At 48.0% G+C, this 69,850-nt stretch overlaps 1 protein-coding gene across 4 annotated transcripts; it reads right to left on the bottom strand.

The window, feature by feature from the left end:
• Nucleotides 1-20,247: 20,247 nt before the first annotated feature.
• On the bottom strand, nucleotides 20,248-49,428 carry LOC140359036 (keratin, type I cytoskeletal 18-like). 4 transcript variants are annotated; one of them, XR_011926824.1, is made up of 8 exons: nucleotides 49,236-49,428; nucleotides 48,221-48,486; nucleotides 23,788-23,870; nucleotides 23,571-23,727; nucleotides 23,322-23,486; nucleotides 21,831-21,956; nucleotides 21,474-21,756; nucleotides 20,248-20,376 (listed from the first exon to the last, which is right to left on the bottom strand). XR_011926824.1 is itself a non-coding variant. In XM_072443909.1 (8 exons), exons 1-8 carry the CDS (start codon nucleotides 49,411-49,413, stop codon nucleotides 20,337-20,339), a joined length of 1,236 nt encoding a protein of 411 aa, XP_072300010.1. In that variant the 5' UTR covers nucleotides 49,414-49,428; the 3' UTR covers nucleotides 20,248-20,336. The 4 variants fall into 4 exon arrangements, 2 of the variants coding, with proteins under 2 accessions (XP_072300010.1, XP_072300011.1); XR_011926825.1 differs by having other exon boundaries at nucleotides 49,248-49,428; XM_072443909.1 differs by having other exon boundaries at nucleotides 21,536-21,756.
• Nucleotides 49,429-69,850: the final 20,422 nt, after the last annotated feature.

The following is a 69,850-nucleotide window of genomic DNA, read 5'->3' as shown; positions in this document are numbered from 1 at the left end:
TAATGCTAACTGTCTATCACAGCTGAGCTAATGCTAACTGTCTATCACAGCTGAGCTAATGCTAACTGTCTATCACAGCTGAGCAAATGCTAACTGTCTATCACAGCTGAGCTAATGCTAACTGTCTATCACAGCTGCGCTAATGCTAACGGTCTATCACAGCTGAGTTAATGCTAACTGTCTATCACAGCTGAGTTAATGCTAACTGTCTATCACAGCTGAGTTAATGCTAACTGTCTATCACAGCTGAGTTAATGCTAACTGTCTATCACAGCTGAGTTAATGCTAACTTTCTATCACAGCTGAGCTAATGCTAACTGTCTATCACAGCTGAGTTAATGCTAACTGTCTATCACAGCTGCGCTAATGCTAACTGTCTATCACAGCTGAGCTGATGTTAACTGTCTATCACAGCTGAGCTGATGCTAACTGTCTATCACAGCTGAGCTAATGCTAACTGTCTATCACAGCTGAGCTAATGCTAACTGTCTATCACAGCTGAGTTTATGTTATCTGTCTATCACAGCTGAGCAAATGCTAACTGTCTATCACAGCTGAGCTAATGCTAACTGTCTATCACAGCTGCTCTAATGCTAACGGTCTATCACAGCTGAGTTAATGCTAACTGTCTATCACAGCTGAGTTAATGCTAACTGTCTATCACAGCTGAGTTAATGCTAACTGTCTATCACAGCTGAGTTAATGCTAACTGTCTATCACAGCTGAGCTAATGCTAACTGTCTATCACAGCTGAGTTAATGCTAACTGTCTATCACAGCTGCGCTAATGCTAACGGTCTATCACAGCTGCGCTAATGCTAACTGTCTATCACAGTTGAGTTAATTCTAACTGTCTATCACAGCTGAGCTAATGCTAACTGTCTATCACAGTTGAGCTAATGCTAACTGTCTATCACAGCTGAGCTAATGCTAACTGTCTATCACAGCTGAGTTTATGTTATCTGTCTATCACAGCTGAGCAAATGCTAACTGTCTATCACAGCTGAGCTAATGCTAACTGTCTATCACAGCTGCGCTAATGCTAACGGTCTATCACAGCTGAGTTAATGTTAACTGTCTATCACAGCTGAGTTAATGCTAACTGTCTATCACAGCTGAGTTAATGCTAACTGTCTATCACAGCTGAGTTAATGCTAACTGTCTATCACAGCTGAGCTAATGCTAACTGTCTATCACAGCTGAGTTAATGCTAACTGTCTATCACAGCTGCGCTAATGCTAACGGTCTATCACAGCTGCGCTAATGCTAACTGTCTATCACAGTTGAGTTAATTCTAACTGTCTATCACAGCTGAGCTAATGCTAACTGTCTATCACAGTTGAGCTAATGCTAACTGTCTATCACAGCTGAGCTAATGCTAACTGTCTATCACAGCTGAGTTTATGTTATCTGTCTATCACAGCTGAGCAAATGCTAACTGTCTATCACAGCTGAGCTAATGCTAACGGTCTATCACAGCTGCGCTAATGCTAACTGTCTATCACAGTTGAGCAAATGCTAACTGTCTATCACAGCTGAGTTAATGCTAACTCTCAATCACAGCTGAGCTAATGCTAACTCTCAATCACAGCTGAGCTAATGCTAACTGTCTATCACAGCTGAGTTAATGCTAACTGTCTATCACAGCTGAGTTAATGCTAACTGTCTATCACAGCTGAGTTAATGCTAACTGTCTATCACAGCTGAGCTAATGCTAACTGTCTATCACAGCTGCGCTAATGCTAACTGTCTATCACAGCTGAGCTGATGCTAACTGTCTATCACAGCTGTGCTGATGCTAACTGTCTATCACAGCTGAGCTAATGCTAACTGTCTATCACAGCTGCGCTAATGCTAACGGTCTATCACAGCTGAGCTAATGCTAACTGTCTATCATAGCTGAGCTGATGCTAACTGTCTATCACAGCTGCACTAATGCTAACGGTCTATCACAGCTGCGCTAATGCTAACTGTCTATCACAGTTGAGTTAATGCTAACTGTCTATCACAGCTGAGCTAATGCTAACTGTCTATCACAGCTGCGCTAATGCTAACGGTCTATCACAGCTGCGCTAATGCTAACTGTCTATCACAGCTGCGCTAATGCTAACGGTCTATCACAGCTGCGCTAATGCTAACTGTCTATCACAGCTGCGCTAATGCTAACGGTCTATCACAGCTGCGCTAATGCTAACTGTCTATCACAGCTGAGTTAATGCTAACTGTCTATCACAGCTGAGTTAATGCTAACTGTCTATCACAGCTGAGCTAATGCTAGCTGTCTATCACAGCTGAGTTAATGCTAACTGTCTATCACAGCTGAGTTAATGCTAACTGTCAATCACACCTGAGCTAATGCTAACTGTCTATCACAGCTGAGCTAATGCTAACTGTCTATCACAGCTGAGTTAATGCTAACTGTCAATCACAGCTGAGCTAATGCTAACTGTCTATCACAGCTGAGCTAATGCTAACTGTCTATCACAGCTGAGTTAATGCTAACTGTCTATCACAGCTGAGTTAATGCTAACTGTCAATCACAGCTGAGCTAATGCTAACTGTCTATCACAGCTGAGCTAATGCTAACTGTCTATCACAGCTGAGTTAATGCTAACTGTCAATCACAGCTGAGCTAATGCTAACTCTCTATCACAGCTGAGCTAATGCTAACTGTCTATCACAGCTGAGCTAATGCTAACTGTCTATCACAGCTGAGTTAATGCTAACTGTCTATCACAGCTGAGTTAATGCTAACTGTCTATCACAGCTGAGCTAATGCTAACTGTCTATCACAGCTGAGTTAATGCTAACTGTCTATCACAGCTTCGCTAATGCTAACGGTCTATCACAGCTGCGCTAATGCTAACTGTCTATCACAGCTGAGCTAATGCTAACTGTCTATCACAGCTGAGTTAATGCTAACTGTCTATCACAGCTGCGCTAATGCTAACGGTCTATCACAGCTGCGCTAATGCTAACTGTCTATCACAGTTGAGTTAATTCTAACTGTCTATAACAGCTGAGCTAATGCTAACTGTCTATCACAGTTGAGTTAATGCTAACTGTCAATCACAGCTGAGCTAATGCTAACTGTCTATCACAGCTGAGTTAATGCTAACTGTCTATCACAGCTGAGCTAATGCTAACTGTCTATCACAGCTGAGCAAATGCTAACTGTCTATCACAGCTGAGCTAATGCTAACTGTCTATCACACCTGAGTTAATGTTAACTGTCTATCACAGCTGAGCTAATGCTAACTGTCTATCACAGCTGAGCTAATGCTAACTGTCTATCAAAGCTGAGCTAATGCTAACTGTCTATCACAGCTGAGCTGATGCTAACTGTCTATCACAGCTGAGCTGATGCTAACTGTCTATCACAGCTGCACTAATGCTAACGATCTATCACAGCTGCGCTAATGCTAACTGTCTATCACAGCTGAGTTAATGCTAACTGTCTATCACAGCTGAGCTAATGCTAACTGTCTATCACAGCTGCGCTAATGCTAACGGTCTATCACAGCTGCGCTAATGCTAACTGTCTATCACAGCTGCGCTAATGCTAACGGTCTATCACAGCTGCGCTAATGCTAACTGTCTATCACAGCTGCGCTAATGCTAACGGTATATCACAGCTGCGCTAATGCTAACTGTCTATCACAGCTGAGTTAATGCTAACTGTCTATCACAGCTGAGTTAATGCTAACTGTCTATCACAGCTGAGCTAATGCTAACTGTCTATCACAGCTGAGTTAATGCTAACTGTCTATCACAGCTGAGCTAATGCTAACTGTATCACAGCTGAGTTAATGCTAACTGTCTATCACAGCTGCGCTAATGCTAACGGTCTATCACAGCTGCGCTAATGCTAACTGTCTATCACAGTTGAGTTCATTCTAACTGTCTATCACAGCTGAGTTAATGCTAACTGTCAATCACAGCTGAGCTAATGCTAACTGTCTATCACAGCTGAGTTAATGCTAACTGTCTATCACAGCTGAGCTAATGCTAACTGTCTATCACAGCTGAGTAAATGCTAACTGTCTATCACAGCTGAGCTAATGCTAACTGTCTATCACAGCTGAGTTAATGCTAACTGTCTATCACAGCTGAGCTAATGCTAACTGTATCACAGCTGAGTTAATGCTAACTGTCTATCACAGCTGCGCTAATGCTAACGGTCTATCACAGCTGCGCTAATGCTAACTGTCTATCACAGTTGAGTTCATTCTAACTGTCTATCACAGCTGAGTTAATGCTAACTGTCAATCACAGCTGAGCTAATGCTAACTGTCTATCACAGCTGAGTTAATGCTAACTGTCTATCACAGCTGAGCTAATGCTAACTGTCTATCACAGCTGAGTAAATGCTAACTGTCTATCACAGCTGAGCTAATGCTAACTGTCTATCACAGCTGAGCTAATGCTAACTGTCTATCAAAGCTGAGCTAATGCTAACTGTCTATCACAGCTGAGCTAATGCTAACTGTCTATCACAGCTGAGCTGATGCTAACTGTCTATCACAGCTGCACTAATGCTAACGATCTATCACAGCTGCGCTAATGCTAACTGTCTATCACAGTTGAGTTAATGCTAACTGTCTATCACAGCTGAGCTAATGCTAACTGTCTATCACAGCTGCGCTAATGCTAACGGTCTATCACAGCTGCGCTAATGCTAACTGTCTATCACAGCTGCGCTAATGCTAACGGTCTATCACAGCTGCGCTAATGCTAACTGTCTATCACAGCTGCGCTAATGCTAACGGTCTATCACAGCTGCGCTAATGCTAACTGTCTATCACAGCTGAGTTAATGCTAACTGTCTATCACAGCTGAGTTAATGCTAACTGTCTATCACAGCTGAGCTAATGCTAACTGTTTATCACAGCTGAGTTAATGCTAACTGTCTATCACAGCTGAGCTAATGCTAATTGTATCACAGCTGAGTTAATGCTAACTGTCTATCACAGCTGCGCTAATGCTAACGGTCTATCACAGCTGCGCTAATGCTAACTGTCTATCACAGTTGAGTTCATTCTAACTGTCTATCACAGCTGAGCTAATGCTAACTGTCAATCACAGCTGAGCTAATGCTAACTGTCAATCACAGCTGAGCTAATGCTAACTGTCTATCACAGCTGAGTTAATGCTAACTGTCAATCACACCTGAGCTAATGCTAACTGTCAATCACACCTGAGCTAATGCTAACTGTCTATCACAGTTGAGTTAATTCTAACTGTCAATCACAGCTGAGCTAATGCTAACTGTCAATCACAGCTGAGCTAATGCTAACTGTCTATCACAGTTGAGTTCATTCTAACTGTCTATCACAGCTGAGTTAATGCTAACTGTCAATCACAGCTGAGCTAATGCTAACTGTCTATCACAGCTGAGTTAATGCTAACTGTCTATCACAGCTGAGCTAATGCTAACTGTCTATCACAGCTGAGTAAATGCTAACTGTCTATCACAGCTGAGCTAATGCTAACTGTCTATCACAGCTGAGCTAATGCTAACTGTCTATCAAAGCTGAGCTAATGCTAACTGTCTATCACAGCTGAGCTAATGCTAACTGTCTATCACAGCTGAGCTGATGCTAACTGTCTATCACAGCTGCACTAATGCTAACGATCTATCACAGCTGCGCTAATGCTAACTGTCTATCACAGTTGAGTTAATGCTAACTGTCTATCACAGCTGAGCTAATGCTAACTGTCTATCACAGCTGCGCTAATGCTAACGGTCTATCACAGCTGCGCTAATGCTAACTGTCTATCACAGCTGCGCTAATGCTAACGGTCTATCACAGCTGCGCTAATGCTAACTGTCTATCACAGCTGCGCTAATGCTAACGGTCTATCACAGCTGCGCTAATGCTAACTGTCTATCACAGCTAAGTTAATGCTAACTGTCTATCACAGCTGAGTTAATGCTAACTGTCTATCACAGCTGAGCTAATGCTAACTGTCTATCACAGCTGAGTTAATGCTAACTGTCTATCACAGCTGAGCTAATGCTAATTGTATCACAGCTGAGTTAATGCTAACTGTCTATCACAGCTGCGCTAATGCTAACGGTCTATCACAGCTGCGCTAATGCTAACTGTCTATCACAGTTGAGTTCATTCTAACTGTCTATCACAGCTGAGCTAATGCTAACTGTCAATCACAGCTGAGCTAATGCTAACTGTCAATCACAGCTGAGCTAATGCTAACTGTCTATCACAGCTGAGTTAATGCTAACTGTCAATCACACCTGAGCTAATGCTAACTGTCAATCACACCTGAGCTAATGCTAACTGTCTATCACAGTTGAGTTAATTCTAACTGTCAATCACAGCTGAGCTAATGCTAACTGTCAATCACAGCTGAGCTAATGCTAACTGTCAATCACAGCTGAGCTAATGCTAGCTGTCTATCACAGCTGAGTTAATGCTAACTGTCTATCACAGCTGAGTTAATGCTAACTGTCAATCACACCTGAGCTAATGCTAACTGTCTATCACAGCTGAGCTAATGCTAACTGTCAATCACAGCTGAGCTATTGCTAACTGTCTATCACAGCTGAGCTAATGCTAACTGTCTATCACAGCTGAGCTAATGCTAACTGTCTATCACAGCTGAGTTAATGCTAACTGTCTATCACAGCTGAGTTAATGCTAACTGTCTATCACAGCTGAGCTAATGCTAACTGTCTATCACAGCTGAGTTAATGCTAACTGTCTATCACAGCTTCGCTAATGCTAACGGTCTATCACAGCTGCGCTAATGCTAACTGTCTATCACAGCTGAGCTAATGCTAACTGTCTATCACAGCTGAGTTAATGCTAACTGTCTATCACAGCTGCGCTAATGCTAACGGTCTATCACAGCTGCGCTAATGCTAACTGTCTATCACAGTTGAGTTAATTCTAACTGTCTATAACAGCTGAGCTAATGCTAACTGTCTATCACAGTTGAGCTAATGCTAACTGTCTATCACAGCTGAGTTAATGCTAACTGTCAATCACAGCTGAGCTAATGCTAACTGTCTATCACAGCTGAGTTAATGCTAACTGTCTATCACAGCTGAGCTAATGCTAACTGTCTATCACAGCTGAGTAAATGCTAACTGTCTATCACAGCTGAGCTAATGCTAACTGTCTATCACAGCTGAGTTAATGTTAACTGTCTATCACAGCTGAGCTAATGCTAACTGTCTATCACAGCTGAGCTAATGCTAACTGTCTATCAAAGCTGAGCTAATGCTAACTGTCTATCACAGCTGCGCTAATGCTAACTGTCTATCACAGCTGCGCTAATGCTAACTGTCTATCACAGCTGAGCTGATGCTAACTGTCTATCACAGCTGCACTAATGCTAACGGTCTATCACAGCTGCGCTAATGCTAACTGTCTATCAAAGTTGAGTTAATGCTAACTGTCTATCACAGCTGAGCTAATGCTAACTGTCTATCACAGCTGCGCTAATGCTAACGGTCTATCACAGCTGCGCTAATGCTAACGGTCTATCACAGCTGAGCTGATGCTAACTGTCTATCACAGCTGAGCTAATGCTAACTGTCTATCACAGCTGAGCTAATGCTAACTGTCTATCACAGCTGAGTTTATGTTATCTGTCTATCACAGCTGAGCAAATGCTAACTGTCTATCATAGCTGAGCTAATGCTAACTGTCTATCACAGCTGAGTTAATGCTAACTGTCAATCACAGCTGAGCTAATGCTAACTGTCTATCACAGCTGAGGTAATGCTAACTGTCTATCACAGCTGAGCTAATGCTAACTGTCTATCAGAGGTGAGCTAATGCTAACTGTCTATCACAGCTGAGCTAATGCTAACTGTCTATCACAGCTGAGCTAATGCTAACTGTCTATCACAGCTGAGCTAATGCTAACTGTCTATCACAGCTGAGTTAATGCTAACTGTCAATCACAGCTGAGCTAATGCTAACTGTCTATCACAGCTGAGTTAATGCTAACTGTCTATCACAGCTGAGCTAATGCTAACTGTCTATCACAGCTGAGCTAATGCTAACTGTCTATCACAGCTGAGCTAATGCTAACTGTCTATCACAGCTGCGCTAATGCTAACGGTCTATCACAGCTGAGCTAATGCTAACTGTCTATCACAGCTGAGCTGATGCTAACTGTCTATCACAGCTGCACTAATGCTAACGATCTATCACAGCTGCGCTAATGCTAACTGTCTATCACAGTTGAGTTAATGCTAACTGTCTATCACAGCTGAGCTAATGCTAACTGTCTATCACAGCTGCGCTAATGCTAACGGTCTATCACAGCTGCGCTAATGCTAACTGTCTATCACAGCTGAGCTGATGTTAACTGTCTATCACAGCTGAGCTGATGCTAACTGTCTATCACAGCTGAGCTAATGCTAACTGTCTATCACAGCTGAGCTAATGCTAACTGTCTATCACAGCTGAGTTTATGTTATCTGTCTATCACAGCTGAGCAAATGCTAACTGTCTATCACAGCTGAGCTAATGCTAACTGTCTATCACAGCTGCGCTAATGCTAACTGTCTATCACAGCTGAGTTAATGCTAACTGTCTATCACAGCTGCGCTAATGCTAACTGTCTATCACAGCTGAGCTAATGCTAACTGTCTATCACAGCTGAGTTAATGCTAACTATCTATCACAGCTGAGCTAATGGTAACTGTCTATCACAGCTGAGTTAATGTTAACTGTCTATCACAGCTGAGCTAATGCTAACTGTCTATCACAGCTGAGCTAATGCTAACTGTCTATCACAGCTGAGCTAATGCTAACTGTCTATCACAGCTGAGTTAATGCTAACTGTCTATCACAGCTGAGCTAATGCTAACTGTCTATCACAGCTGCGCTAATGCTAACGGTCTATCACAGCTGAGCTAATGCTAACTGTCTATCACAGCTGAGCTGATGCTAACTGTCTATCACAGCTGCACTAATGCTAACGATCTATCACAGCTGCGCTAATGCTAACTGTCTATCACAGTTGAGTTAATGCTAACTGTCTATCACAGCTGAGCTAATGCTAACTGTCTATCACAGCTGAGCTAATGCTAGCTGTCTATCACAGCTGAGTTAATGCTAACTGTCTATCACAGCTGAGTTAATTCTAACTGTCTATCACAGCTGAGCTAATGCTAACTGTCAATCACAGCTGAGTTAATGCTAACTGTCAATCACAGCTGAGCTATTGCTACCTGTCTATCACAGCTGAGCAAATGCTAACTGTCTATTACAGCTGAGTTAATGCTAACTGTCTATCACAGCTGAGTTAATGCTAACTGTCAATCACAGCTGAGCTAATGCTAACTGTCTATCACAGTTGAGCTAATGCTAACTGTCTATCACAGCTGAGTTAATGCTAACTGTCAATCACAGCTGAGCTAATGCTAACTGTCTATCACAGCTGAGCTAATGCTAACTTCATGGTGTAAAATTAAGAAAATTAATGTATTGTGTGTGTGTGTGTGAGTGCGTGTATGTGTGTGTTTAGGGGTGTGTGTTTGTTTGTGTGTGTGTGTGTCTTTAGGGGTGTGTGTTTGTGTGTGTGTGTTTGTGTGTGCGTGTTTGTGTTTAGGGGTGTGTGTGTGTGTGTGTGTTTAGGTGTGTGTGTGTGTGTGTGTGTGTTTGTGTGTGTGTGTGTGTGTGTTTGTGTGTGTGTGTACATAAAAATATATGTAATGAATTTGAGGAGACCCCAGGAAGAATAGCATCTGGTTTGCAGGAGCTAATAAACTAAACTAAACTAAACTGTCCTTTCTGGTTCTAAAGCTCATGTTAGAGGGCGGAGCATGAACCGGCCTCTGAACACGCCCACAGACTGAGCAGCTGCAGGAGAAGAACGACCAAGCTTCCTGCAGTACTGCTCAGCGGCCTGTAGAGGCTTCAGCAGCAGAAGTGAAGCTTATTTAGATATATTTCTGAACAATTTAAATTTAGTTGTTGATTGTTCTGACCACACAAAACTGCATTGGACAAACAGGACTATTCCAGATCCAAACTAGGGCTAACCCAGGTCTGTAAAAGGACTATTCTAGGTCTAAACTAGGACTAACCCAGGTCAAAAAACTTTACTCCCATAGAAATCGGCGTTCAAAATCTCCCAGAGACCCAGATTATGCGGTTGTGTAATCGCACTGAAACTAGACAAGGCTTGTGCGCATGCTCCACGACCCACGACACACGCTGACCTATGACCCTAGAACAAAGGAAGAACACACCAGGGTTAGCGTGCACTTTATCTGCACAATAACTAACACGGACATTACATACGAGATGAACAAAACTGTGCGCATGACAGTTGTTTATATGAGACGCAAAAGGTCAAGCGGAATGGAGGGGCGTATTAGTCCTCTGAAAGGACGCATATCGCCACCTAGTGTTAGGAGGACGACACGTTCTTGTCAGGAATTCGATTTTCTCGTCTTCATGTATACTTGGACAAGGACAGAGCTTGACCAAGACCTCAAAATCGGATGTTATAAAAAAGTTTTTTTTCGTTTGCATGTAAACGCACTGACTGCAGACGCTGCACTGATCCAACTCACGCTCCATTCTTCTCTCACTTGTGAACAAGACCCCGAGATACTTGAACTCCTCCACTTGGGGCAAGGACTTCCCACCCACCTGAAGAGGGCAAGGACTCCCCACCCAACCTGAAGAGGGCAAGGACTCCCCACCCACCCGAAGAGGGCAAGGACTCCCCACCCACCCGAAGAGGGCAAGGACTCCCCACCCAACCTGAAGAGGGCAAGGACTCCCCACCCACCTGAAGAGGGCAAGGACTCCCCACCCACCTGAAGAGGGCAAGGACTCCCCACCCACCCGAAGAGGGCAAGGACTCTCCAGGTCTGAAAATGTCCAAGAACATAATCAATCAATCAATCAATCAATCAAAATGTATTTGTCACAGATGCAATAACATCGATCATACAAAAAAGAATTAGTAAAAATATTTTATCTAATTCATTATTATCCTTTATTTAACCAGATTGAGAACTCTTTTTCACTGGTGCCTCCTCACTGATTAAATAAAATAAATACATACATAAATGCGTCTCTCTTGTGTCGTGCCTTAAGGTTTAATAAACACTTAAATCGTGTAAAACATCAGATTCTGGCCGAGCTCTGGGTTTAAACGAGAAAAAACACAAACGATGAAGAGATAAAAATGTGTCAAAAACAGGAAACTTTCACAGACCAGATTCAGACCGGCTTTAGTCCTGCTTTAGTCCTGCTTTAGTCCTGCTTTAGTCCTGGTTTAGTCCTGCTTTAGTCCTGCTTTAGTCCTGCTTTAGTCCTGCTTTAGTCCTGGTTTAGTCCTGGTTTAGTCCTGGTTTGGTTTAGTCCTGCTTTAGTCCTGCTTTAGTCCTGCTTTAGTCCTGGTTTAGTCCTGCTTTAGTCCTGCTTTAGTCCTGCTTTAGTCCTGGTTTAGTCCTGCTTTAGTCCTGCTTTAGTCCTGCTTTAGTCCTGGTTTAGTCCTGCTTTAGTCCTGCTTTAGTCCTGCTTTAGTCCTGGTTTAGTCCTGGTTTAGTCCTGGTTTGGTTTAGTCCTGCTTTAGTCCTGCTTTAGTCCTGCTTTAGTCCTGCTTTAGTCCTGCTTTAGTCCTGGTTTAGTCCTGCTTTAGTCCTGCTTGAGTCCTGGTTCCTGGACATGGATCTGGTGCTGCTCCTGGTTTTGTGCTTCTTCTTTTCGGGTAAGTGACACTTCTTTTCTCTTGGTTTGTGGCTGTGAGAGTCGCTGTCTTTAACTTCCTGGAAACATTTTAAAAACATGTTGTTATTTCTAATGTCAGGAGGATGAAATATATTCCTGGTGTTTGTTCATAAAAACACACAAATCCTCACACTCGTCGCTCTTAAAGCCTGATTATGTCACATTGACTTCCATAAACACATATTTTCACCTCAAAAGTGGAATCATGTTCAAACTTTTGAGATGAAAAATACAGACATTTTCTTGTGTCGTCAGAGGGACATTGTGGGAGTCATATTTCACATTGATTACAATCGTAAATAGTGAATATTCTGTTTGTCTCCATTTGATTCAAACATGAGCCTCACTTTAGACCTGCACATTATTGGCTTTTCAGATTCTTTTCATCACAGCGTTTGGACTTGAAAAAATGTGTCAAATGATGTCTTTGTTTGTTCTCCAACATTAAAATAGTTGTTTTCTCTTGCGTGTGTCGGGATGATGTGTGCTTTTGACATGTTTGAAGTCAGATTCCACAGGAGGTTTGGAGCTCATCAAATCCCATGTGTTCCTAAAATTAGCTGAAGAGGAAGAGCAGGACTTTCTGCACATTTGTCTAAATAACAGCAAAACCAAAAGAATCACATGTTGTTCTGTCCGGGGCCAGTAATACCACGTTTCATCCTTTATGTGGGACATGCAGCGTCTTAAACACTTGAACTTTTTCGTGGTCAGATCAAACTCTAATTGCCGTTGACTTGACTCCATCTGCTTGAAGTCCTTTCTCATAAACAGGACTCACATTTCATGTTTCACACACAGCTCCCAAAACTCTGTCCTCCTTTTGCAGAACACTGGGCCACACACCGAGGATTCTTAGTCCTTAAACGTTCACGTGTTTTATGAGGGAAAATATGTCTTAAGAAGGTGAATAAACGTGTGTCAAACCTCGGAGTTAGCTTCCTGTTTCCATCAAACTGATCAAATGTGTGCTTCACTGACGGGAACAGCAGCCATTTTGTGTCATGCGACCTCCATCTTGTGGACTTTTCTTTGTGCAGGGGTCCTGTCTGAAAAAAACAACGCAGCAGGTAAAGACACTTAGACTGAGGATAACCACTCTGCCACAGTCACACACTCAGAGATGCTGCGTTCACGTGATCTCGGAAACTCTGTGGATCCCAAATCCGACTCGGGAAAACGGCCTTGAACACAACTCGGGTCGGAATGAGGCGCTGGGACAAAGGACTTTGATTTATATCACACACAGATCACATTCAAGACACAATTCAGAGGCAAAACAACTAATTGTAGTATCTTTATTTTAGATGGTAGGCTTTATTTAACACATGTGCTGTCACCTCAACCACTCCACCACTGCAGCTTTCCACTGAATCTAATGAGACGATCAGAGTTCTGCAAATGTAAATGTATGCAGGTAAAGGGGCGGGGCTTCAGCTGCTCAGGTAAAGGGGCGGGGCTTCAGCTGCTCATGTTCATCTTGTCTGTTCAGAGCCGCTCAGGCTGGTGGGAGGAGCCAGTCGCTGTGCTGGGACTGTGGAGGTGAAACACAGAGGAGAGTGGAGACGAGGGGTGACATTTGTTCACTGGGACCTGGGGGCCACAGCTGCTGTGTGTCGAGCCCTAGACTGTGGCTCTGCTGTTTCTGGAGGAGAAAGATATGATTTTCCACGGAGTCATGTGTGGTACATCAGATCTGACTGTGTGAAGAACTCTACAGTGACAGAGTGTGTCGAGAGCAGAGACTCATCTTCTTATGGTCTGGAGGTGGTGTGTTCAGGTAAAAGTCTGGTCTTCAATCCTCAGGTTGATTCTCTCAGATGTTCCTCACAGACTCCTCCTCTCTGTAGCTGGAGTCAGTCATTATGGAAGTATTATTGGCTCAATATAACAGATGATGAACAGTTTGATGCTAAAGCTTTGCGTTAGCTCTCTAAATATCCAAATACGAATAATGAAGAGGGTTTGGGCTGGGACCACCACAGTGTCAGGAGCACAGACTCGTCTCCCTCACGCCGGGGTCTGGAGGTGTGTTCAGCTCTGATATTAAATTCTCCTCTTCACGCTCACATCTTTGTCTCTGAGGATTGAATTTGTACTTTTTATATTATAAATCCAGACAAACAGAACAAGACCAGAGAGAGAAAGAGCAAATACCTGAAAATAAAATGTCCTCCAGGCACATGTCCATCTGTATCTTTCCCATCTGTCCCAGTGTCTGGACAATCTGTCCATGTTTAACTTTAATCATGTTTTAGCTCTAGTTTCTCCAGAGGAACGTCAGCTGTAAAAGATCTCTGTGGAACGTCCAATTAGAGTTTAGATCAGGCCCAAAACATCCAGCCCCACCCGAGTCCTGCACTCATAGAATCAGAGTTACTTTAAGTAACCAGAGTTTGATTGTCAGAATAAAGTGAAAGAGCTTCATGTGTTCACAGCTTTAGTGTTCTACCTGCAGATGTCTCTGGACCAGAAGAGCTCGTCCTCAGACTTCTGACCCATATTATCTCTCTCTGTCCTTTTTTTCTCTCTTTCAGGGCATCTGACTTCCTCTGGTCTCCGCTCTTTCCCCTCTGTTCTTCATCCACGTTCTTTCACTCACACTCCTCCATGTCACACATGTGTGTGTCCTATTGGCTCAGAGTGGTGATGTCACACATGTGTGTGTCCTATTGGCTCAGAGTGGTGATGTCACACATGTGTGTGTCCTATTGGCTCAGAGTGGTGATGTCACACATGTGTGTGTCCTATTGGCTCACAGCGGTGATGTCACACATGTGTGTGTCCTATTGGCTCACAGCGGTGATGTCACACATGTGTGTGTCCTATTGGCTCACAGCGGTGATGTCACACATGTGTGTGTCCTATTGGCTCACAGCGGTGATGTCACACATGTGTGTGTCCTATTGGCTCACAGCGGTGATGTCACACATGTGTGTGTCCTATTGGCTCACAGCGGTGATGTCACACATGTGTGTGTCCTATTGGCTCACAGCGGTGATGTCACACATGTGTGTGTCCTATTGGCTCACAGCGGTGATGTCACACATGTGTGTGTCCTATTGGCTCACAGCGGTGATGTCACACATGTGTGTGTCCTATTGGCTCACAGCGGTGATGTCACACATGTGTGTGTCCTATTGGCTCAGAGCGGTGTGGCTCTGCTGTTTCTGGAGGAAACAGAGGTGGTTTTCCAGATCTGACTGTGTGAAGAAGTCTACAGTCAGAGAGTGAGACTTTACGTCTCCTCGGGCTCTGGATGTGGTTTGTTCTGGTAAAAGTGAGAGTCTGATACATTTTAGGTTTTCTCTTGAACTCGGCGATAAGACGTAAACAATTATAATAATCACAATAATCCTTCCAAACTCATGAGTTCAGGCATTTTATTTGATTTTATTACAAGTTTTATATTGTTTTATTACAAGGAAATAAAAAATATTTTCAATATTAATTTCCTTAACATAAACTTTTAATCAGTGCTTTTAACACAAAAAATATGACATTTGTTCCTCCAAAGTCTGAACCTTTAGTGAGCCTCACGTTCTTCCTCTCTCGCTCCTTCTGCCCTCACCTCACACATTTGACCCTTTATTTACTTTGGAGGGAAACATTTGTGTCGACAGGAAAAGAGAACACTGCACCCAGAATGTGACCTCTGACCCTGGACTCGGGCCTCAGTCGGGTCAAGAATTAAACTTCTTCATCCTCTCTCTCCACAGACTTACTGAATCATCCAATCATCTCCCTGTCTGTGTTAGACGGGGCCTCCGAGGCCCTGCCACAGGGGGTCCGGGTGATGCCGGGGTCAAAGTTCAGGGTCAAATGCTCTGTGGAGCCACAGTTCACAGGAGGCTCCTTCCAGCTCCTCTCTCCCACTGTGGACCTCACTCAGAACCACACCCTGCCCGCTGTCAATCACTCTGCACACTTCCTGTTCTCTGACACTGGCCCCGCCCACAAAGGAAACTACACCTGTGTTTACCACCTGCAGGTGTTCGACCACACCTTCTCCTCTCAGAGCCACGCCCTCCAGCTCAATGTGGAAGGTAAGTACAGCAACACAGCCTCATGTTAGAGTCACAGTCTCATGTTAGAGTCACAGAACCTCATGTTAGAGTCACAGTCTCATGTTAGAGTCACAGTCTCATGTTAGAGTCACAGTCTCATGTTAGAGTCACAGCCTCATGTTAGAGTCACAGTTTCATGTTAGAGTCACAGTCTCATGTTAGAGTCACAGCCTCATGTTAGAGTCACAGTCTCATGTTAGAGTCACAGAACCTCATGTTAGAGTCACAGTCTCATGTTAGAGTCACAGCCTCACGTTAGAGTCACAGAACCTCATGTTAGAGTCACAGCCTCATGTAAGAGTCACAGCCTCATATTAGTCACAGCCTCATGTTAGAGTCATAGCCTCATGTTAGAGTCACAGTCTCATGTTAGAGTCACAGCCTCATGTTAGAGTCACAGTCTCATGTTAGAGTCACAGAACCTCATGTTGGAGTCACAGCCTCATGTAAGAGTCACAGCCTCATATTAGAGTCACAGCCTCATGTTAGAGTCACAGCCTCATGTTAGAGTCACAGCCTCATGTTAGAGTCATAGCCTCATGTTAGAGTCACAGCCTCATGTTAGAGTCACAGAACCTCATGTTAGAGTCACAGCCTCATATTAGTCACAGTCTCATGTTGGAGTCACAGCCTCATGTTGGAGTCACAGTCTCATGTTGGAGTCACAACCTCATGTTAGAGTCACGGCCTCATGTTGGAGTCACAGTCTCATGTTGGAGTCACAACCTCATGTTAGAGTCACGGCCTCATGTTGGAGTCACAGCTTCATGTTAGAGTCACAGCCTCATATTAGTCACAGTCTCATGTTAGAGTCACAGTCTCATGTTAGAGTCACAGTCTCATGTTAGAGTCACAGTCTCATGTTAGAGTCACAGTCTCATGTTAGAGTCACAGCCTCATGTTAGAGTCACAGCCTCATGTTAGAGTCACAGTCTCATGTTAGAGTCACAGTCTCATGTTAGAGTCACAGCCTCATGTTAGAGTCACAGTCTCATGTTAGAGTCACAGTCTCATGTAAGAGTCACAGTCTCATGTTAGAGTCACAGTCTCATGTTGGAGTCACAGCCTCATGTTAGAGTCACAGCCTCATGTTAGAGTCACAGTCTCATGTTGGAGTCACAGTCTCATGTTAGAGTCACAGTCTCATGTTAGAGTCACAGTCTCATGTTGGAGTCACAGTCTCATGTTGGAGTCATAGCCTCATGTTAGAGTCACAGTCTCATGTTAGAGTCACAGTCTCATGTTAGAGTCACAGTCTCATGTTAGAGTCACAGCCTCATGTTAGAGTCACAGTCTCATGTTGGAGTCACAGCCTCATGTTAGAGTCACAGTCTCATGTTGGAGTCACAGCCTCATGTTAGAGTCACAGCCTCATGTTAGAGTCACAGTCTCATGTTAGAGTCACAGCCTCATATTAGTCACAGCCTCATGTTAGAGTCACAGTCTCATGTTAGAGTCACAGTCTCATGTTAGAGTCACAGTCTCATGTTAGAGTCACAGTCTCATGTTAGAGTCCTTTTGTGCAGCTTCAGACTCATACTTGATCTTCAGAGTCCTGGTCGTTCTACTGTTGATTGTCGTAGTCGTCGTTCTACTTTTCTACTACTGCAAGTACTGGAGTCTTTAGTCCTGGTTTGGACCTGGTTTAGTCCTGGTTTAGTCCTGGTTTAGTCCTGGTTTAGTCCTGGTTTAGTTCTGGTTTAGTCCTGGTTTAGTCCTGGTTTGGACCTGGTTTAGACCTGGTTTAGTCCTGGTTTAGTTCTGGTTTAGTCCTGGTTTAGTTCTGGTTTAGTCCTGGTTTAGTTCTGGTTTAGTCCTGGTTTAGTCCTGGTTTGGACCTGGTTTAGACCTGGTTTAGTCCTGGTTTAGTTCTGGTTTAGTCCTGGTTTAGTTCTGGTTTAGTCCTGGTTTAGTTCTGGGTTAGAACTACTTCAGTTATTGTTTGTTTGGGGTTTATTCTTCATATTTTTTGACCTGAATGTTTGTTGTGAACAGAACCTCCTGTTGTTTCAGGTCAGGGCCAGAGGCGGCGCTAGAGAGACGCCCGAAGTGGAGCTGGAGTTAGACCTGTTCAGATCCTCCTGACCTGTGGCACTGTAGTCATGAAGTCATTTGAGCGCCTGGTCCTTCACCTCCCCCCTGCTGGACCTCCTGCCACGACTCCATAAAACTGATCAAGTTTGTGGACGACACCACCCTCATCTCCATGACGACACCACCCTCATCTCCATGACGACACCACCCTCATCGGGCTCATCTGGGACGGGGATGAGTCTGTCTACAGGAGGTGGACCGGCTGGTGTCCTGGTCCATCACCAGGACCTCAAGTGGGGGCCACCATCACCAGGACCTCAAGTGGGGGCCACCATCACCAGGACCTCAAGTGGGGGCCTCCATCACCAGGACCTCAAGTGGGGGCCTCCATCACCAGGACCTCAAGTGGGAGCCACCATCACCAGGACCTCAAGTGGGGGCCACCATCACCAGGACCTCAAGTGGGAGCCTCCATCACCAGGACCTCAAGTGGGGGCCTCCATCACCAGGACCTCAAGTGGGGGCCACCATCACCAGGACCTCAAGTGGGGGCCACCATCACCAGGACCTCAAGTGGGAGCCTCCATCACCAGGACCTCAAGTGGGGGCCACCATCACCAGGACCTCAAGTGGGAGCCTCCATCACCAGGACCTCAAGTGGGGGCCTCCATCACCAGGACCTCAAGTGGGGGCCACCATCACCAGGACCTCAAGTGGGAGCCTCCATCACCAGGACCTGAAGTGGGAGCCACCATCACCAGGACCTCAAGTGGGGGCCACCATCACCAGGACCTCAAGTGGGGGCCTCCATCACCAGGACCTCAAGTGGGGGCCTCCATCACCAGGACCTGAAGTGGGAGCCACCATCACCAGGACCTCAAGTGGGGGCCACCATCACCAGGACCTCAAGTGGGGGCCTCCATCACCAGGACCTCAAGTGGGGTCCTCCATCACCAGGACCTCAAGTGGGGGCCACCATCACCAGGACCTCAAGTGGGAGCCACCATCAGCTCCTCATCAAGAAGGTCCAGCAGAGGATGTACTTCCTGCAGCAGCTGAGGAAAGACAAGCTGACAGCAGAGATGATGGTGCAGTTCTACACGGCCATCATTGAGTCCATCCTCACCTCCTCCATCACTTCCTCCATCACCTCCCCCATCACCTCCTCCATCACCGTGTGGTACACTGGAGCCACAGACAGGGACAAACAGAGACTACAGCACCCTCTGCTAAGAAGGTGATCGGCTGCAGACTTTCATCTCTGCAGGAGGCCACTCCCCTCAGGCAGGAGGCCACTCCCCTCAGGCAGGAGGCCACTCCCCAAAGGCAGGAGGCCACTCCCCTCAGGCAGGAGGCCACTCCCCTCAGGCAGGAGGCCACTCCCCTCAGGCAGGAGGCCACTCCCCTCTGGCAGGAGGCCACTCCCCTCAGGCAGGAGGCCACTCCCCTCAGGCAGGAGGCCACTCCCCTCAGGCAGGAGGCCACTCCCCTCAGGCCGTTGGACTCATGAACACTTCTTAAACACTGTCACTTTAACCATCATTTAATCACTCACTGTCACTTTCTGCTCTTCATATGTAAATTCAACTGTACATTTGTGAACATATTAAGCCTATTTTTTATTCTTATTTGTTATCTATAGCTTATTGTTTCTTCCTCCTCCTCTGTGGGTGATATATAACACAATAACACCCAGAGAACACTAGGGGCAGATGATGATTGGTCCTTTCAGGCGCTGCATTAAAGCTCCACTAGAGGGTGACATTTCTTGTGATATTTTTGCCTCATGAAAGTCAGATCACATGATGCGTCTGAAGCGTCTGCTCCAACAGTAAAAGTGAAATATCTCACAAGTTCATAACCTGGACTTGAGTCAAACTAAATTGGGATGAATTGCTTTGGTAACGGTTTCAAGACTCTTTAGATTGAAATAAACACATGACAAAACGGGGTTACAGTGATCCTCGCTATAACACGGTTCACTTTTCGCGGTATCGCTGCTTCGCGGATTTTCATCATGCATTGTGTTCTGCATTCTGATTGGCTACACAGTCTCTCCGCGTCTTCTCTACCTGTGTGTCAATAACGTTATGGATTAATATGTACACGTACGTAAAACCGCTTGCCAAATAGAAGTTTGAGAGGCCGGTGAGAGCGGCGCGTGTGAGCTTCAATGTTTTATGGAGTATTTCATTGTATAATAACTGTGAAAAAATAAAGGTTTCTACTTCGCGGATTTCGCCTATTGCAGGTTCGTAACCCCCGCGATAAACGAGGGTTCACTGTAGTCAAAAGCATCAACTCATTCTCCTGTATCGCTGGGTCTGGAGAACATCGTGTGGATTGTTTCAGATGAATGGTGTAAATCAGACACACAAACACACAATGACACACAATGACACACAATGACACACATCGGGTGAACGAACAAGCTTTATTGGCGACAGTGTTTCGCTCGGATCGTGGCAGGTTCAGTGCTGGTTTCTTCTGTGAGTTTGAGGTCTTCAGCTGGACGCGGCGAGTTCCTCCAGCGCGTCCTGGAGTCTGCAACACCAGGGTTTGAGTTCATGAGGAGAACGACAGAGGAGAAGGACAGAAGAGAAGGACAGAAGAGAAGGACAGAAGAGAAGGACAGAAGAGAACGACAGAAGAGAACGACAGAAGAGAAGGACAGAAAAGAACGACAGAAAAGAACGACAGAAAAGAACGACTGAAAAGAACGACAGAAGAGAACCACAGAAGAGAACGACAGAGAACGACAGAAAAGAACGACAGAAAAGAACGACAGAAGAGAACGACAGAAAAGAACGACAGAAAAGAACGACTGAAAAGAACGACAGAAGAGAACCACAGAAGAGAACCACAGAAGAGAACGACAGAAGAGAACGACAGAAGAGAACGACAGAAGAGAACGACAGAAGAGAACGACAGAAAAGAATGACTGACAAGAACGACAGAAGAGAACCACAGAAGAGAACGACAGAGAACGACAGAAGAGAACGACAGAAGAGAACGACAGAAGAGAACGACAGAGAACGACAGAAGAGAACGACAGAAGAGAACGACAGAAGAGAACGACAGAAGAGAACGACAGAAGAGAACGACAGAAGAGAACCACAGAAGAGAACGACAGAGAACCACAGAAGAGAACGACAGAAGAGAACGACAGAAGAGAACGACAGAAGAGAACGACAGAAGAGAACGACAGAAAAGAATGACAGAAGAGAAGGACAGAAGAGAACGACAGAAGAGAACAACAGAGTGCGCGTTCTGGACTTCAGATCGCAGAACGTCACACGTGATGGTCCGGTCGTTCCTCACTACGCTCTTCAAATACTACTACGTACAGTCATGTGGACCTGAAGTAACAGAACTGCAGGGAGTATTTGTCGATTCAGTTACTCATGTATTTGAAGCGTTTCTCGTGAATAGAGGAGACTGCGGTGGCTCACGTGGTCAAAAAAAGACCTAAACTCTTTTTTTACACTGTGATATTTGAGTCACTTTTACACCTACGTTCACCAACACTTGAAGTAAAGTCTAGGTCATAGTAGGTCTTTGTATGTTAGTAGTAGTATTTGTAGTAGTAGTATTAGTACTCAGGTTCTAGCACTAGTAGGAGTAGTCGTTGCAGTACTCACTTGAAGTCCCCTCCGTCCAGCAGGTTCTTTCATGTAGTAGTAGCAGTACCGTTAGTACTCACTTGAAGTCCCCTCCGTCCAGCAGGTTCTTGTAGGTGGCGATCTCGGCCTCCAGTTTGACCTTGATGTTGAGCAGGGCCTGGTAGTCCTGCGTCTGCTGCTGGATGTTCGCCCGCAGCTGCGTAAGCTCCTCCTCCAGGCGCATCAGGATGGCGTTGTACTTCTCCATCTCCATGTTGTTCCTCATCTCCGTGTTCCTCAGCGTGTCCTCCAGAGACGCTTTCTGCAGACCAGAAGGACAAAGGTGTAGAGAAGAATCCGGTCTTAAAAGTCCTAAAGTTACTGAGGTGTTCTGACCAGGCTTTGTTGTGAGGCCAGTTCGATCTCCAGAGTCTGGATCTGTCGAGTCAAGTCGCTCCTCTCCATCTGAGCGCCCTGAAGAGCCTCTGTGTTCTGGGACACCTTCACCTGGACCTCCGAGATCTGACCACACGGGACAAACATGTGACCACACGAGACAAACATGTGACCACACGAGACAAACGTGATCACACGACGCAAACATGTGACCACACGAGACAAACGTGATCACATGAGGCAAACATGTGACCACACGAGACAAACATGTGACCACACGAGACAAACATGTGACCACACGAGACAAACATGTGACCACACGAGACAAACGTGATCACACGAGGCAAACATGTGACCACACGAGGCAAACATGTGACCACACGAGACAAACGTGATCACACGAGACAAACATGTGACCACACGAGACAAACATGTGACCACACGAGACAAACGTGATCACACGAGGCAAACATGTGACCACACGACGCAAACATGTGACCACACGAGACAAACGTGATCACATGAGGCAAACATGTGACCACACGAGACAAACATGTGACCACACGAGACAAACATGTGACCACACGAGACAAACATGTGACCACACGAGACAAACGTGATCACACGAGGCAAACATGTGACCACACGAGGCAAACATGTGACCACACGAGACAAACGTGATCACACGAGACAAACATGACCACACGAGACAAACATGTGACCACACAAGACAAACGTGATCACACGAGGCAAACATGTGACCACACGAGACAAACATGTGACCACACGAGACAAACATGTGACCACACGAGACAAACGTGATCACACGAGGCAAACATGTGACCACACGAGACAAACGTGATCACACGAGGCAAACATGTGACCACACGAGGCAAACATGTGACCACACGAGACAAACGTGATCACACGAGGCAAACATGTGACCACACAAGACAAACGTGATCACACGAGGCAAACATGTGACCACACGAGACAAACATGTGACCACACGAGACAAACATGTGACCACACGAGACAAACGTGATCACACGAGGCAAACATGTGACCTACATACACAAAACACTTGAAATATGTAAAGACTGATTTGTCCTAAACATGTAAGAACAGTCAAAATAATAAAACAACTCTTATTCTACTCTAAATGTGATGAGCATCTACAAATGTAACTGAGTTTAACCACTTCCTCTTACGCTGTACTTACACTGATTACTACTAAGTCCTATACAAGTACTTCTATGACCTCTTCTACAACTTCAACGCCTACGAGACTACTTAAACAGTTCCAGGACTACTTCAGTCCCCCGCTCGGTCTTGGTCCCTGGTCTCGGCCCCTTGTCCCTGGTCTTGGCCCCTGGTCTCTTCCCCTGGCCCCTTGTCTCGGTCCCTGGCCCCTGGTCTCGTTCCCTGGCCCCTGCTCTCTCACCCTGGTCTTGCCCCTGGTCTAGGCCCCTGGCCCCTGGTCTCTCTGACCTGGTTTTCGTGCCAGCGCTTCAGCTCCTCTGCGTTCTTCAGAGCCATCTTCTCGTAGTTGCCCCTCACGTCCTCCATAATCTGAGACAGGTCCTGTCCTTTAGGCGCGTCCACGTCCACCTGAACGCCGGACTGAGAGATCTGACCACGCATCTCCATCAGCTCCTGCCAGAAGGAAACGGTCAGAAGAAAGAGTCAGTCAAATGTGAAGAGCAGTGAGTGTAAAAGCGCAGAGGAGCACGTTCTAACGTTCTCGTGGTTCTTCTTGAGGAAGGCGAGCTCCTCCTTCACGGCCTCGATCTCGCTCTCGATGTTCATGCGGCTCATGTTTGTCTCGTCGATGAGTTTCTTCAGTCCGGCGATATCGGCCTCGACCGACTGACGGATTGAGGTCTCGTTATCGAACCTGCCGAGGAAAGTATTCAGAACCACACTCTACCAAGTACTACCAACTACTTATACTCACTTTACTTTGAAGTCATCTGCAGCCAGGCGCGCATTATCGATCTGCAGCACTAACCGCGCGTTCTCCGTGATGCGGTCGAAAATCTGAAATAACAATGACATTTGTGTCAAATTTTACCCATTGATTTGGCTGAATTTATAACAGAATAAACATCACATGATCCGACACAGAGGAGGAACTGAGAAGGAGCAGAAGAGGAGCAGAGGAGGAGCAGAGGAGGTGCTGAGGAGGAGCTGAGGAGGAGCTGAGGAGCAGAGAAGGAGCAGAAGAGGGGAGGAGCTGAGGAGCCAAGGAGGAGCTTAGAAGGAGCAGATGAGCAGAGGAGCAGAGGAGGAGAGGAGGAGCTGAGGAGGGGCTGAGGACGAGCTGAGGAGCAGAGGAGGAGGAGGAGAGGAGGAGCTGAGGAGGGGCTGAGGACGAGCTGAGGAGCAGAGGAGGAGGAAGGGAGGAGGAGCTGAGGAGCGAACTAGGAGCTGAGGAGGAGGAGGTTAGGAGGGGAGGAGCAGCGGAGGGGTTTATAATTTCACTTCCTGTTTGTAATTGATGACATCACACTAGGATATTACCCAGAAAACTCTGGGCAAAAACAAAATTTGTATTTAACAAATAAAAATATATGAGAGCGACTTTATTTAGTTGAATTAATGTTTAGAGAGTCAAAAAAAAGTTGTTTCTTTGTGTAAATTCTGCAAAAACTTTGACTGGTGTGATGTCACTTCCTGTCATTTTCTACACATGCGTGTATCTGTGCTTAAACTGCCCCGCCCCCTGCCAAAACTGCCCCGCCCCCTGCTAAAACTGCCCCGCCCCCTGCCTAAATTGCCCCGCCCCCTGCTGTGCCCAAACTCTGAAGAATGTGACTGTTCGACTCGAGTCTTTGTGAGCGTGAAAGGTCAAAAACATTTAGAATTCATGATTATTTCTACTTCACAACAAGAAGTTTGAGAAGTTTGAGTAAATAATGTTTTTGTTTCTGGAGTAAAAGACGTTTGTGTTTGTGTTTTTGATTATTATTATTATTAAAGTGTGATTATTTGTTGCTGTCGTTGAGTTCTGACTCGCGGTGGAAGGAAAGTGCAGTACTTTGAAGGAAAGTGCAGTACTTTGTTTGAAGGAAAGTGCAGTCTTTGTTTGAAGGAAAGTGCAGTACTTTGTTGGAAGGAAAGTGCAGTACTTTGTTGGAAGGAAAGTGCAGTACTTTGTTTGAAGGAAAGTGCAGTACTTTGTTGGAAGGAAAGTGCAGTACTTTGTTTGAAGGAAAGTGCAGTACTCTGTTTGAAGGAAAGTGCAGTACTTTGTTTGAAGGAAAGTGCAGTACTCTGTTTGAAGGAAAGTGCAGTACTCTGTTTGAAGGAAAGTGCAGTACTCTGTTTGAAGGAAAGTGCAGTACTTTGTTGGAAGGAAAGTGCAGGACTTTGTTGGAAGGAAAGTGCAGTACTTTGTTTGAAGGAAAGTGCAGTACTTTGTTGGAAGGAAAGTGCAGTACTTTGTTTGAAGGAAAGTGCAGTACTTTGTTTGAAGGAAAGTGCAGTACTCTGTTTGAAGGAAAGTGCAGTACTTTGTTTGAAGGAAAGTGCAGTACTCTGTTTGAAGGAAAGTGCAGTCTTTGTTTGAAGGAAAGTGCAGTACTTTGTTGGAAGGAAAGTGCAGTACTTTGTTGGAAGGAAAGTGCAGTACTTTGTTGGAAGGAAAGTGCAGTACTTTGTTTGAAGGAAAGTGCAGTACTTTGTTGGAAGGAAAGTGCAGTACTTTGTTTGAAGGAAAGTGCAGTACTTTGTTTGAAGGAAAGTGCAGTACTCTGTTTGAAGGAAAGTGCAGTACTTTGTTTGAAGGAAAGTGCAGTACTCTGTTTGAAGGAAAGTGCAGTACTCTGTTTGAAGGAAAGTGCAGTACTCTGTTTGAAGGAAAGTGCAGTACTTTGTTGGAAGGAAAGTGCAGTACTTTGTTGGAAGGAAAGTGCAGTACTTTGTTTGAAGGAAAGTGCAGTACTTTGTTTGAAGGAAAGTGCAGTACTTTGTTTGAAGGAAAGTGCAGTACTCTGTTTGAAGGAAAGTGCAGTACTTTGAAGGAAAGTGCAGTACTTTGTTTGAAGGAAAGTGCAGTCTTTGTTTGAAGGAAAGTGCAGTACTTTGTTGGAAGGAAAGTGCAGTACTTTGTTGGAAGGAAAGTGCAGTACTTTGTTGGAAGGAAAGTGCAGTACTTTGTTTGAAGGAAAGTGCAGTACTTTGTTGGAAGGAAAGTGCAGTACTTTGTTTGAAGGAAAGTGCAGTACTTTGTTTGAAGGAAAGTGCAGTACTCTGTTTGAAGGAAAGTGCAGTACTTTGTTTGAAGGAAAGTGCAGTACTCTGTTTGAAGGAAAGTGCAGTACTCTGTTTGAAGGAAAGTGCAGTACTCTGTTTGAAGGAAAGTGCAGTACTTTGTTGGAAGGAAAGTGCAGGACTTTGTTGGAAGGAAAGTGCAGTACTTTGTTTGAAGGAAAGTGCAGTACTTTGTTGGAAGGAAAGTGCAGTACTTTGTTTGAAGGAAAGTGCAGTACTTTGTTTGAAGGAAAGTGCAGTACTCTGTTTGAAGGAAAGTGCAGTACTTTGTTTGAAGGAAAGTGCAGTACTCTGTTTGAAGGAAAGTGCAGTCTTTGTTTGAAGGAAAGTGCAGTACTTTGTTGGAAGGAAAGTGCAGTACTTTGTTGGAAGGAAAGTGCAGTACTTTGTTGGAAGGAAAGTGCAGTACTTTGTTTGAAGGAAAGTGCAGTACTTTGTTGGAAGGAAAGTGCAGTACTTTGTTTGAAGGAAAGTGCAGTACTTTGTTTGAAGGAAAGTGCAGTACTCTGTTTGAAGGAAAGTGCAGTACTTTGTTTGAAGGAAAGTGCAGTACTCTGTTTGAAGGAAAGTGCAGTACTCTGTTTGAAGGAAAGTGCAGTACTCTGTTTGAAGGAAAGTGCAGTACTTTGTTGGAAGGAAAGTGCAGTACTTTGTTGGAAGGAAAGTGCAGTACTTTGTTTGAAGGAAAGTGCAGTACTTTGTTTGAAGGAAAGTGCAGTACTTTGTTTGAAGGAAAGTGCAGTACTCTGTTTGAAGGAAAGTGCAGTACTTTGTTTGAAGGAAAGTGCAGTACTCTGTTTGAAGGAAAGTGCAGTACTCTGTTTGAAGGAAAGTGCAGTACTCTGTTTGAAGGAAAGTGCAGTACTTTGTTGGAAGGAAAGTGCAGTACTCTGTTTGAAGGAAAGTGCAGTACTCTGTTTGAAGGAAAGTGCAGTACTTTGTTGGAAGGAAAGTGCAGTACTCTGTTTGAAGGAAAGTGCAGTACTCTGTTTGAAGGAAAGTGCAGTACTTTGTTTGAAGGAAAGTGCAGTACTTTGTTGGAAGGAAAGTGCAGTACTTTGTTTGAATGAAAGTGCAGTACTTTGTTTGAAGGAAAGTGCAGTACTTTGTTGGAAGGCAAGTGCAGTACTTTGTTGGAAGGAAAGTGCAGTACTTTGTTTGAAGGAAAGTGCAGTACTTTGTTGGAAGGAAAGTGCAGTACTTTGTTTGAAGGAAAGTGCAGTACTTTGTTTGAAGGAAAGTGCAGTACTCTGTTTGAAGGAAAGTGCAGTACTTTGTTTGAAGGAAAGTGCAGTACTCTGTTTGAAGGAAAGTGCAGTACTCTGTTTGAAGGAAAGTGCAGTACTCTGTTTGAAGGAAAGTGCAGTACTTTGTTGGAAGGAAAGTGCAGTACTTTGTTGGAAGGAAAGTGCAGTACTTTGTTTGAAGGAAAGTGCAGTACTTTGTTTGAAGGAAAGTGCAGTACTTTGTTTGAAGGAAAGTGCAGTACTCTGTTTGAAGGAAAGTGCAGTACTTTGTTTGAAGGAAAGTGCAGTACTCTGTTTGAAGGAAAGTGCAGTACTCTGTTTGAAGGAAAGTGCAGTACTCTGTTTGAAGGAAAGTGCAGTACTTTGTTGGAAGGAAAGTGCAGTACTCTGTTTGAAGGAAAGTGCAGTACTCTGTTTGAAGGAAAGTGCAGTACTTTGTTGGAAGGAAAGTGCAGTACTCTGTTTGAAGGAAAGTGCAGTACTCTGTTTGAAGGAAAGTGCAGTACTTTGTTTGAAGGAAAGTGCAGTACTTTGTTGGAAGGAAAGTGCAGTACTTTGTTTGAATGAAAGTGCAGTACTTTGTTTGAAGGAAAGTGCAGTACTCTGTTTGAAGGAAAGTGCAGTACTCTGTTTGAAGGAAAGTGCAGTACTCTGTTTGAAGGAAAGTGCAGTACTCTGTTTGAAGGAAAGTGCAGTCTTTGTTTGAAGGAAAGTGCAGTACTTTGTTGGAAGGAAAGTGCAGTACTTTGTTGGAAGGAAAGTGCAGTACTTTGTTTGAAGGAAAGTGCAGTACTTTGTTGGAAGGAAAGTGCAGTACTTTGTTTGAAGGAAAGTGCAGTACTTTGTTTGAAGGAAAGTGCAGTACTCTGTTTGAAGGAAAGTGCAGTACTTTGTTTGAAGGAAAGTGCAGTACTCTGTTTGAAGGAAAGTGCAGTACTCTGTTTGAAGGAAAGTGCAGTACTCTGTTTGAAGGAAAGTGCAGTACTTTGTTGGAAGGAAAGTGCAGTACTTTGTTGGAAGGAAAGTGCAGTACTTTGTTTGAAGGAAAGTGCAGTACTTTGTTGGAAGGAAAGTGCAGTACTTTGTTTGAAGGAAAGTGCAGTACTTTGTTTGAAGGAAAGTGCAGTACTCTGTTTGAAGGAAAGTGCAGTACTCTGTTTGAAGGAAAGTGCAGTACTTTGTTGGAAGGAAAGTGCAGTACTCTGTTTGAAGGAAAGTGCAGTACTCTGTTTGAAGGAAAGTGCAGTACTTTGTTGGAAGGAAAGTGCAGTACTCTGTTTGAAGGAAAGTGCAGTACTCTGTTTGAAGGAAAGTGCAGTACTTTGTTTGAAGGAAAGTGCAGTACTTTGTTGGAAGGAAAGTGCAGTACTTTGTTTGAATGAAAGTGCAGTACTTTGTTTGAAGGAAAGTGCAGTACTTTGTTGGAAGGAAAGTGCAGTACTTTGTTGGAAGGAAAGTGCAGTACTTTGTTTGAAGGAAAGTGCAGTACTTTGTTGGAAGGAAAGTGCAGTACTTTGTTTGAAGGAAAGTGCAGTACTTTGTTTGAAGGAAAGTGCAGTACTCTGTTTGAAGGAAAGTGCAGTACTTTGTTTGAAGGAAAGTGCAGTACTCTGTTTGAAGGAAAGTGCAGTACTCTGTTTGAAGGAAAGTGCAGTACTCTGTTTGAAGGAAAGTGCAGTACTTTGTTGAAAGGAAAGTGCAGTACTTTGTTGGAAGGAAAGTGCAGTACTTTGTTTGAAGGAAAGTGCAGTACTTTGTTTGAAGGAAAGTGCAGTACTTTGTTTGAAGGAAAGTGCAGTACTCTGTTTGAAGGAAAGTGCAGTACTTTGTTTGAAGGAAAGTGCAGTACTCTGTTTGAAGGAAAGTGCAGTACTCTGTTTGAAGGAAAGTGCAGTACTCTGTTTGAAGGAAAGTGCAGTACTTTGTTGGAAGGAAAGTGCAGTACTCTGTTTGAAGGAAAGTGCAGTACTCTGTTTGAAGGAAAGTGCAGTACTTTGTTGGAAGGAAAGTGCAGTACTCTGTTTGAAGGAAAGTGCAGTACTCTGTTTGAAGGAAAGTGCAGTACTTTGTTTGAAGGAAAGTGCAGTACTTTGTTGGAAGGAAAGTGCAGTACTTTGTTTGAATGAAAGTGCAGTACTTTGTTTGAAGGAAAGTGCAGTACTCTGTTTGAAGGAAAGTGCAGTACTCTGTTTGAAGGAAAGTGCAGTACTCTGTTTGAAGGAAAGTGCAGTACTCTGTTTGAAGGAAAGTACAGTCTTTGTTTGAAGGAAAGTGCAGTACTTTGTTGGAAGGAAAGTGCAGTACTTTGTTGGAAGGAAAGTGCAGTACTTTGTTTGAAGGAAAGTGCAGTACTTTGTTGGAAGGAAAGTGCAGTACTTTGTTTGAAGGAAAGTGCAGTACTTTGTTTGAAGGAAAGTGCAGTACTCTGTTTGAAGGAAAGTGCAGTACTTTGTTTGAAGGAAAGTGCAGTACTTTGTTTGAAGGAAAGTGCAGTACTTTGTTTGAAGGAAAGTGCAGTACTCTGTTTGAAGGAAAGTGCAGTACTTTGTTTGAAGGAAAGTGCAGTACTCTGTTTGAAGGAAAGTGCAGTACTCTGTTTGAAGGAAAGTGCAGTACTCTGTTTGAAGGAAAGTGCAGTACTTTGTTGGAAGGAAAGTGCAGTACTCTGTTTGAAGGAAAGTGCAGTACTCTGTTTGAAGGAAAGTGCAGTACTTTGTTGGAAGGAAAGTGCAGTACTCTGTTTGAAGGAAAGTGCAGTACTCTGTTTGAAGGAAAGTGCAGTACTTTGTTTGAAGGAAAGTGCAGTACTTTGTTGGAAGGAAAGTGCAGTACTTTGTTTGAATGAAAGTGCAGTACTTTGTTTGAAGGAAAGTGCAGTACTTTGTTGGAAGGAAAGTGCAGTACTTTGTTGGAAGGAAAGTGCAGTACTTTGTTTGAAGGAAAGTGCAGTACTTTGTTGGAAGGAAAGTGCAGTACTTTGTTTGAAGGAAAGTGCAGTACTTTGTTTGAAGGAAAGTGCAGTACTCTGTTTGAAGGAAAGTGCAGTACTTTGTTTGAAGGAAAGTGCAGTACTCTGTTTGAAGGAAAGTGCAGTACTCTGTTTGAAGGAAAGTGCAGTACTCTGTTTGAAGGAAAGTGCAGTACTTTGTTGGAAGGAAAGTGCAGTACTTTGTTGGAAGGAAAGTGCAGTACTTTGTTTGAAGGAAAGTGCAGTACTTTGTTTGAAGGAAAGTGCAGTACTTTGTTTGAAGGAAAGTGCAGTACTCTGTTTGAAGGAAAGTGCAGTACTTTGTTTGAAGGAAAGTGCAGTACTCTGTTTGAAGGAAAGTGCAGTACTCTGTTTGAAGGAAAGTGCAGTACTCTGTTTGAAGGAAAGTGCAGTACTTTGTTGGAAGGAAAGTGCAGTACTCTGTTTGAAGGAAAGTGCAGTACTCTGTTTGAAGGAAAGTGCAGTACTATGTTGGAAGGAAAGTGCAGTACTCTGTTTGAAGGAAAGTGCAGTACTCTGTTTGAAGGAAAGTGCAGTACTTTGTTTGAAGGAAAGTGCAGTACTTTGTTGGAAGGAAAGTGCAGTACTTTGTTTGAATGAAAGTGCAGTACTTTGTTTGAAGGAAAGTGCAGTACTCTGTTTGAAGGAAAGTGCAGTACTCTGTTTGAAGGAAAGTGCAGTACTCTGTTTGAAGGAAAGTGCAGTACTCTGTTTGAAGGAAAGTGCAGTCTTTGTTTGAAGGAAAGTGCAGTACTTTGTTGGAAGGAAAGTGCAGTACTTTGTTGGAAGGAAAGTGCAGTACTTTGTTTGAAGGAAAGTGCAGTACTTTGTTGGAAGGAAAGTGCAGTACTTTGTTTGAAGGAAAGTGCAGTACTTTGTTTGAAGGAAAGTGCAGTACTCTGTTTGAAGGAAAGTGCAGTACTTTGTTTGAAGGAAAGTGCAGTACTCTGTTTGAAGGAAAGTGCAGTACTCTGTTTGAAGGAAAGTGCAGTACTCTGTTTGAAGGAAAGTGCAGTACTTTGTTGGAAGGAAAGTGCAGTACTTTGTTGGAAGGAAAGTGCAGTACTTTGTTTGAAGGAAAGTGCAGTACTTTGTTGGAAGGAAAGTGCAGTACTTTGTTTGAAGGAAAGTGCAGTACTTTGTTTGAAGGAAAGTGCAGTACTCTGTTTGAAGGAAAGTGCAGTACTTTGTTTGAAGGAAAGTGCAGTACTCTGTTTGAAGGAAAGTGCAGTACTCTGTTTGAAGGAAAGTGCAGTACTCTGTTTGAAGGAAAGTGCAGTACTTTGTTGGAAGGAAAGTGCAGTACTCTGTTTGAAGGAAAGTGCAGTACTCTGTTTGAAGGAAAGTGCAGTACTTTGTTGGAAGGAAAGTGCAGTACTCTGTTTGAAGGAAAGTGCAGTACTCTGTTTGAAGGAAAGTGCAGTACTTTGTTTGAAGGAAAGTGCAGTACTTTGTTGGAAGGAAAGTGCAGTACTTTGTTTGAATGAAAGTGCAGTACTTTGTTTGAAGGAAAGTGCAGTACTCTGTTTGAAGGAAAGTGCAGTACTCTGTTTGAAGGAAAGTGCAGTACTCTGTTTGAAGGAAAGTGCAGTACTTTGTTGGAAGGAAAGTGCAGTACTCTGTTTGAAGGAAAGTGCAGTATTCTGTTTGAAGGAAAGTGCAGTACTTTGTTTGAAGGAAAGTGCAGTACTTTGTTGGAAGGAAAGTGCAGTACTTTGTTTGAATGAAAGTGCAGTACTTTGTTTGAAGGAAAGTGCAGTTCTCTGTTTGAAGGAAAGTGCAGTACTCTGTTTGAAGGAAAGTGCTGTACTCTGTTTGAAGGAAAGTGCAGTACTTTGTTTGAAGGAAAGTGCAGTACTCTGTTTGAAGGAAAGTGCAGTACTCTGTTTGAAGGAAAGTGCAGTACTCTGTTTGAAGGAAAGTGCAGTACTTTGTTGGAAGGAAAGTGCAGTACTCTGTTTGAAGGAAAGTGCAGTACTCTGTTTGAAGGAAAGTGCAGTACTTTGTTGGAAGGAAAGTGCAGTACTCTGTTTGAAGGAAAGTGCAGTACTCTGTTTGAAGGAAAGTGCAGTACTCTGTTTGAAGGAAAGTGCAGTACTTTGTTGGAAGGAAAGTGCAGTACTTTGTTTGAATGAAAGTGCAGTACTTTGTTTGAAGGAAAGTGCAGTACTCTGTTTGAAGGAAAGTGCTGTACTCTGTTTGAAGGAAAGTGCAGTACTTTGTTTGAAGGAAAGTGCAGTACTCTGTTTGAAGGAAAGTGCAGTACTCTGTTTGAAGGAAAGTGCAGTACTCTGTTTGAAGGAAAGTGCAGTACTTTGTTGGAAGGAAAGTGCAGTACTCTGTTTGAAGGAAAGTGCAGTACTCTGTTTGAAGGAAAGTGCAGTACTTTGTTGGAAGGAAAGTGCAGTACTCTGTTTGAAGGAAAGTGCAGTACTCTGTTTGAAGGAAAGTGCAGTACTCTGTTTGAAGGAAAGTGCAGTACTCTGTTTGAAGGAAAGTGCAGTACTCTGTTTGCGGTGGGTGAGAATGTGAGCAGAAGAATGGGAAACAGATGTCTTCTTACGCGTCTAAGAGCCCTCCAAATACTGAATATCCATGTATATAAGTATTACATAACGCACAGAACGTGTTATATGTCCAGACGTGTCAAATTACTACGATTTGAAGTACTTTCTGCAGTTTAAACTCAAAGAAAGAAGGTCATTATTCAAACTAATAATTAAAATGGGCTAAAAACAGACGTAAAACACACACAAAAATGCAAGTTGAGAGGATTTTTGGACCTTTCCCGACGTAATATCATTAATAGATGTTTACGTCTCTAAACATCCGACATGTGAATCCACCCGGCCACCGCCCCGTGTGAGGGCGCGGGGGACGTCCCAATGTAACCGGCCATGTGACGGCCAAAGAATCTGAGGAGGAGGAGAACGATGTGGAACAGATGTGGGATCGACACGCGAGTCCAGCAGTGTGTGTGTCCAATGTGTGTGTGTGTCCAATGTGTGTGTGTCCAGTGTGTGTGTGTCCAATGTGTGTGTGTCCAGTGTGTGTGTGTCCAATGTGTGTGTGTCCAGTGTGTGTGTGTGTCCAGTGTGTTTGTGTCCAGTGTGTTTGTGTCCAATGTGTGTGTGTCCAGTGTGTGTGTGTCCAGTGTGTGTGTGTCCAGTGTGTGTGTGTCCAATGTTTGTGTGTCCAGTGTGTGTGTGTGTCCAGTGTGTTTGTGTCCAGTGTGTTTGTGTCCAATGTGTGTGTGTCCAGTGTGTGTGTGTCCAGTGTGTGTGTGTGTGTGTGTCCAGTGTGTGTGTGTCCAGTGTGTGTGTGTCCAATGTGTGTGTGTCCAGTGTGTGTGTGTCCAGTGTGTGTGTGTCCAGTGTGTGTGTGTCCAGTGTGTGTGTGTCCAGTGCGTGTGTGTCCAGTGTGTGTGTGTCCAGTGTGTGTGTGTCCAATGTGTGTGTGTCCAGTGTGTGTGTGTCCAGTGTGTTTGTGTCCAATGTGTGTGTGTCCAGTGTGTGTGTGTGTCCAGTGTGTGTGTGTCCAGTGTGTTTGTGTCCAATGTGTGTGTGTCCAGTGTGTGTGTGTCCAGTGTGTGTGTGTCCAGTGTGTGTGTGTGTGTCCAGTGTGTGTGTGTTCAATGTGTGTGTGTCCAATGTGTGTGTGTCCAGTGTGTGTGTGTCCAGTGTGTGTGTGTCCAGTGTGTGTGTGTCCAGTGTGTTTGTGTCCAATGTGTGTGTGTCCAATGTGTGTGTGTCCAGTGTGTTTGTGTCCAGTGTGTGTGTGTCCAGTGTGTGTGTGTCCAGTGTGTTTGTGTCCAGTGTGTGTGTGTCCAGTTTGTGTGTGTCCAGTGTGTTTGTGTCCAGTGTGTGTGTGTCCAGTGTGTGTGTGTCCAGTGTGTGTGTGTCCAATGTGTGTGTGTCCAGTGTGTGTGTGTCCAGTGTGTGTGTGTGTCCAGTGTGTTTGTGTCCAGTGTGTTTGTGTCCAATGTGTGTGTGTCCAGTGTGTGTGTGTGTCCAGTGTGTGTGTGTGTCCAGTGTGTTTGTGTCCAGTGTGTTTGTGTCCAATGTGTGTGTGTCCAGTGTGTGTGTGTCCAGTGTGTGTGTGTCCAGTGTGTTTGTGTCCAGTGTGTGTGTGTCCAGTGTGTTTGTGTCCAGTGTGTTTGTGTCCAATGTGTGTGTGTCCAGTGTGTTTGTGTCCAGTGTGTGTGTGTCCAGTGTGTGTGTGTCCAGTGTGTGTGTGTCCAGTGTGTTTGTGTCCAATGTGTGTGTGTCCAGTGTGTGTGTCCAATGTGTGTGTGTCCAGTGTGTGTGTGTCCAATGTGTGTGTGTCCAGTGTATGTGTGTCCAGTGTGTGTGTGTCCAGTGTGTGTGTGTCCAATGTGTGTGTGTCCAGTGTGTGTGTGTCCAATGTGTGTGTGTCCAGTGTGTGTGTATCCAGCAGTGTGTGTGTCCAGTGTGTGTGTGTCCAATGTGTGTGTGTCCAGTGTGTGTGTGTCCAATGTGTGTGTGTCCAATGTGTGTGTGTCCAGTGTGTGTGTGTCCAGTGTGTGTGTGTCCAATGTGTGTGTGTCCAATGTGTGTGTGTCCAATGTGTGTGTGTGTCCAATGTGTGTGTGTCCAATGTGTGTGTGTCCAATGTGTGTGTGTGTCCAATGTGTGTGTGTCCAGTGTGTGTGTCCAGTGTGTGTGTGTGTGTCCGGTGTGTGTGTGTGTGTCCAGTGTGTGTGTGTCCAGTGTGTGTGTCCAGTGTGTGTGTGTGTGTCCAGTGTGTGTGTGTCCAGTGTGTGTGTGTGTCCAATGTGTGTGTGTCCAGTGTGTGTGTCCAGTGTGTTTGTGTGTGTCCGGTGTGTGTGTGTGTGTCCAGTGTGTGTGTGTCCAGTGTGTGTGTCCAGTGTGTGTGTGTGTGTCCAGTGTGTGTGTGTCCAGTGTGTGTGTGTGTGTGTGTGTGTGTGTGTGTCCAGTGTGTGTGTGTGTATGTGTGTGTGTCCAGTGTGTGTGTGTCCAGTGTGTGTGTGTGTCCAGTGTGTGTGTGTGTGTATGTGTCCAGTGTGTGTGTGTGTGTGTGTGTGTGTGTGTCCAGTGTGTGTGTGTCCAGTGTGTGTGTGTGTGTGTGTCCAGTGTGTGTGTGTCCAGTGTGTGTGTGTGTGTGTATGTGTGTGTCCAGTGTGTGTGTGTGTGTGTGTGTGTGTGTGTCCAGTGTGTGTGTGTCCAGTGTGTGTGTGTGTGTGTGTATGTGTCCAGTGTGTGTGTGTGTGTGTCCAGTGTGTGTGTACAGTGTGTGTGTGTCCAGTGTGTGTGTGTCCAATGTGTGTGTGTCCAGTGTGTGTGTGTGTGTATGTGTCCAGTGTGTGTGTGTGTGTATGTGTCCAGTGTGTGTGTGTGTGTGTGTGTGTCCAGTGTGTTTGTGTCCAATGTGTGTGTGTCCAGTGTGTTTGTGTCCAATGTGTGTGTGTCCAGTGTGTGTGTGTCCAGTGTGTTTGTGTCCAATGTGTGTGTGTGTGTGTGTGTGTCCAGTGTGTGTGTGTCCAGTGTGTGTGTGTGTGTGTGTCCAGTGTGTGTGTGTCCAGTGTGTGTGTGTGTGTGTGTGTGTCCAGTGTGTGTGTGTCCAGTGTGTGTGTGTGTGTGTGTCCAGTGTGTGTGTGTCCAGTGTGTGTGTGTGTGTGTATGTGTGTGTCCAGTGTGTGTGTGTGTGTGTGTGTGTGTGTGTCCAGTGTGTGTGTGTCCAGTGTGTGTGTGTGTGTGTCCAGTGTGTGTGTACAGTGTGTGTGTGTCCAGTGTGTGTGTGTCCAATGTGTGTGTGTCCAGTGTGTTTGTGTCCAATGTGTGTGTGTCCAGTGTGTGTGTGTGTGTGTGTATGTGTCCAGTGTGTGTGTGTGTGTGTGTGTGTCCAGTGTGTTTGTGTCCAATGTGTGTGTGTCCAGTGTGTTTGTGTCCAATGTGTGTGTGTCCAGTGTGTGTGTGTCCAGTGTGTTTGTGTCCAATGTGTGTGTGTCCAGTGTGTGTGTGTCCAGTGTGTGTGTGTGTGTTTGTCCAGTGTGTGTGTGTTCAATGTGTGTGTGTCCAATGTGTGTGTGTCCAGTGTGTGTGTGTCCAGTGTGTGTGTGTGTGTCCGGTGTGTGTGTGTGTGTGTGTCCAGTGTGTGTGTGTCCAGTGTGTGTGTCCAGTGTGTGTGTGTGTGTGTGTGTGTCCAGTGTGTGTGTGTGTGTGTGTGTGTTTGTGTGTGTCCAGTGTGTGTGTGTGCCCAGTGTGTGTGTGTGTATGTGTGTGTGTCCAGTGTGTGTGTGTCCAGTGTGTGTGTGTGTCCAGTGTGTGTGTGTGTGTGTGTATGTGTCCAGTGTGTGTGTGTGTGTGTGTGTGTCCAGTGTGTGTGTGTGTGTGTGTGTGTCCAGTGTGTGTGTGTGTGTGTGTGTATGTGTGTGTCCAGTGTGTGTGTGTATGTGTGTGTGTCCAGTGTGTGTGTGTGTGTGTGTATGTGTCCAGTGTGTGTGTGTGTGTGTCCAGTGTGTTTGTCCAGTGTGTGTGTGTGTATGAGTGTGTGTCCAGTGTGTGTGTGTCCAGTGTGTGTGTGTTCAGTGTGTGTGTGTTCAGTGTGTGTGTGTGTGTGTGTGTATGTATGTGTCCAGTGTGTGTGTGTGTGTGTGTCCAGTGTGTGTGTGTCCAGTGTGTGTGTGTGTGTGTCCAGTATGTGTGTGTCCAGTGTGTGTGTGTCCAGTGTGTTTGTGTCCAATGTGTGTGTGTCCAGTGTGTGTGTGTGTGTATGTGTGTGTGTGTGTGTGTGTGTGTGTCCAGTGTGTTTGTGTCCAATGTGTGTGTGTCCAGTGTGTTTGTGTCCAATGTGTGTGTGTCCAGTGTGTGTGTGTCCAGTGTGTTTGTGTCCAATGTGTGTGTGTCCAGTGTGTGTGTGTCCAGTGTGTGTGTGTGTGTGTGTCCAGTGTGTGTGTGTCCAGTGTGTGTGTGTCCAATGTGTGTGTGTCCAGTGTGTGTGTGTCCAGTGTGTGTGTGTCCAGTGTGTGTGTGTCCAGTGTGTGTGTGTCCAGTGCGTGTGTGTCCAGTGTGTGTGTGTCCAGTGTGTGTGTGTCCAATGTGTGTGTGTCCAGTGTGTGTGTGTCCAGTGTGTTTGTGTCCAGTGTGTGTGTGTCCAGTGTGTGTGTGTGTCCAGTGTGTGTGTGTCCAGTGTGTTTGTGTCCAATGTGTGTGTGTCCAGTGTGTGTGTGTCCAGTGTGTGTGTGTCCAGTGTGTGTGTGTGTGTCCAGTGTGTGTGTGTTCAATGTGTGTGTGTCCAATGTGTGTGTGTCCAGTGTGTGTGTGTCCAGTGTGTGTGTGTCCAGTGTGTGTGTGTCCAGTGTGTTTGTGTCCAATGTGTGTGTGTCCAATGTGTGTGTGTCCAGTGTGTTTGTGTCCAGTGTGTGTGTGTCCAGTGTGTGTGTGTCCAGTGTGTTTGTGTCCAGTGTGTGTGTGTCCAGTTTGTGTGTGTCCAGTGTGTTTGTGTCCAGTGTGTGTGTGTCCAGTGTGTGTGTGTCCAGTGTGTGTGTGTCCAATGTGTGTGTGTCCAGTGTGTGTGTGTCCAGTGTGTGTGTGTGTCCAGTGTGTTTGTGTCCAGTGTGTTTGTGTCCAATGTGTGTGTGTCCAGTGTGTGTGTGTGTCCAGTGTGTGTGTGTGTCCAGTGTGTTTGTGTCCAGTGTGTTTGTGTCCAATGTGTGTGTGTCCAGTGTGTGTGTGTCCAGTGTGTGTGTGTCCAGTGTGTTTGTGTCCAGTGTGTGTGTGTCCAGTGTGTTTGTGTCCAGTGTGTTTGTGTCCAATGTGTGTGTGTCCAGTGTGTTTGTGTCCAGTGTGTGTGTGTCCAATGTGTGTGTGTCCAGTGTGTTTGTGTCCAATGTGTGTGTGTGCAGTGTGTTTGTGTCCAATGTGTGTGTGTCCAGTGTGTGTGTGTCCAGTGTGTGTGTGTCCAGTGTGTGTGTGTCCAGTGTGTGTGTGTCCAATGTGTGTGTGTCCAGTGTGTGTGTGTCCAATGTGTGTGTGTCCAGTGTGTGTGTATCCAGCAGTGTGTGTGTCCAGTGTGTGTGTGTCCAATGTGTGTGTGTCCAGTGTGTGTGTGTCCAATGTGTGTGTGTCCAATGTGTGTGTGTCCAGTGTGTGTGTGTCCAGTGTGTGTGTGTCCAATGTGTGTGTGTCCAATGTGTGTGTGTCCAATGTGTGTGTGTGTCCAATGTGTGTGTGTCCAATGTGTGTGTGTCCAATGTGTGTGTGTGTCCAATGTGTGTGTGTCCAGTGTGTGTGTCCAGTGTGTGTGTGTGTGTCCGGTGTGTGTGTGTGTGTCCAGTGTGTGTGTGTCCAGTGTGTGTGTCCAGTGTGTGTGTGTGTGTCCAGTGTGTGTGTGTCCAGTGTGTGTGTGTGTCCAATGTGTGTGTGTCCAGTGTGTGTGTCCAGTGTGTTTGTGTGTGTCCGGTGTGTGTGTGTGTGTCCAGTGTGTGTGTGTCCAGTGTGTGTGTCCAGTGTGTGTGTGTGTGTCCAGTGTGTGTGTGTCCAGTGTGTGTGTGTGTGTGTGTGTGTGTGTGTGTCCAGTGTGTGTGTGTGTATGTGTGTGTGTCCAGTGTGTGTGTGTCCAGTGTGTGTGTGTGTCCAGTGTGTGTGTGTGTGTATGTGTCCAGTGTGTGTGTGTGTGTGTGTGTGTGTGTGTGTCCAGTGTGTGTGTGTCCAGTGTGTGTGTGTGTGTGTGTCCAGTGTGTGTGTGTCCAGTGTGTGTGTGTGTGTGTATGTGTGTGTCCAGTGTGTGTGTGTGTGTGTGTGTGTGTGTGTCCAGTGTGTGTGTGTCCAGTGTGTGTGTGTGTGTGTGTATGTGTCCAGTGTGTGTGTGTGTGTGTCCAGTGTGTGTGTACAGTGTGTGTGTGTCCAGTGTGTGTGTGTCCAATGTGTGTGTGTCCAGTGTGTGTGTGTGTGTATGTGTCCAGTGTGTGTGTGTGTGTATGTGTCCAGTGTGTGTGTGTGTGTGTGTGTGTCCAGTGTGTTTGTGTCCAATGTGTGTGTGTCCAGTGTGTTTGTGTCCAATGTGTGTGTGTCCAGTGTGTGTGTGTCCAGTGTGTTTGTGTCCAATGTGTGTGTGTGTGTGTGTGTGTCCAGTGTGTGTGTGTCCAGTGTGTGTGTGTGTGTGTGTCCAGTGTGTGTGTGTCCAGTGTGTGTGTGTGTGTGTGTGTGTCCAGTGTGTGTGTGTCCAGTGTGTGTGTGTGTGTGTGTCCAGTGTGTGTGTGTCCAGTGTGTGTGTGTGTGTGTATGTGTGTGTCCAGTGTGTGTGTGTGTGTGTGTGTGTGTGTGTCCAGTGTGTGTGTGTCCAGTGTGTGTGTGTGTGTGTCCAGTGTGTGTGTACAGTGTGTGTGTGTCCAGTGTGTGTGTGTCCAATGTGTGTGTGTCCAGTGTGTTTGTGTCCAATGTGTGTGTGTCCAGTGTGTGTGTGTGTGTATGTGTCCAGTGTGTGTGTGTGTGTGTGTGTGTCCAGTGTGTTTGTGTCCAATGTGTGTGTGTCCAGTGTGTTTGTGTCCAATGTGTGTGTGTCCAGTGTGTGTGTGTCCAGTGTGTTTGTGTCCAATGTGTGTGTGTCCAGTGTGTGTGTGTCCAGTGTGTGTGTGTGTGTTTGTCCAGTGTGTGTGTGTTCAATGTGTGTGTGTCCAATGTGTGTGTGTCCAGTGTGTGTGTGTCCAGTGTGTGTGTGTCCAGTGTGTGTGTCCAATGTGTGTGTGTCCAGTGTGTGTGTGTCCAATGTGTGTGTGTCCAGTGTGAGTGTGTCCAGTGTGTGTGTGTCCAGTGTGTGTGTGTCCAATGTGTGTGTGTCCAGGGTGTGTGTCCAATGTGTGTGTGTCCAGTGTGTGTGTGTCCAGTGTGTGTGTGTCCAGTGTGTGTGTGTCCAATGTGTGTGTGTCCAGTGTGTGTGTGTCCAATGTGTGTGTGTCCAATGTGTGTGTGTCCAGTGTGTGTGTGTCCAGTGTGTGTGTGTCCAATGTGTGTGTGTCCAATGTGTGTGTGTCCAATGTGTGTGTGTGTGTCCAATGTGTGTGTGTCCAGTGTGTGTGTGTGTGTCCAGTGTGTGTGTGTCCAGTGTGTGTGTGTGTGTCCGGTGTGTGTGTGTGTGTGTGTCCAGTGTGTGTGTGTCCAGTGTGTGTGTCCAGTGTGTGTGTGTGTGTGTGTGTGTGTGTCCAGTGTGTGTGTGTGTGTGTGTGTGTTTGTGTGTGTCCAGTGTGTGTGTGTGCCCAGTGTGTGTGTGTGTATGTGTGTGTGTCCAGTGTGTGTGTGTCCAGTGTGTGTGTGTGTCCAGTGTGTGTGTGTGTGTGTGTATGTGTCCAGTGTGTGTGTGTGTGTGTGTGTGTCCAGTGTGTGTGTGTCCAGTGTGTGTGTGTGTGTGTGTGTCCAGTGTGTGTGTGTGTGTGTGTGTATGTGTGTGTCCAGTGTGTGTGTGTATGTGTGTGTGTCCAGTGTGTGTGTGTGTGTGTGTATGTGTCCAGTGTGTGTGTGTGTGTGTCCAGTGTGTTTGTCCAGTGTGTGTGTGTGTATGAGTGTGTGTCCAGTGTGTGTGTGTCCAGTGTGTGTGTGTTCAGTGTGTGTGTGTTCAGTGTGTGTGTGTGTGTGTGTATGTATGTGTCCAGTGTGTGTGTGTGTGTGTGTCCAGTGTGTGTGTGTCCAGTGTGTGTGTGTGTGTGTCCAGTATGTGTGTGTCCAGTGTGTGTGTGTCCAGTGTGTTTGTGTCCAATGTGTGTGTGTCCAGTGTGTGTGTGTGTGTATGTGTGTGTGTGTGTGTGTGTGTGTGTCCAGTGTGTTTGTGTCCAATGTGTGTGTGTCCAGTGTGTTTGTGTCCAATGTGTGTGTGTCCAGTGTGTGTGTGTCCAGTGTGTTTGTGTCCAATGTGTGTGTGTCCAGTGTGTGTGTGTCCAGTGTGTTTGTGTCCAATGTGTGTGTGTCCAGTGTGTGTGTGTCTAGTGTGTGTGTGTCCAGTGTGTGTGTGTGTGTGTGTCCAGTGTGTGTGTGTGTTCAATGTGTGTGTGTCCAATGTGTGTGTGTCCAGTGTGTGTGTGTCCAGTGTGTGTGTGTCCAGTGTGTGTGTGTCCAATGTGTGTGTGTCCAGTGTGTGTGTGTCCAGTGTGTGTGTGTGTCCAGTGTGTGTGTGTCCAGTGTGTTTGTGTCCAATGTGTGTGTGTCCAGTGTGTGTGTGTCCAGTGTGTGTGTGTCCAGTGTGTGTGTGTGTGTCCAGTGTGTGTGTGTTCAATGTGTGTGTGTCCAATGTGTGTGTGTCCAGTGTGTGTGTGTCCAGTGTGTGTGTGTCCAGTGTGTGTGTGTCCAGTGTGTTTGTGTCCAATGTGTGTGTGTCCAATGTGTGTGTGTCCAGTGTGTTTGTGTCCAGTGTGTGTGTGTCCAGTGTGTGTGTGTCCAATGTGTTTGTGTCCAGTGTGTGTGTGTCCAGTTTGTGTGTGTCCAGTGTGTTTGTGTCCAGTGTGTGTGTGTCCAGTGTGTGTGTGTCCAGTGTGTGTGTGTCCAATGTGTGTGTGTCCAGTGTGTGTGTGTCCAGTGTGTGTGTGTGTCCAGTGTGTTTGTGTCCAATGTGTGTGTGTCCAGTGTGTGTGTGTCCAGTGTGTGTGTGTCCAGTGTGTTTGTGTCCAGTGTGTGTGTGTCCAGTGTGTGTGTGTCCAGTGTGTGTGTGTCCAGTGTGTGTTTGTGTCCAGTGTGTTTGTGTCCAATGTGTGTGTGTCCAGTGTGTGTGTGTCCAGTGTGTGTGTGTCCAGTGTGTTTGTGTCCAGTGTGTGTGTGTCCAGTGTGTTTGTGTCCAGTGTGTTTGTGTCCAATGTGTGTGTGTCCAGTGTGTGTGTGTCCAGTGTGTGTGTGTCCAATGCGTGTGTGTCCAGTGTGTTTGTGTCCAATGTGTGTGTGTGCAGTGTGTTTGTGTCCAATGTGTGTGTGTCCAGTGTGTGTGTGTCCAGTGTGTGTGTGTCCAGTGTGTTTGTGTCCAATGTGTGTGTGTCCAGTGTGTGTGTGTCCAGTGTGTGTGTGTCCAGTGTGTGTGTCCAATGTGTGTGTGTCCAGTGTGTGTGTGTCCAATGTGTGTGTGTCCAGTGTATGTGTGTCCAGTGTGTGTGTGGCCAGTGTGTGTGTGTCCAATGTGTGTGTGTCCAGTGTGTGTGTGTCCAATGTGTGTGTGTCCAGTGTGTGTGTGTCCAGCAGTGTGTGTGTCCAGTGTGTGTGTGTCCAATGTGTGTCTGTCCAATGTGTGTGTGTCCAATGTGTGTGTGTCCAATGTGTGTGTGTCCAGTGTGTGTGTGTGTCCAATGTGTGTGTGTGTGTCCGGTCTGTGTGTGTGTGTCCAGTGTGTGTGTGTCCAGTGTGTGTGTCCAGTGTGTGTGTGTGTGTCCAGTGTGTGTGTGTCCAGTGTGTGTGTGTGTGTGTGTGTGTGTCCAGTGTGTGTGTGTGTATGTGTGTGTGTCCAGTGTGTGTGTGTCCAGTGTGTGTGTGTGTCCAGTGTGTGTGTGTGTGTATGTGTCCAGTGTGTGTGTGTGTGTGTGTGTGTCCAGTGTGTGTGTGTCCAGTGTGTGTGTGTGTGTGTGTCCAGTGTGTGTGTGTCCAGTGTGTGTGTGTGTGTATGTGTGTGTCATGTGTGTGTGTGTGTGTGTGTGTGTGTGTCCAGTGTGTGTGTGTCCAGTGTGTGTATGTGTGTGTGTATGTGTCCAGTGTGTGTGTGTGTGTGTCCAGTGTGTGTGTACAGTGTGTGTGTGTCCAGTGTGTGTGTGTCCAATGTGTGTGTGTCCAGTTTGTTTGTATCCAATGTGTGTGTGTCCAGTGTGTGTGTGTGTGTATGTGTCCAGTGTGTGTGTGTGTGTGTGTGTGTGTCCAGTGTGTTTGTGTCCAATGTGTGTGTGTCCAGTGTGTTTGTGTCCAATGTGTGTGTGTCCAGTGTGTGTGTGTCCAGTGTGTTTGTGTCCAATGTGTGTGTGTCCAGTGTGTGTGTGTCCAGTGTGTGTGTGTCCAGTGTGTGTGTGTGTGTGTGTCCAGTGTGTGTGTGTTCAATGTGTGTGTGTCCAATGTGTGTGTGTCCAGTGTGTGTGTGTCCAGTGTGTGTGTGTCCAGTGTGTGTGTCCAATGTGTGTGTGTCTAGTGTGTGTGTGTCCAATGTGTGTGTGTCCAGTGTGAGTGTGTCCAGTGTGTGTGTGTCCAGTGTGTGTGTGTCCAATGTGTGTGTGTCCAGTGTGTGTGTCCAATGTGTGTGTGTCCAGTGTGTGTGTGTCCAGTGTGTGTGTGTCCAGCAGTGTGTGTGTCCAGTGTGTGTGTGTCCAATGTGTGTGTGTCCAGTGTGTGTGTCCAATGTGTGTGTGTCCAATGTGTGTGTGTCCAGTGTGTGTGTGTCCAGTGTGTGTGTGTCCAATGTGTGTGTGTCCAATGTGTGTGTGTCCAATGCGTGTGTGTCCAATGTGTGTGTGTGTCCAATGTGTGTGTGTCCAGTGTGTGTGTGTGTCCAGTGTGTGTGTGTCCAGTGTGTGTGTGTGTGTCCGGTGTGTGTGTGTGTGTGTGTGTCCAGTGTGTGTGTGTCCAGTGTGTGTGTCCAGTGTGTGTGTGTGTGTGTGTGTGTGTGTCCAGTGTGTGTGTGTGTGTGTGTGTGTGTGTGTCCAGTGTGTGTGTGTGCCCAGTGTGTGTGTGTGTATGTGTGTGTGTCCAGTGTGTGTGTGTCCAGTGTGTGTGTGTGTGTATGTGTCCAGTGTGTGTGTGTGTGTGTGTGTCCAGTGTGTGTGTGTCCAGTGTGTGTTTGTGTGTGTGTCCAGTGTGTGTGTGTCCAGTGTGTGTGTGTGTGTGTGTGTATGTGTGTGTCCAGTGTGTGTGTGTATGTGTGTGTGTCCAGTGTGTGTGTGTCCAGTGTGTGTGTGTGTGTGTGTGTGTATGTGTCCAGTGTGTGTGTGTGTGTGTCCAGTGTGTGTGTCCAGTGTGTGTGTGTGTATGAGTGTGTGTCCAGTGTGTGTGTGTCCAGTGTGTGTGTGTTCAGTGTGTGTGTGTGTGTGTGTGTGTATGTATGTGTCCAGTGTGTGTGTGTGTGTGTGTCCAGTGTGTGTGTGTGTGTGTGAGTCCAGTGTGTGTGTGTCCAGTGTGTGTGTGTGTGTGTCCAGTATGTGTGTGTCCAGTGTGTGTGTGTCCAGTGTGTGTGTGTCCAGTGTGTGTGTGTGTCCAGTATGTGTGTGTCCAGTGTGTGTGTGTCCAGTATGTGTGTGTCCAGTGTGTGTGTATCCAGTGTGTGTGTGTGTCCAGTGTGTGTGTGTGTCCAGTGTGTGTGTGTCCAGTGTGTGTGTGTCCAGTGTGTGTGTCCAGTGTGTGTGTGTCCAGTGTGTGTGTCCAATGTGTGTGTGTCCAGCAGTGTGTGTGTCCAGTGTGTGTGTGTCCAGTCTGTGTGTCCAGTGAGTGTGTGTCCAGTGTGTGTGTGTCCAGTGTGTGTGTGTCCAGTGTGTAAGTGTCCAGTGTGTGTGTCCAGTGTGTGTCCAGTGTGTGTGTGTCCAGTGTGTGTCCAGTGTGTGTGTGTGTCCAGTGTGTGTGTGTCCAGTGTGTGTGTGTGTCCAGTGTGTGTGTGTGTCCAGTGTGTGTGTCAAGTGTGTGTGTCCAGTGTGTGTGTCCAGTGTGTGTGTGTGTCCAGTGTGTGTGTCAAGTGTGTGTGTCCAGTGTGTGTGTCCAGTGTGTGTGTGTCCAGTGTGTGTGCGTCCAGTGTGTGTGTGTCCAGTGTGTGTGTCCAGTGTGTGTGTCCAGTGTGTGTTTCCTGTGTGTGTGTCCAGTGTGTGTGTGTCCAGTGTGTGTGTCCAGTGTGTGTGTCCAGTGTGTGTGTGTCCAGTGTGTGTGTGTCCAGTGTGTGTGTCCAGTGTGTGTGTCCAGTGTGTGTGTGTCCAGTGTGTGTGTGTCCAGTGTGTGTGTTTCCAGTGTGTGTGTCCAGTGTGTGTGTGTCCAGTGTGTGTGTATCCAGTGTGTGTGTATCCAGTGTGTGTGTGTCCAGTGTGTGTGTGTGTGTGTATGTGTCCAGTGTGTGTGTGTGTGTGTGTGTGTGTCCAGTGTGTGTGTGTCCAGTGTGTGTGTGTCCAGTGTGTGTGTGTGTCCAGTGTGTGTGTCCGGTGTGTGTGTCCAGTGTGTGTGTGTCCAGTGTGTGTGTGTGTGTGTGTGTGTATGTGTCCAGTGTGTGTGTGTGTGTGTGTCCAGTGTGTGTGTGTCCAGTGTGTGTGTCCAGCAGTGTTTGTGTGTCCAGTGTGTGTGTCCAGTGTGTTTGTCCAGTGTGTGTGTGTCCAGTGTGTGTGTCCAGTGTGTGTGTCCAATGTGTGTGTGTCCAGCAGTGTGTGTGTCCAGTGTGTGTGTGTCCAGTCTGTGTGTCCAGTGAGTGTGTGTCCAGTGTGTGTGTGTCCAGTGTGTGTGTGTGTCCAGTGTGTGTGTGTCCAGTGTGTGTCCAGTGTGTGTGTGTCCAGTGTGTGTGTGTGTCCAGTGTGTGTGTGTGTCCAGTGTGTGTGTCAAGTGTGTGTGTCCAGTGTGTGTGTCCAGTGTGTGTGTGTGTCCAGTGTGTGTGTCAAGTGTGTGTGTCCAGTGTGTGTGTCCAGTGTGTGTGTGTCCAGTGTGTGTGCGTCCAGTGTGTGTGTCCAGTGTGTGTGTCCTGTGTGTGTGTCCAGTGTGTGTGTGTCCAGTGTGTGTGTCCAGTGTGTGTGTCCAGTGTGTGTGTGTCCAGTGTGTGTGTCCAGTGTGTGTGTCCAGTGTGTGTGCATCCAGTGTGTGTGTCCAGTGTGTGTGTCCAGTGTGTGTGTGTCCATTGTGTGTGTTTCCAGTGTGTGTGTCCAGTGTGTGTGTGTCCAGTGTGTGTGTATCCAGTGTGTGTGTATCCAGTGTGTGTGCGTCCATTGTGTGTGTCCAGTGTGTGTGTCCAGTGTGTTTGTGTCCAGTGTGTGTGTCCAGTGTGTGTGTGTCCAGTGTGTGTGTATCCAGTGTGTGTGCGTCCAGTGTGTGTGTCCAGTGTGTGTGTGTCCAGTGTGTGTGTGTCCAGTGTGTGTGTGTGTCCAGTGTGTGTGTCCATTGTGTGTGTGTCCATTGTGTGTGTGTCCAGTGTGTGTGTCCAGTATGTGTGTGTCCAGTGTGTGTGTGTCCAGTGTGTGTGTCCAGTGTGTGTGTGTCCAGTGTGTGTGTGTCCAGTTTGTGTGTCCAGTGTGTGTGTCCAGTGTGTGTGTCCAGTGTGTTTGTGTGTGTGTCCAGTGTGTGTTTGTGTGTGTCCAGTGTGTGTGTGTGTCCAGTGTGTGTGTGTCCAGTGTGTGTGTCCAGTGTGTGTGTGTCCAGTGTGTGTGTGTCCAGTGTGTGTGTCCAGTGTGTGTGTGTCCAGTGTGTGTGTGTCCAGTGTGTGTGTGTCCAGTGAGTGTATTCGTTTTGTGTTGGTCAGAGGAAGTGGCACAGACTGGTCGTCATGGAGCCAGAGCCACGCCCTCACACTCCCTCGCTCTGTGGAAGGGCATCGTGTTTTAAAGCTTTGCATAAATGTTCTGGATGATGAGTGTTCCAGGCGGATCTTCTCCTGCAGCAGCTGCTAAACCCGCCGCGCCGCCGGGAGGCGTGTCTAACCGTCGCTAGGGCCCCGTAGTTACGCAAAGGCTCCACCCTGTTTGTCATGTGATGTTTGCTCAGCTGTTTCTGAAGCTGCCTCTGAGGTTTGAACACTTATACCTCAGATTCACCTAAAGCTGGTGTGTCGTCGCTCACGAGCCCTGTGGAGCGTTCAGACGGGAACTTTCCTCAGAGCGTGCCGACATCAGAGCGCCGCCCGGGGCCATTACAGCGCCGCCCGGGGCCATCACAGCGCCGCCCGGGGCCATTACAGCGCCGCCCGGGACCATCACAGCGCCGCCCGGGGCCATTACAGCGCCGCCCGGGACCATCACAGCGCCGCCCGGGGCCATTACAGTGCCGTCCGGGACCATCACAGCGCCGCCCGGGGCCATCACAGCGCCGCCCGGGGCCATCACAGCTTTGTCCTTTCATGCTCAGAAGAATGCATGGAAACTGCTCACTGTACGTCGTAACAACTGTGAAGCGACTGCAGCGCGTGATTTTTGTGCAATATCCCATTTCAAATAAAGAAGAAAGCAAAAAATGAACAAGAGAAAAGCCGTGTAATGGAGTTTAAGGATAAATCGTGCTGTTGAAATGACACTTAAGTCGTTGATGTCGTCACGCGATCGAGGGAACAATCACGACTCAGACCGATCAGAACAGAACGTCACGACAATGGGCTAAACTTCTGGCAAACGAAGCCACAGATTTTCACGGGTGTCGCGCTTGACCCTTGTAACGGGTCAAATGAAAGCACGCTCTGGCTCCTGCCCAGTTTGAGTCCATCGCGCCTGTCGTTAGCTGGACTTTATTTAGCTTATTTCATTCGGCAGAAACTGTTAAAAATTAGACGTTTGAATTAAATACAGTTGATTTTTATATAAAGACGTAATAACCGAACATAAACTACGACTAACTGAAATATTGTGACCGTCAGGATCATCTTTAACTGAAAATAAACGTATTTATTGGTGGCATATTAGATGTACGTGTTGTGCAGACTCCCACTACCTGTCCCCGCCCTGTCCCCGCCCCTCACCTGTCTGCGCAGCTCGTTGTTGACCGTCTCGTTCTTGCTGTAATCCCTCAGGTCCACCCCGCCCCGTCCCTGCCCTCGCCCCTGTCCCCATCCTGTCCCGCCCCCCTCTCACCCTGCCCTGTCGCCTTACCCGCCCCTTTCCCCGCCCTTCACCTGTCTGCGCAGCTCGTCAATGACCGTCTCGTACCTGCTGTAGTCCCTCAGGTCCGCCCCGTCCCTGTCCCCGCCCTGTCCCTGCCCCAGCCCCCGCCCGTTTCCCCGCCCCTCACCTGTCTGCGCAGCTCTTCGATGATTGGCTCGTACTTGCTGTAGTCCCTCAGGTCGGGCCCGCCCGTCTCCAGCGCCTGGCGGATCTGGATCTCCAGCTCCTTGTTGGCTCTCTCCAGGTTCCTCACCGTGTCCAGGTAGTTGGCCAGGCGGTCGTTCAGGTTCTGCATGGCGCCCTTCTCGTTGCCTAGGATCATGTTTCCGTTTCCGGACCCCGCCATCCCACCCATTCCTCCGCCCATTCCCCCGCCCATTCCGCCGCCCATTCCTGGAGGGACGACAAACAGAAGATAAACTTTTCACTGCTTGTACTTTTACTCATAAAACTGTGGATTTTCACTTCTAATGTGAAGCCAAAGAAAGAATTTTTAAATATTAAAGCTGCAACTATTAATCAACTACTAATTATTCGACTGTAAAAAACCAAGGCAATGGATTTTGTTAAAAAATCTGACCTTAAATAGATCAGAAAAAAAAGTATTTGTTTTTCTTCTAATGTATTTTCATTAATAATACACTCAAGGTACAAGTCGACTAATCAAAAGCACATCTGCTGACTTGTAGATGAGTAAAATAATCTCTTTGTTTGCTTTGTCAGAAGAACCCTCTGAGAGTGCGAGATCTGCAGCTGCTCTTCCTGATTTATTGCTCAGCTGCAGAAGTGGAACGTGTCCAAGAGGACACACATTTTCCTGGTTTAAACTGAACCAGGTTTCGTCCCTTTTAAAGAGGAAGTAGATATTTAGATCTAACGTGTTCCTCACTCAAATATCAGACAGAAAAGTGAAGCAGGGTGGATCACCTCTGCACGACCAATTAGCTCTCGCCTTAAACTCATGTCACAAGATCAAATGTTTTGTAATTAGATTAGAACAGAGTGTGACAGTCTGAGCACAGACACTTTTACAGGGCTCAAAACCCAGGAAAACGTTTCAACTGAATCAAAACAGATTTCATGATAAAAACCGTCCACAGTCATGGTGGGCACACATAGCAGTGACCCTCAGTGACCCTTACCTCCTCCCAGACCGCTGCTCACTTTGTAGCTGGACGAGGCAGAGATCATGGGTCCAGAGCGCAGAGAAGAGGCAGAGGACACGCGACTGCCTTTACCTCCAGCTCCTCCATAGATGCTCGCTGCCCCGTACTGAGGCGCTGACCTGGAGAACGTCACGGACTGAGACCTGAAGCTCATGATGACCAGAGGCTGATGTCCAGAGGCTGATGTCCAGAGGCTGATGACCAGAGGCTGATGTCCAGAGGCTGATGTCCAGAGGCTGATGTCCAGAGGCTGATGACCAGAGGCTGATGTCCAGAGGCTGATGTCCAGAGGCTGATGACCAGAGGCTGATGTCCAGAGGCTGATGACCAGAGGCTGATGTCCAGAGGCTGATGTCCAGAGGCTGATGTCCAGAGGCTGATGACCAAAGGCTGATGTCCAGGGGCTGAAGGCAGACGTGTGAGGCAGAGGCGGGTCACAGCAGAGAGGAGCTGACGGGAGGAAACAGGGAACTTATACAGAGTCCTGGGACCGGCCCACTTCAGAGGAGCATGACCACTCCCCCTGACCACTCCCCCTGACCACAGCGACACAAGGCTTTGAATATCACCAGGCAACGTATGCAAAACAGGCAATAATAAGCAATGCAGTTTATCACAACAGTCGATGCAGCACAAAAAAACACAAAAAACACACGGAAGCATCATTTTAGTGGTGGAGTTTTATGAATAAAGTGAGGACTGTTTTGAAATACTTTTAAACTAGATAAAGGCAAGAACAGGCTGCGGGGATCTAAAGGGAGAATATCTGCAAATACACTGCAGTACTGATGAAGTAAACTGTAAAGTATTATCAGTCCAAATAACTGATAGTCATAATTATTTGGGTGAATCGAGCCCAACACAAAAGTAATAAAACTGAACTATTGAAACTAACTTCTACACCTTCTACACCTTCTAAACTTTCTAAACCTTCTAAACCTTCTACACCTTCTACACCTTCTACACCTTCTACACCTTCTAAACTTTCTAAACTTTCTAAACCTTCTACACCTTCTAAACCTTCTACACCTTCTAAACCTTCTAAACCTTCTACACCTTCTACACCTTCTAAACCTTCTAAACCTTCTACACCTTCTACACCTTCTAAACCTTCTAAACCTTCTACACCTTCTACACCTTCTACACCTTCTAAACCTTCTAAACCTTCTACACTTTCTACACCTTCTACACCTTCAACACCTTCTACACCTTCTACACCTTCTACACCTTCTACACCTTCTACACCTTCTAAACCTTCTAAACCTTCTACACCTTCTACACCTTCTAAACCTTCTACACCTTCTAAACCTTCTAAACCTTCTACACCTTCTACACCTTCTAAACCTTCTACACCTTCTACACCTTCTAAACCTTCTACACCTTCTACACCTTCTAAACCTTCTAAACCTTCTACACTTTCTACACCTTCTACACCTTCAACACCTTCTACACCTTCTACACCTTCTACACCTTCTACACCTTCTACACCTTCTAAACCTTCTAAACCTTCTACACCTTCTACACCTTCTAAACCTTCAACACCTTCTACACCTTCAACACCTTCTAAACCTTCTACACCTTCTAAACCTTCTACACCTTCTACACCTTCTACACCTTCTACACCTTCTAAACCTTCTACATCTTCTACACCTTCTACACCTTCTACACCTTCAACACCTTCTAAACCTTCTACACCTTCTACACCTTCAACACCTTCTACACCTTCTACACCTTCTAAACCTTCTACACCTTCAACACCTTCTAAACCTTCTACACCTTCTACACCTTCTACACCTTCTACACCTTCAACACCTTCTACACCTTCTACACCTTCTAAACCTTCTAAACCTTCTACACCTTCTACACCTTCTAAACCTTCTACACCTTCTACACCTTCTACACCTTCTACACCTTCTACACCTTCTACACCTTCAACACCTTCTAAACCTTCTACACCTTCTACACCTTCTACACCTTCTACACCTTATACACCTTCTACACCTTCTACACCTTCTAAACCTTCTACACCTTATACACCTTCTACACCTTCTACACCTTCTACACCTTATACACCTCAGAATCAGAATCAGAAAATGTTTATTTCCATTGTCAAAGAGCAGAATTCTCAGACATAAGAACTTGCTTTGGTGATTCAGTGCAACATAAAACAATGAACAATGAATAAGTCAAAAAGAGAAACAATTGAAATCTGCAATGGGATAAAATAACAATAAGCTATAGATAACAAATAAGAATACAAAATAGGCTTAATATGTTCACAAATGTACAGTTGAATTTACATATGAAGAGCAGAAAGTGACAGTGAGTGATTAAATGATGGTTAAAGTGACAGTGTTTAAGAAGTGTTCATGAGTCCAACGGCCTGAGGGGAGTGGCCTCCTGCCTGAGGGGAGTGGCCTCCTGCCTGAGGGGAGTGGCCTCCTGCCAGAGGGGAGTGGCCTCCTGCCTGAGGGGAGTGGCCTCCTGCCTGAGGGGAGTGGCCTCCTGCCTGAGGGGAGTGGCCTCCTGCCTGAGGGGAGTGGCCTCCTGCCTGAGAGGAGTGGCCTCCTGCCAGAGGGGTGTGGCCTCCTGCCAGAGGGGAGTGGCCTCCTGCCTGAGGGGAGTGGCCTCCTGCCTGAGGGGAGTGGCCTCCTGCCTGAGGGGAGTGGCCTCCTGCCAGAGGGGTGTGGCCTCCTGCCAGAGGGGAGTGGCCTCCTGCCTGAGGGGAGTGGCCTCCTGCCAGAGGGGAGTGGCCTCCTGCCTTAGGGGAGTGGCCTCCTGCCTGAGGGGAGTGGCCTCCTGCCTGAGGGGAGTGGCCTCCTGCCAGAGGGGTGTGGCCTCCCGCCAGAGGGGAGTGGCCTCCTGCCTGAGGGGAGTGGCCTCCTGCCAGAGGGGAGTGGCCTCCTGCCTGAGGGGAGTGGCCTCCTGCCAGAGGGGAGTGGCCTCCTGCCTTAGGGGAGTGGCCTCCTGCCTTAGGGGAGTGGCCTCCTGCCTGAGGGGAGTGGCCTCCTGCAGAGATGAAAGTCTGCAGCCGATCACCTTCTCAGCAGAGGGCGCTGTAGTCTCTGTTTGTCCCTGTCTGTGGCTCCAGTGTACCATACGGTGATGGAGGAGGTGATGGAGGAAGTGATGGAGGAGGTGATGGAGGAGGTGATGGAGGAAGTGATGGAGGAGGTGATGGAGGAGGTGATGGAGGAAGTGATGGAGGAGGTGATGGAGGAGGTGATGGAGGAAGTGATGGAGGAGGTGGTGGAGGAGGTGATGGAGGAGGTGATGGAGGAAGTGATGGAGGAAGTGATGGAGGAGGTGATGGAGGAAGTGATGGAGGAGGTGATGGAGGAGGTGATGGAGGAAGTGATGGAGGAGGTGATGGAGGAGGTGATGGAGGAAGTGATGGAGGAGGTGATGGAGGAAGTGAAGGAGGAGGTGATGGAGGAGGTGATGGAGGAAGTGAAGGAGGAGTTGATGGAGGAGGTGATGGAGGAGGTGATGATGGACTCAATGATGGCCGTGTAGAACTGCACCATCATCTCTGCTGTCAGCTTGTCTTTCTTCAGCTGCTGCAGGAAGTACATCCTCTGCTGGACCTTCTTGATGAGGAGCTGATGGAGGCCCCCACTTGAGGTCCTGGTGATGGAGGCTCCCACTTGAGGTCCTGGTGATGGTGGCCCCCACTTGAGGTCCTGGTGATGGTGGCTCCCACTTCAGGTCCTGGTGATGGAGGCTCCCACTTGAGGTCCTGGTGATGGTGGCTCCCACTTGAGGTCCTGGTGATGGTGGCCCCCACTTGAGGTCCTGGTGATGGTGGCCCCCACTTGAGGTCCTGGTGATGGTGGCCCCCACTTGAGGTCCTGGTGATGGTGGCTCCCACTTGAGGTCCTGGTGATGGTGGCTCCCACTTCAGGTCCTGGTGATGGTGGCCCCCACTTGAGGTCCTGGTGATGGTGGCTCCCACTTCAGGTCCTGGTGATGGTGGCTCCCACTTCAGGTCCTGGTGATGGTGGCCCCCACTTGAGGTCCTGGTCAGTTTACAGAGTCGTGGCTGGAGGTGCAGCAGTTTGTGCACAGGGAGGAGAGCAGGGGAGAAAGTACACACCCCTGTGGAGCTCCTGTGCTGATAGTCTGAGTATCTGAGACATTCTTACACAGCCTTTTACATCTTCTACACCTTCTACACCTTCTACACCTTCTACACCTTCTACACCTTCTACACCTTCTACACCTTCTACACCTGCTGGATTAGAACGTTTGAATACATTTGAATCAGCACATTTATTTATGCAAATCACAAGAAACATCACTGACATGAAGGACCTTTTCTTCTGCTCGAGCTGAAGTTCTAACGTCGTCAAACGGAACTATCTGAAGACCAAAATCATAAAGACCATTACTGCAGGGCACGGCTCCGGGGGCAGCTCCGGGGGCAGCTCCGGGGGCAGTGCACGGCTCCGGGGGCAGGGCACGGCTCCGGGGGCAGCTCCGGGGGCAGTGCACGGCTCCGGGGGCAGGGCACGGCTCCGGGGGCAGCTCCGGGGGCAGTGCACGGCTCCTGGCACAGTGCACGGCTCCCGGGGCAGGGCACAGCTCCGGGGGCAGGGCACAGCTCCGGGGGCAGGGCACAGCTCCGGGGGCAGGGCACAGCTCCGGGGGCAGGGTATGGCACAGAGAGTACATTTTCCCCCTAAAAGGCAAAGCAATGACTGCATATTTGTGGTGAGAGCAGCACAAAACAAACTGAACCCACGAAAACCAAGAGCCAAACTCATGATGTCCTTATGTTATGAACAAAACTATACGTAAGAAAGCTTGTCTCCATGGAGATGTTAATGCTTTGCCTGAGATGTTCCTGTTCTATTACTACAACGACTACAAAAAACCTTTCATCATTTCTTTCCATAGTTTATTAATTACTAATTTACTTAAAAAAGTAAAATATTGAAGCAAATGTCCTCAAAAGTCTTCAGCTACTTGTCATGTCTTGTAACACAATATCATTGACAAAACCAGTGTGAACAAAGGCCAGTGCGCGGCGTGCGCGTGTGAACAAAGGCCAGTGCGCGGCGTGCGCGTGTGAACAAAGGCCAGTGCGAGTGTAAAGTGATCGGAGCGTCCTGGGCCTGACAGAGACGATGACCCGCTTTCTTCTCTCTCACCAAATCAGCTCCGACGTGTTCTCGGCGACGGGGCCGGAGCAGGACGCCAACGGCAACGCGATCACATGTAAACAACAACAATAATATTGACGAACTGATAGTGTTTACAGTGAACAGAAGGATCTCGTGACGCTGGATAAGACTTTTAGAGACCGAGTGAGGACGAGATTAAATCACACATAAAAGCGTGTCTGATAAAGTTTTACACACAGCGTTAATGACTCCTGAGTGGGCGTCAGAGCGGGGTAAAGACTCCTGAGTGGACGTTAAAGACTCCTGAGTGGGCATCAGAGCAGGGTAAAGACTCCTGAGTGGACGTTAAAGACTCCTGAGTGGGCATCAGAGCAGGGTAAAGACTCCTGAGTGGACGTTAAAGACTCCTGAGTGGGCATCAGAGCAGGGTAAAGACTCCTGAGTGAAACCAACAAAAAACAACGCACCAAAATCCAAATTATGATCCACAAATGTTGAATCTTATCTTTATTCGTTCGGGACTCGCTGCAGAAAATGGCCATGTCAGTCTCACAGTTTAAAAAAATCGCATCCTGCTCGAGTTCTCGTTTATTCTTTGTGCCAGTCTTTGTTTCACGCAGATGCAGAGACATGAACCATTAACCGGCTCAAACGTCTGACCGTTAAATGTCTGATTCTACCTGTTCCAGCTGCACCTCGACCTGTGGCAAAACACAGGCAGAACATGCAAACGTCACACATCTGCTCAAACACTGCATCAGACCATTTAGAACCTTCAGGAGAACGTGTCGCCGTCACAAGAACGATTATGTGGATTTATACGAAAAAACAAAAGTAAAATCTGCAACGTTGTTGCAGTTCAAAATTATTTTGAACATAATAATATTATTTTTGTTGTTGTGTTGTTTTTGTTGTTCAACGTTCTAATCGAAAGGATAAAGAACAATCCGAGGCGGCGCCACGCCCCACAAAGTCCATCTGATAACGCGATTTCTATGACGCGCGAAGGAGACGATCCTTTCAGAGTAAAGCGGTGCGTGGGGGATTAAACGACGCAGAGCCGGTGCCATGCCCGGGGAGCCACGCCCGGGGAGCCACGCCCGAGGAGCCACGCCCACGCCTGCTTTTCTTCGCGCTCTCATTCGGGGCAGGAGCTGGTCAGATTTCACTCTTTCTCACAGTTTACACAATCGCTGCTCATTATATTTAAACACCATTGTCTGAGTCTTTTGGGAGGGAGGAAAGCGGCAGTAAAACTCGGTCCGGGACGAAAGAGGAACTGAGCGGGACGGGCATGACTCACCGCACATGACGAGGAGTTTACGGCTTCAGTTTGTGCCCAAAACAACTCCTCGAAAAGTCATGTGAGGAAAGCCAGAAGATCACAATGTAAAAAGGGTGAATATTGAGTAACGCGTTTGTTGTAATTCAAACTCTAAGGCTTTAATTGGGGTTTAATGCCAGGCTAAGTCTAAGAGATAACCAACGCTCAGACATAAGAGGGGGGTGGGTGGACTGGCTGCTGCCATAGAAACGCACACAGGAAGTTCTCAAATAAAAACCATGTGAGGTTTTTTTCTTTTTGCGAATCAAAGAGCAGTTTATCAGAGCAGCACAGCGGGTTGAAACTCCACAGAAAGTGCAATAAAGCAGGATTGTCCATGAAAACAACACAAGCTGCGATAAAGAAACAGCAGAATGACACACTTTAATGTTCTTTTTCTGGTCTACGATCGAATCTGAGCTCTGGACGGGTCAGAAAGTCGCCACTTGTGCAAACACTCGACAAACTAATCACAAATACTCTTTTACCAAACAGAAATACTTGAACGGTTCTGGAGGAAAACATGTGAACTGGAATGAACTGTTGGCCTCTCTCTCCGAAGTGAGTCACTGTGGAAGGAAAAAGGGGGCGGGCTTTTGGACACTAGCCGTGATCTGATTGGCTTTTATCGATCGGATATCGGCCCCCGTTGCTGTTGGTCCGGGGGGCGGGGCTTGTCTTGTGACTCGCGAGGGTCAAACGTTTTCAGACACTTCCTTTAGTGTCAGTGTGACGGTGGATGGTTTTTTATTTATTTATTTAACCTTTATTTATTTCCTCCAAATACACATTTAGATGATCCTCCACATCGCTCTTTTCCCCAAACTGATACTGGAGGAACATCGAAGAAGATAAAACATGAACCAGAAGTCAACAACAACAAGACGGCGCCAGGAGAACAACAGAGTTCAACATTTTATGGACCTAAGACACATTTACACGACTTTCAAACTCGCATTTCTCATCAGAAGCAGCAGAAACCTTATGATTCTTGTGTGATTCATGTGTTCATACGTGCTGGGCTTTTGTGGCGCTTCCCCAGAGGTCAGAGGTCACTCACTGGGCCCCACTCGAGTGATTCAGCGCCGAGCTATTCCCCTGCAGCCTCAGTTTAACATTGGATACCAGGAAGTGTTTGGCAGGCTCTGCAGTTGTCATGGAAACGAACAAATTACTAAGTACGTAAACAACCAGAAGAATGTATAGCTCAGTGAACACATGACTTGTTTTTGCTCTGGGAAAAACAAGTCAAGAGAGGGAGACTCACTGCAGTTCCTCCGGTGGACAGGAGAGGGAGACTCACTGCAGTTCCTCCAGTGACCAGGAGAGGGAGACTCACTGCAGTTCCTCCAGTGACCTGGAGAGGGAGACTCACTGCAGTTCCTCCAGTGACCAGGAGAGGGAGACTCACTGCAGTTCCTCCAGTGGCCAGGAGAGGGAGACTCACTGTAGTTCCTCCAGTGACCAGGAGAGGGAGACTCACTGCAGTTCCTCCAGTGACCAGGAGAGGGAGAATCACTGCAGTTCCTCCAGTGACCAGGAGAGGGAGACTCACTGCAGTTCCTCCAGTGGCCAGGAGAGGGAGAATCACTGCAGTTCCTCCAGTGACCAGGAGAGGGAGACTCACTGCAGTTCCTCCAGTGGCCAGGAGAGGGAGACTCACTGTAGTTCCTCCAGTGACCTCAGACTTACTGCAGTTCCTCCAGTGACCAGGAGAGGGAGACTCACTGTAGTTCCTCCAGTGACCAGGAGAGGGAGACTCACTGCAGTTCCTCCAGTGACCAGGAGAGGGAGAATCACTGCAGTTCCTCCAGTGACCAGGAGAGGGAGACTTACTGCAGTTCCTCCAGTGACCAGGAGAGGGAGACTCACTGTAGTTCCTCCAGTGGCCAGGAGAGGGAGACTCACTGTAGTTCCTCCAGTGGCCAGGAGAGGGAGACTCACTGCAGTTCCTCCAGTGGCCAGGAGAGGGAGACTCACTGTAGTTCCTCCAGTGGCCAGGAGAGGGAGACTCACTGCAGTTCCTCCGGTGGACAGGAGAGGGAGACTCACTGCAGTTCCTCCGGTGGACAGGAGAGGGAGACTCAATGCAGTTCCTCCGGTGGACAGGAGAGGGAGACTCACTGCAGTTCCTCCAGTGACCTGGAGAGGGAGACTCACTGCAGTTCCTCCAGTGACCAGGAGAGGGAGACTCACTGCAGTTCCTCCAGTGGCCAGGAGAGGGAGACTCACTGCAGTTCCTCCGGTGGACAGGAGAGGGAGACTCACTGCAGTTCCTCCAGTGACCTGGAGAGGGAGACTCACTGCAGTTCCTCCAGTGACCAGGAGAGGGAGACTCACTGCAGTTCCTCCAGTGGCCAGGAGAGGGAGACTCACTGTAGTTCCTCCAGTGACCTCAGACTTACTGCAGTTCCTCCAGTGACCAGGAGAGGGAGACTCACTGTAGTTCCTCCAGTGACCAGGAGAGGGAGACTCACTGCAGTTCCTCCAGTGACCAGGAGAGGGAGAATCACTGTAGTTCCTCCAGTGACCAGGAGAGGGAGACTCACTGTAGTTCCTCCAGTGACCAGGAGAGGGAGAATCACTGCAGTTCCTCCAGTGACCAGGAGAGGGAGACTTACTGCAGTTCCTCCAGTGACCAGGAGAGGGAGACTCACTGCAGTTCCTCCAGTGGCCAGGAGAGGGAGACTCACTGCAGTTCCTCCAGTGACCAGGAGAGGGAGACTCACTGTAGTTCCTCCAGTGGCCAGGAGAGGGAGACTCACTGTAGTTCCTCCAGTGGCCAGGAGAGGGAGACTCACTGCAGTTCCTCCAGTGGCCAGGAGAGGGAGACTCACTGTAGTTCCTCCAGTGGCCAGGAGAGGGAGACTCACTGTAGTTCCTCCAGTGACCAGGAGAGGGAGACTCACTGCAGTTCCTCCAGTGGCCAGGAGAGGGAGACTCACTGTAGTTCCTCCAGTGACCAGGAGAGGGAGACTCACTGTAGTTCCTCCAGTGACCTCGAGAGGGAGACTCACTGTAGTTCCTCCAGTGACCAGGAGAGGGAGACTCACTGCAGTTCCTCCAGTGACCAGGAGAGGGAGACTTACTGCAGTTCCTCCAGTGACCAGGAGAGGGAGACTTACTGCAGTTCCTCCAGTGACCAGGAGAGGGAGACTCACTGCAGTTCCTCCAGTGACCAGGAGAGGGAGACTCACTGCAGTTCCTCCAGTGGCCAGGAGAGGGAGACTCACTGTAGTTCCTCCAGTGGCCAGGAGAGGGAAACTCGCTGTAGTTCCTCCAGTGGCCAGGAGAGGGAGACTCACTGCAGTTCCTCCAGTGGCCAGGAGAGGGAGACTCACTGTAGTTCCTTCAGTGGCCAGGAGAGGGAGACTCACTGCAGTTCCTCCAGTGGCCAGGAGAGGGAGACTCACTGCAGTTCCTCCAGTGACCAGGAGAGGGAGACTCACTGCAGTTCCTCCAGTGGCCAGGAGAGGGAGACTTACTGCAGTTCCTACAGTGGCCAGGAGAGGGAGACTCACTGTAGTTCCTCCAGTGACCTCAGACTTACTTCAGTTCCTCCAGTGACCAGGAGAGGGAGACTCACTGTAGTTCCTCCAGTGACCAGGAGAGGGAGACTCACTGCAGTTCCTCCAGTGACCAGGAGAGGGAGAATCACTGCAGTTCCTCCAGTGACCAGGAGAGGGAGACTTACTGCAGTTCCTCCAGTGACCAGGAGAGGGAGACTCACTGTAGTTCCTCCAGTGACCAGGAGAGGGAGAATCACTGCAGTTCCTCCAGTGACCAGGAGAGGGAGACTTACTGCAGTTCCTCCAGTGACCAGGAGAGGGAGACTCACTGCAGTTCCTCCAGTGGCCAGGAGAGGGAGACTCACTGCAGTTCCTCCAGTGACCAGGAGAGGGAGACTCACTGCAGTTCCTCCAGTGACCTGGAGAGGGAGACTCACTGCAGTTCCTCCAGTGACCAGGAGAGGGAGACTCACTGCAGTTCCTCCAGTGGCCAGGAGAGGGAGACTCACTGTAGTTCCTCCAGTGACCAGGAGAGGGAGACTCACTGCAGTTCCTCCAGTGACCAGGAGAGGGAGAATCACTGCAGTTCCTCCAGTGACCAGGAGAGGGAGACTCACTGCAGTTCCTCCAGTGGCCAGGAGAGGGAGACTCACTGTAGTTCCTCCAGTGACCTCAGACTTACTGCAGTTTCTCCAGTGACCAGGAGAGGGAGACTCACTGTAGTTCCTCCAGTGACCAGGAGAGGGAGACTCACTGCAGTTCCTCCAGTGACCAGGAGAGGGAGAATCACTGCAGTTCCTCCAGTGACCAGGAGAGGGAGACTTACTGCAGTTCCTCCAGTGACCAGGAGAGGGAGACTCACTGTAGTTCCTCCAGTGACCAGGAGAGGGAGACTCACTGTAGTTCCTCCAGTGACCAGGAGAGGGAGACTTACTGCAGTTCCTCCAGTGACCAGGAGAGGGAGACTCACTGCAGTTCCTCCAGTGGCCAGGAGAGGGAGACTCACTGCAGTTCCTCCAGTGACCAGGAGAGGGAGACTCACTGTAGTTCCTCCAGTGGCCAGGAGAGGGAGACTCACTGTAGTTCCTCCAGTGGCCAGGAGAGGGAGAATCACTGCAGTTCCTCCAGTGGCCAGGAGAGGGAGACTCACTGTAGTTCCTCCAGTGGCCAGGAGAGGGAGACTCACTGCAGTTCCTCCGGTGGACAGGAGAGGGAGACTCACTGCAGTTCCTCCGGTGGACAGGAGAGGGAGACTCACTGCAGTTCCTCCGGTGGACAGGAGAGGGAGACTCACTGCAGTTCCTCCAGTGACCTGGAAAGGGAGACTCACTGCAGTTCCTCCAGTGACCAGGAGAGGGAGACTCACTGCAGTTCCTCCAGTGGCCAGGAGAGGGAGACTCACTGCAGTTCCTCCGGTGGACAGGAGAGGGAGACTCACTGCAGTTCCTCCAGTGACCTGGAGAGGGAGACTCACTGCAGTTCCTCCAGTGACCAGGAGAGGGAGACTCACTGCAGTTCCTCCAGTGGCCAGGAGAGGGAGACTCACTGTAGTTCCTCCAGTGACCTCAGACTTACTGCAGTTCCTCCAGTGACCAGGAGAGGGAGACTCACTGTAGTTCCTCCAGTGACAAGGAGAGGGAGACTCACTGCAGTTCCTCCAGTGACCAGGAGAGGGAGAATCACTGCAGTTCCTCCAGTGACCAGGAGAGGGAGACTTACTGCAGTTCCTCCAGTGACCAGGAGAGGGAGACTCACTGTAGTTCCTCCAGTGACCAGGAGAGGGAGAATCACTGCAGTTCCTCCAGTGACCAGGAGAGGGAGACTTACTGCAGTTCCTCCAGTGACCAGGAGAGGGAGACTCACTGCAGTTCCTCCAGTGGCCAGGAGAGGGAGACTCACTGCAGTTCCTCCAGTGACCAGGAAAGGGAGACTCACTGTAGTTCCTCCAGTGGCCAGGAGAGGGAGACTCACTGTAGTTCCTCCAGTGGCCAGGAGAGGGAGACTCACTGCAGTTCCTCCAGTGGCCAGGAGAGGGAGACTCACTGTAGTTCCTCCAGTGGCCAGGAGAGGGAGACTCACTGTAGTTCCTCCAGTGGCCAGGAGAGGGAGACTCACTGTAGTTCCTCCAGTGACCAGGAGAGGGAGACTCACTGCAGTTCCTCCAGTGGCCAGGAGAGGGAGACTCACTGTAGTTCCTCCAGTGACCAGGAGAGGGAGACTCACTGTAGTTCCTCCAGTGACCTGGAGAGGGAGACTCACTGTAGTTCCTCCAGTGACCAGGAGAGGGAGACTCACTGCAGTTCCTCCAGTGACCAGGAGAGGGAGACTTACTGCAGTTCCTCCAGTGACCAGGAGAGGGAGACTTACTGCAGTTCCTCCAGTGACCAGGAGAGGGAGACTCACTGCAGTTCCTCCAGTGACCAGGAGAGGGAGACTCACTGCAGTTCCTCCAGTGGCCAGGAGAGGGAGACTCACTGTAGTTCCTCCAGTGGCCAGGAGAGGGAAACTCACTGTAGTTCCTCCAGTGGCCAGGAGAGGGAGACTCACTGCAGTTCCTCCAGTGGCCAGGAGAGGGAGACTCACTGTAGTTCCTTCAGTGGCCAGGAGAGGGAGACTCACTGCAGTTCCTCCAGTGGCCAGGAGAGGGAGACTCACTGCAGTTCCTCCAGTGACCAGGAGAGGGAGACTCACTGCAGTTCCTCCAGTGGCCAGGAGAGGGAGACTTACTGCAGTTCCTCCAGTGGCCAGGAGAGGGAGACTCACTGTAGTTCCTCCAGTGACCTCAGACTTACTGCAGTTCCTCCAGTGACCAGGAGAGGGAGACTCACTGCAGTTCCTCCAGTGACCAGGAGAGGGAGAATCACTGCAGTTCCTCCAGTGACCAGGAGAGGGAGACTTACTGCAGTTCCTCCAGTGACCAGGAGAGGGAGACTCACTGTAGTTCCTCCAGTGACCAGGAGAGGGAGAATCACTGCAGTTCCTCCAGTGACCAGGAGAGGGAGACTTACTGCAGTTCCTCCAGTGACCAGGAGAGGGAGACTCACTGCAGTTCCTCCAGTGGCCAGGAGAGGGAGACTCACTGCAGTTCCTCCAGTGACCAGGAGAGGGAGACTCACTGTAGTTCCTCCAGTGGCCAGGAGAGGGAGACTCACTGTAGTTCCTCCAGTGGCCAGGAGAGGGAGACTCACTGTAGTTCCTCCAGTGGCCAGGAGAGGGAGACTCACTGCAGTTCCTCCAGTGGCCAGGAGAGGGAGACTCACTGTAGTTCCTCCAGTGACCAGGAGAGGGAGACTCACTGTAGTTCCTCCAGTGACCTGGAGAGGGAGACTCACTGTAGTTCCTCCAGTGACCAGGAGAGGGAGACTTACTGCAGTTCCTCCAGTGACCAGGAGAGGGAGACTTACTGCAGTTCCTCCAGTGACCAGGAGAGGGAGACTCACTGCAGTTCCTCCAGTGACCAGGAGAGGGAGACTCACTGCAGTTCCTCCAGTGGCCAGGAGAGGGAGACTCACTGTAGTTCCTCCAGTGGCCAGGAGAGGGAGACTCACTGTAGTTCCTCCAGTGGCCAGGAGAGGGAGACTCACTGTAGTTCCTCCAGTGACCAGGAGAGGGAGACTCACTGTAGTTCCTCCAGTGGCCAGGAGAGGGAGACTCACTGTAGTTCCTCCAGTGGCCAGGAGAGGGAGACTCACTGCAGTTCCTCCAGTGGCCAGGAGAGGGAGACTCACTGTAGTTCCTCCAGTGACCAGGAGAGGGAGACTCAATGTAGTTCCTCCAGTGACCAGGAGAGAGAGACTCACTGCAGTTCCTCCAGTGACCAGGAGAGGGAGACTCACTGCAGTTCCTCCAGTGGCCAGGAGAGGGAGACTTACTGCAGTTCCTCCAGTGGCCAGGAGAGGGAGACTCACTGTAGTTCCTCCAGTGACCAGGAGAGGGAGACTCACTGCAATTCCTCCAGTGACCAGGAGAGGGAGACTCACTGCAATTCCTCCAGTGGCCAGGAGAGGGAGACTTTAACCTACACTTGAAGAGTTGAAATGAGTTTCAGTCACAATTTCACATTTACTCGGGTGGAATAAGACGTTTAAAATAATACACTGGATATCTTTCCCCACCTCTGACCTGGGAGAAAACATGGATTATGAATATGATGATGATTATTTTTATGATGACATAAATATTCAACATAAATATGAGGAATGCTCAGTCGCTGCATCTCAACACGTTTGTGGTTCATACACCCTATTGTAGTTTTGCACAGGTCAAAGGTCAATGATCATGTCCTTAATGCAGAAGTAAAATGTGGTTTAGAGCAAAGTCGTTGGAGAAGAATATTTGGCTGTATTTTTTATAATTGTGATCGATCAGAATGAGGAACGGTTTTGATTTTGATCTCTACATCAAAGCACAGGGTATGAGAGTCCAAGCACAGGGTATGAGAGTCCAAGCACAGGGTATGAGATTCAGCACAGGGTATGAGAGTCAGCACAGGGTATGAAAGTCAAAGCACAGGGTATGAGAGTCAGCACAGGGTATGAGAGTCCAAGCACAGGGTATGAGAGTCCAAGCACAGGGTATGAGAGTCCAAGCACAGGGTATGAGAGTCCAAGCACAGGGTATGAGAGTCCAAGCACAGGGTATGAGAGTCCAAGCACAGGGTATGAGAGTCCAAGCACAGGGTATGAGAGTCAGCACAGGGTATGAGAGTCCAAGCACAGGGTATGAGAGTCAGCACAGGGTATGAGAGTCCAAGCACAGGGTATGAGAGTCAGCACAGGGTATGAGAGTCAAAGCACGGGGTGAGGCTGTGACAACTGTCCTCAGAGTCACAGTAAAAACTAAAATAATGTGATTCTCTATAAAGTTAGTTTCTTTTGTCCTCACGGCTGTGAAACGACACGACTGACACTCATTGTTGATCATTTGTTATAGCGTGTTCCAGATTCTCAGATCTGACCAGAGCAGAGGTCACACGTCGAGCTGCGGCGAAATGTTTGAACTCCAGAGCATTTTCTCTGAGTCATGTCATGTCCAAAACTGGCCCCCAAAACATTTGACACTGACACTACAAACGAGCGGCAACTGAAGGAAACTCTGAACAAGTAAGACATATGATATATTACTCCAAACCTCGTTCTTCGAAAGACACAACTGGACTCTGACGTGTCCAGATGTTCAGGAGTATTCTGGACTTTCCTGTTCCACAGTGTGCGACTCGTGAATGAGTTGTCGTTGTGCAATATTCTGTTATTACATTATTACTGCTTACATTGTACGTGTCATTTAAATGTGTCTGTGAGGGTTCTGTACATGCTCTGTTTGTTTTTTTGCTGATATAAATTACATTTATTGCATTGATACTGATACTTATTTTTAATCATTTTATTTCTTCTTCTGTTCGGCTGTTTGTCTGGAAATGAAAATCATTTCTTCTTTGGATGAAGAAACTTTAATCTGAATCTAAATCATTCTGCAGTACACGCTTTCCACCACTGGAGAGCGACATTTGCTTATACCAAGAGCCACTAAAGTTCCTCAAAGTCTAGACCCTAGATCAGACCTGGGCCCCAGGGGCCAAATGTGGCCCTGCACCCCTGCACTAGACCCTAAGACCCATAGACCCTAAGACCCTCATGACAAACTTTCGCAGCCGAAACTCTCTGAACAAGACAAAGTCCAGTTTAGAGACTTTTGTCTTTTTCACAAACAAATCACACAAAAAAATGCCTTTTTTACACTGGCTCTTTCTGACCCTCTCCTAAATATAAATATAAAATACTGCGCAGAACTTTCAAGCTCCCAGGCCTCTGGTAAGAGGGCCCGAGCTTGAAAGGGGACCACCCGCGGAGGGTGAGGTGACAGAACTGAAAACGCCACTCAAACCGTGACCTGAACATCCACCAGGGGGCAGCACGTGAGCTCTGATACTGCATTAGTTCCTATGACACTTTTCCTTAAAGTCGTACATAAATGGCATGATTGACAGTTATCTCTTCCCCGGAGAATCCCATTCACCATCTTGGACCTGGTTCTTGGTTCTGGTTCTTGGCTCCGCACCTCGGCTACAACAGTCACACTTTGAGACGCTGTGAAATACTTTCCTTTCGTTGCTAATTGTGATGCGCTGTCCTCCTGCGGCGCTCCTCTGCACATTCCCCACCTCCACGGTAATATCACACGTGTGCACAAACCGGCGCCGCACCGGCCTCCCGAGGGCCCCCGAGGGCCCCCGAGGGCCTTCAGGTCACGGCTCGACCCCGGCCTGCGCTGCAGCTCGCTCTTGTGCAGAGACCAACTCCTCTTGCTCTAAAAAAAGAAGAGAAACCATGTTTAGAGAGAGAGAGATTGGCCAAGAGGATGACGCAGTGAAAACAGAGGCAAAGCTGCTAAATTTAGCTCAGAATGTTAAACTATTTGATTATGTTTTAGGGCTCTCAGACTTCACACGTTGGACTTTCTGAGAGTTCGGGTCCAAATAAGGGCTCAGGTATTAGAGCTCCAACGGTAAATGTTTGAAAATAGCCATATTCATATTGTGAACACTCTAAAACATACAAAAAGAGCTTTTATAACAAAGTGAGCAGAATTATTTAATCCAAATGTGAAAAGAGAATAAACCACTTCTGATCGTCAGCTTTAGTCCTAAATATTCTCCGTCTTGAAGTCTTCAGTCACAGTCCAACTTGATGTGGTGAAAACTGCAGTAAAACGTCTCAGTGCCCGACCAGCTTTAACAGTCCATTTGCCTGATGTCTGTCCCTCTCTCAGTCCAGTCCTTGATCGTTGGCGATGTTTGTGTCAGTCACTTCTTTGTAAAGTACATTTCAGAGATATCCATGTATTTTGTCTATGGCAGGAGTTTTGAGGCCCGATCTCATAATTCTAAAGTTCAGAGTGATGAAAATGTCAAAAACAGTCTGTGGTGACAGTGGTTTGCCTCCTGGGGGCGCTGTTTCTATGTGAATATGAACACTTTGACCTGGAGTGACATATTTTTAGAACAAAATTCCCTCCAAACATGTGACTTTGAGCTCCTCCTCTGAGATGGACAAATGTTCCCACTCTTCATCCGTCAGAACAAAGTGACCTTCTCTTTCACATTTGTTTTTAATATATTAAGTCGTCGTCCAAATTAGCAATGCATTTGGACGACGTTGAAAGTTCTGGTTTATAATCCTTGATAATAAATACATTGATTATAACAACTTATCCTTTCCTTGAACCGACACCTTAACGTGGTGGAGGGGTTTGAGTGCCCGAATGATCCCGGGAGCTATGTTGTCGGGGGCTTCATGCCCCTGGTAGGGTCTCCCAAGGCAAACAGGTCCTAGGTGACGGGTCAGACAAAGATCGGTTCAGAAGCCCCCTATGATGACAACACAAACAAGGCAGTTTACGTCGCCCGGATCGGCGTCACCGGGGCCCCATCCTGGAGCCAGGCCTGGGATGGGTGCTCCATGGCGAGCGCCTGGTGGCCGGGTCTTACCCCACGGGGCCCGGCCGGGCACAGCCCGAAAGAGCGACGTGGGGCCGCCCTCCCGTGGGCCCACCACCCGCAGGAGGATCCATAAGGGGCCGGTGCAGAGAGATCTGGGCGGCAGTCGACGGCAGGGGCCTCGGCGACCAGATCTCCAGACACAGAGACTAACTCTGGGGACATGGAATGTCACCTCGCTGGGGGGGAAAGAGCCTGAGCTTGTGCGGGAGGTTGAGCGATACCGACTAGATATAGTCGGCCTCACCTCCACGCACAGTTAGGACTCTGGAACCCATCTCCTCGAGAGGGGCTGGACGCTCCACTTCTCTGGTGTTGCCCGCGGGGAGAGGCGGCGGGCTGGTGTGGGCTTGCTGATAGCCCCGCAGCTCAGCCGCCACGTGTTGGAGTTTACCCCGGTGAACGAGAGGGTCGCGTCCCTCCGCCTTCGGGTGGGGGACAGGTCTCTCACTGTTGTGAACAGCAGTGCAGAGTACCCGGCCTTCTTGGAGTCCTTGGGAGGGGTACTGGACAGTGCACCGACCGGGGACTCCGTTGTTCTACTGGGGGACTTCAACGCCCACGTGGGCAATGACAGTGACACCTGGTGAGGGGTGATCGGGAAGAACGGCTTCCCCGATCTGAACCCGAGCGGTGTTCAGTTATTGGACTTCTGTGCTAGCCACGGATTGTCCATAACGAACACCATGTTCAAGCACAAGGGTGTCCATCAGTGCACATGGCACCAGGACACCCTAGGTCGGAGGTCAATGATCGACTTTGTTGTCGTGTCATCTGACCTCCGGCCGCGTGTCTTAGACACTCGGGTGAAGAGAGGGGCAGAGTTGTCAACCGATCACCACCTGGTGATCCGCTGGTGGAGGAGGAAGCCGGACAGACTTGGCAGACCCAAGTGCATTGTGAGGGTCTGTTGGGAACGTCTAGTGGAGCCCTCTGTCAGTAGGGTATTCAACTCGCACCTCCGGGAGAGCTTCTCCCATGTCCCGGGGGAGGCTGGGGACATTGAGTCCGAGTGGACCATGTTCTCCGCCTCCATTGTTGATTCGGCTGCTCGGAGCTGTGGTCGCAAGGTCTCCGGTGCCTGTCGTGGCGGCAAGCCCCGAACCCGGTGGTGGACACCGGAAGTAAGGGATGCCGTCAGACTGAAGAAGGAGGCCTATCAGGCCATTCTGTCTTGTAGGTCTCCGGAGGTCATCGACGGGTATCGGCAGGCCAAGCGAGCCGCGGCTCGTGCTGTCGCAGAGCTAAAAACCCGGGCCTGGGAGGAGTTCGGGGAGGCCATGGAGGAGGACTATCGGTCGGCACCAAAGAAATTCTGGCAAACCGTCCGGCGCCTCAGGAGGGGGAAGCAGTGTCTCATCAACACCGTTTACGGTGCGGGTGGAGGCCTGCTGACCTCGACTGGGGATGTCGTCAGACGGTGGAAGGAATACTTTGAGGATCTCCTTAATCCCTCAGTCACGTCTTCCGAAGAGGAAGTAGAGACCGGGGACTCGGAGGCTGGCTCATCCATGATCCAAGCTGAAGTCACTGAGGTTGTTCGCAAACTCCTCGGTGGCAGGGCTCCGGGGGTGTATGAGATCCGCCCTGAGTACCTCAAGTATCTGGATGTTGTAGGACTGTCTTGGTTGACACGTCTCTGCAACATCGCGTGGCGTTCGGGGACCGTGCCTCTGGACTGGCAGACCGGGGTGGTGGTCCCTCTGTTCAAAAAGGGGGACCGGAGGGTGTGTTCCAACTACAGAGGGATCACACTCCTCAGCCTCCCGGGTAAGGTCTATTCCAAGGTACTGGAGAGGAGAATCCGACCGATAGTCGAACCTCGGATTCAGGAGGAGCAGAGTGGTTTTCGTCCCGGTCGTGGAACACTGGACCAGCTCTATACCCTCCATCGGGTGCTCGAGGGTTCATGGGAGTTTGCCCAACCAGTCCACATGTGCTTTGTGGAACCCCCGGCACCACATTACTCTCAGTATAAGGCCTGTACAGGAACCTCAGGCACTACATTACTCTTAGTATGAGACCTGTACAGGAACCCCCGGCACCACATTACTCTCAGTATAAGGCCTGTACAGGAACCTCAGGCACCACATTACTCTCAGTATAAGACCTGTACAGGAACCCCCGGCACCACATTACTCTCAGAATAAGGCCTGTACAGGAACCTCAGGCACCACATTACTCTCAGTATAAGGCCTGTACAGGAACCTCAGGCACTACATTACTCTTAGTATGAGACCTGTACAGGAACCCCCGGCACCACATTACTCTCAGTATAAGGCCTGTACAGGAACCTCAGGCACCACATTACTCACAGTATGAGACCTGTACAGGAACCCCCGGCACCACATTACTCTCAGTATAAGGCCTGTACAGGAACCTCAGGCACCACATTACTCTCAGTATAAGACCTGTACAGGAACCTCAGGCACCACATTACTCTCAGTATGAGGCCTGTACAGGAACCCCCGGCACCACATTACTCTCAGTATAAGACCTGTACAGGAACCCCCTGCACCACATTACTCTCACTATAAGACCTGTACAGGAACCCCCGGCACCACATTACTCTCAGTATAAGACCTATACAGGAACCTCAGGCACCACATTACTCTCAGTATAAGGCCAGTACAGGAACCCCCGGCACCACATTACTCTCAGTATAAGGCCTGTACAGGAACCCCCGGCACCACATTACTCTCAGTATAAGACCTGTACAGGAACCCCCGGCACCACATTACTCTCAGTATAAGGCCTGTACAGGAACCCCCGGCACCCCATTACTCTCAGTATAAGGCCTGTACAGGAACCCCCGGCACCACATTACTCTTAGTATGAGACCTGTACAGGAACCCCCGGCACCATATTACTCTCAGTATAAGGCCTGTACAGGAACCTCAGGCACCACATTACTCACAGTATGAGACCTGTACAGGATCCCCCGGCACCACATTACTCTCAGTATAAGGCCTGTACAGGAACCTCAGGCACCACATTACTCTCAGTATAAGGCCTGTACAGGAACCTCAGGCACCACATTACTCTCAGTATAAGACCTGTACAGGAACCTCAGGCACCACATTACTCTCAGAATGAGACCTGTACAGGAACCTCAGGCACCACATTACTCTCAGTAT

The sequence above is a fragment of the Eucyclogobius newberryi genome, unplaced genomic scaffold (genome assembly GCF_026437365.1).
Source record: "Eucyclogobius newberryi isolate DKJ021-1_F unplaced genomic scaffold, fEucNew1.0.hap1 SCAF_133, whole genome shotgun sequence".
NCBI classification, from domain to species: domain Eukaryota; kingdom Metazoa; phylum Chordata; class Actinopteri; order Gobiiformes; family Gobiidae; genus Eucyclogobius; species Eucyclogobius newberryi.
Note: the sequence above shows the minus strand (reverse complement) of the source record. Positions and strands in the feature narration are given on the sequence as shown.

Excerpts from the sequence above, each read along its gene's own strand:
- LOC140359036 (XM_072443909.1), bottom strand. The coding sequence starts at position 49,413 with ATGAGCTTCAGGTCTCAGTCCGTGACGTTCTCCAGGTCAGCGCCTCAG. Across the intron at positions 23,728-23,787 it reads GCAGATGACTTCAAAGTAAA|GTTCGATAACGAGACCTCAA; the intron begins GTGAGTATAAGT and ends TTTCCTCGGCAG. Across the intron at positions 21,957-23,321 it reads AGCGCTGGCACGAAAACCAG|ATCTCGGAGGTCCAGGTGAA; the intron begins GTCAGAGAGACC and ends CCGTGTGGTCAG.